The 72,089-nt window shown below is 47.4% G+C and overlaps 1 protein-coding gene across 1 annotated transcript; it reads right to left on the reverse strand.

Moving 5' to 3' along the window:
• Positions 1-1,988: 1,988 nt before the first annotated feature.
• Positions 1,989-10,992, reverse strand: Odf1 (outer dense fiber of sperm tails 1). Its single transcript, XM_041637447.1, has 2 exons — positions 10,717-10,992; positions 1,989-2,441 (listed from the first exon to the last, which is right to left on the reverse strand). The coding sequence occupies exons 1-2, from the start codon at positions 10,990-10,992 to the stop codon at positions 1,989-1,991; spliced, it is 729 nt and encodes a 242-aa protein (XP_041493381.1).
• Between the last annotated feature and the right edge of the window lie 61,097 nt (positions 10,993-72,089).

Raw genomic sequence — 72,089 nt, forward strand, 5'->3', positions numbered from 1 at the left:
CGAGAGAGACGCTTTGCTTTTGAATGTCTGCTTGCCTTTGCTCTGGCTGGCACATTCATCTGTGCTGTTGCTGCTGCTGTCACGGCCATGTTCCTTCACTGATGTCAGAGTCACACTTAAGGGGCTTCCAAAGGGGCTGAAAACAAGAGGCTCTCCAGAAATCCTTCAGGCTTTAGCATCAGAATGGGACTGCTGAGACACCAAGCCTTAGGGACTGAGAAATTGTCAGGTTCTCTCCACTTCGGTGTGAGGCAGCCATTGTTAGATTACCCAGACAGTTTTTTTTTTTTGTTTTTTTTTTTTTTGAGACAGGGTTTCTCTGTGTAGCTTTAGAGCCTGTCCTGGAACTAGCTCTTGTAGACTAGGCTGGCCTCAAACTCACAGAGATCCATCTGCCTCTGCCTCCCGAGTGCTGGGATTAAAGGTGTGAGCCACCACCGCCCGGCTAAAGATTTCTTTATTTATTTATGTATTAATTATGTACACAGTGTTCTGTCTGTATGTCTGCAGGCCAGAGGAGGGCACCGAATCTCATTATAGATGGTTGTGAGCCATCATGTGGTTGCTGGGAATCAAACTCAGAACCTCTGAGCCATCTCTCCAGCCCCCCAGACAGTACTGTGTAAGCCAATTGAATAAATTTCTTTAAATGTATACTCATCTTCCCAGTTCCATTCCTCTAGAGAACCCCAATTAATACGCCGACTGAGCTGGAAATTCAACACATAGGCTAGGCTAGTTGGCCAGCAAGCTCCCAGAACCCACTATCTCCATTCTTCAATGCTGGGGTTACAAGTATGAGCAGGCATGCCCAACTTTTAGTGGGTACTGGGGATTTGAACTCAGGCCCTTGCACTTGTGCAGCCCACACTCTAACCCACTGAACCATCTTCTTAGCCTGGCATCCATATTTCTACAGCTCCTCAAGTAATTCTGAAGCACCGCCCACACTGAGAAAACCACTCTAATCCACAGGCAGCTAAAACCAACGAAAGGACTTAGCTGTGTAAACCAGAGTCCATGTTTCCTCTAAGAGCCTGAGACCAGCTTCAGCCAGTTCCTCCCCAGTGTCCCTTCATCCTTCCTTTATACTTACTTTTTCCCAGCAGTCAAGAGTCACTCTGGAAGCCAAGCGTGGTAGCACACGCCTCGCTTTTAATCCCAGCACTCAGGAGACAGAGGCGGGTAGATTCCTGTGAGTTTGAGGCCAGCCTGGTCTATATAATGAGCTTTCTAGACAGCCAGAGTTACACAGTAGTACCGGCCTCAAAAACAAGGAAACAAGACTGGTTCTTGAGCTACACTGGTGAGGATCCGAATTCAAATGAGGTACGCTGTCAATTGTGGAAGCTGTACTTTCCGGCTCCATTCACCTTCTGTGCCTAAAACCAGCTTCAAGAACTAGAAAAAGAGAGTGAGTCTCAATAAATCCCCAGGAGGCTGCAAAATACCCTGAGCCAGGGGTGGAGCGTCAAAACCACAGGGATGCTGAAACACTATAGTTCAACGGCTGCCCTGTTCTGGGATCTATGAGCAACAGTACTGTGCGTTGCCCTATTCTCTAAGAACTTTCTGGTTCCCAAGTAAATCCACAGTCTTATTGGGCTTGGGAAGGAGGTGGCATCACCACCAGATCCTCACTGGGTATTATCTTCCACCTCAACTACTCCAACAGTGTTCTCTGCGGACAGGGCCATTTCCCAGGATTGTATGTGCTGGGGAATGCCTCTGGGTTTAGAGGTTGTTGGGTATGGAGGACAGGGAGGGCAGGTCTCCTCTGTCTTCCACCCTTTCCCTTAATTCTTCAATGAGCTAACTCTGCAGGGGGTCAAATCAAAGAGCAGCACACGAGGTGGTCAGATTGCAGTTGTGTATTCAGTTTCCTAAGCGCTTGAACCACATGGGCTACGGGAAGGGGAAGAGAAGCGCTCTAGAGCTGCCTGGCTGGTGTACTGACTGCTGCTAAGACATAGGTTCTTACATACGCCTTACAAGATCATCTTCCTACAGGAGAATCGGCTTCCACAAGGGTAGCAGGGGTTGCAAGGGTCACAGGGGCCACAGGGACCGCAGGGGCCACAGGGGCCGCAGGGGCCGCAGGGGCTACAGGGGCTGCAGGGGTTGCAGGGGTTGCAGGGAGATGTGCAAGGGTAGCAGGGAGACTCGATCTTGACGCAACTGCCGAGCCCATAGGAGTACGTCACGTCTTTCTCGTCCACGCATGGCGGCAAGCTGAACTCTTTGCAGATGTTCATGTAACTGTACTTTTTGGATCCGAGGCAGTCGTACCTGTTCTCCCTCTCGGCTGACACACAGACCTTCCCATCTTTGACGCGCACTTTGACTTGGTCGGGCTCAAAGCCACACACGTTAACCGACCCCAAGATGTTGCTGCTGCAGCACGATGAGGCCAGGATTCTGTTGGTGGTCCTTCTGAGTCTGTGGTTGCAAAGCGGGCAGAGAGAGAGATTAGACCTCTGGACTCTACACACCACCCATAAAATAGGAGCCCCCACCCCACCCCAGTCCCCGAGCCCCCCACCCCTGAGTCCCCATCCCACCTTACCTCCCCACCCCCTTTTTCCTTATATCAACCCCATCCAAACCCATTGGCCTTTCTTTCAGATCTTTCTCTAATGCTCAAATCTAGCTCCTCCTGCTCTAAGTTATGGACTCTTGGCCTGGTCCTTAACCTGGTCACTCTGTGACTCAGCTTCCTTACCTGTAATGATGGTGATAATCCATCTCAACACTGCTGGAGAGTTAAATGAGACCATGTTTTACTCAGCACTGCGCTGGGTTCATCATACATCTTGCTTGATTACTGTTATCTTGTTAGACAGATTTGCTTTTGTTTCCTGATGCTGAGGTTTGAGCCTCATGCATGTTAGGGAAGCCCTCTCTGCTGGGCCACACCCCAGCTCAAGGTTTTTTCTTTTTTTTTTTTTAAATGAAACACAACCAGTAAGTTAGCATTTGAACTCTGTGTCTTAAAGATCAAAGCCAGGAATAATGTGTGTGTCTGCAGACCCAGCTATTCCAGAAGGTGAGACAGGAGGATTGCTTGAGCCTAACAGTTGCCAGGTAATCTGGACATTAAAGCATGATTTTATCTGGCTATCACTGGGCAGACAGACAGACACTCCACCAGAAAGCTCACTGGCAAAGGACAAGGCAAGAGAACTCTGGCTTAGTTCTTCCTTGGACCAGGCAAGACCCTGGACAGCTGGAAATCCAGTCTGCCTGGTTGCCAGTGCGAAACAGATACATGGAGATTTCCCAGTGACATGCTAGCTGGGATCCTATCATCTTGCAAGAGTTTGTTGTGTGTGTGTTTCCCCAGCTCCTCCTTCAGCAACGTTGTGTTGCTAACTTGAAATCACTCATGAGAGGAATGTTGATGCCAGAGTGGAGTGAGCTAGAAATCGGGGCACCTCTGCCGTGGCTGCTGGGCACCTCTGCCGTGGCTGCTGCTGGGCAGCACTGCTGAGTAACCCTTAATAATAGCAGGAGCTTGCACTGATTGGGCAGTGAGGATGCATCAAAAAATAGGAAAGCTGGGCTGGAGAGATGGCTCAGCGGGTAAGAGCACTAGCTATGCTGGGTGGTGGCGCACGCCTTTAATCCCAGCCTCGGGAGGCACAGGCAGGTGGATCTCTGTGAGTTTGAGGCCAGCCTGGTCTACAGAGCAAGTTCCAGGGCAGCTAGGACTGTTACTCAGAGAAACCCTGTCTCAAAAAGCCGAAAGAGAGAGAGAGAGCGCTCTTGTTACTCTTCCAAAGGACCCAAGTTCAGTTCTCCCCACCGTCTCAGGCAGCTCACGACCTCCTGTAACTAGCTCTAGAGGGTCTGGTGCACTTTGGGCACCGCACTAATGTGCAATGCCCACACTGAGATAAACACAAAAATAAAAATAACTCTTTTTGCGAGGGAGGGCCAAAGTCCCTAACCAGAGCTGTGGCCCCAGAACTGGACTCTCTTCCCTCACTTCTTGCAAGGCTCTGCTGTGCAGACAAGTTCTCGAGCTTTCCTCTGCCTCGGTCCAGGACGATAACAACTATGACATCTACCTATGTACGGAATGCATTTTATGAAGGTGCTTAACACTCAGCTAGGCTGGGAGGCCTTTGTTTTCTTTTTTCTTAAAATCTACCCTTCCCAGTGCTGAGTACGCCAGAGGTGGTGCTTTATTTAAACTTTACAACAGCCCGTGATGCCTACGAGATTACCACTGTACTGCTTTAAATGCTTTTGAAGATTTCTGCTTACTGTAGTTTAGCTACGTGCAGGTTTGTGTGTCTCTGTGTAGGTTTGTGCGTGTGGCTGTGGTGTTTGAAGGGGTCAGGGTCATCGTATACTCTGGAGCTGAAGTTATAGATGATTGTGAGCAGCCTGAAGTGGGTGCTGGGAACTGAGCTGGGGTCTTCTGGAAGAACAGCAAATGCTCTTTACTATTGAGTTCTCTCTCCAGCCCCTGTATGCCTTTTTATACTGAATTTTATTTAAACACGTTCTTCTTTGCTTAAGTTACACAAGTTCATTGTAGAAGATCCAGGGGACATAGATAAACTAAAGTATTTTTTTAATATTATAACACACATAATAGTACTTTTGTTGTATTTTCTTGTCTCTGTGGATGTGTGTGTGAGAGAATTGTGTGTGTGATTTTTACATAAACATAGATTTATGTGTGCCCTTATTTCCAAATCATGCTATAGACACTGCTTTTAATTTGTATTTCTCACTTGATTAAACTTCATAGGACTGACTTAATGAGGTGAATTTCTACTCTTGCACTAAAAAAATACACACGGGCTTGGCTGATCACAAAGTGACCACTAGCTCTCTCTCCTAGGAGGCGCTGAAGCAAACAGACGAGAGCAGCAGACGAGACGGCGCAGTGCAAGTCCTTCACCTCCATTCCACCCTGGCCCTGAGGAAACTGGTTAGTCATCCTTGTCCTCTATGTGCCCGGGCGCCTTGGGTCATCCCAAAAAGAAAGGAGAGAACTGGCTTCTTTCAAATCACCAGCTCTGGGAGGGCAAAGAGGAGCTCACAAGGGCGTAGCCCAGACACCAGTCCTCTCTGGCTGGATCGTGTGGCTTGAAGAAGCAGCCAGAGGTGTATGTGAAGGGTCTCTCAGGAGTGTGTGTGTGTGTGTGTGTGTGTGTGAGCATGTGTGTGTGCGTGTGTGCATGCGTGTGTGTGCGTGCATGTGAGCATGTGTGTGTGTGTGCGTGCGTGAGTGCTTGTGTGTGCGTGTGTACATCTGCAGGGAAAGTCGGTCTGGTTTGGATGAGAAATGTGGAATCCTGATATCGATAGTGAAGATAGGATGGGACTAACAAAAGCAAGCCAAGACTCCAGAGCAAGTTCCCTAAGCCTCAGCTGATTCTTCCTTGAAAAGCTCTGTCTGCTTGCCGCCACAGGAACTGGAGCCTAATCTGGGACCTGACTTGTCAATCACAGCCAACTTTCAGATCTGTTTCCTCTTAGACACCTAGTCCCAGCTTTAGTCAAATGTGTTCTGTTACTGGCCCCTCCTCACTTCCCTCTGTTCCTGTCACCTTGACTCCTTTGGCTCTGCAGTAACTGTCCAGGGGTCCCACACTGTCAGGGCCCGGTACTGTCAGGGGTCCCACACTATCCAGGGACCCCATGCTGTCCAGGGTCCCCACACTGTCCAGGGTCCCCACGCCGTCCAGGGTCCCCACGCCGTCCAGGGTCCCCACGCCGTCCAGGGTCCCCACACTGTCCAGGAGTCTCGCACTTTGAGTCTCCAGAAGACTGCCTAAAAGTCTCCGCTAGGCCAAGTTTCTTATCATTTCTATATTAATGGTTCTGGGGAATGTGTGGGTTGTAGGAGAACTTGCTGGGGCCACATCTGACTCATCAAACTCAATTCTGAACTTGGAACATGCCTCTTGCCTGGTGGGTTCCCCACAACCCCAAGTGGGTTTTTCCATAACTACAAGGTTCTGAGCCAGGGGCACATGGCCTCCTATGCCCCACTCCCGTGGACTAGGGAAGCTTGTCAGCTGGGGCAGGGGGACTGCGCCTGTGAGCGGAGCTCCACAGAGCGCCCCACTTTTCTTCTGTCACAGCTGGGTTCACTCCCATGTTCAGCCACCCTTGAATGGGAAACACCCTGCCTTCCCGGTAGAGTTATATATTCAGCTGTTTCCACAGAGATCAATTTCAACCCAGTGCAGGAGAAAGTAACAGGAACTTAAATGAGCACAGACAGGTGGGCCTCCTCTAACTTCACTGGGACATTCCTTTCCTCTTGAATTTAAACCCATCCCAAAGAGCTACCTAAACACTCCTGACATCTTCATCTTTATCATCACCTGCCTCCTGCTGCTGCCGCCCCCGTGTGTGCATGTTTGTGTGTGTGTGTGTATGTTCATGTGTGTGTGCATGTTTGTGTGTGTGTGTGAGTGGAGGCCAGGTTGACATCAGGCAACCTTAGTTTTTGGAACAGGGGCTCGCTCTGGACCTCACTGATTAGACTACACTGGCTGCCAGCACCCCTGAGGGCCTCCTGTCTCTGCCTTCCCAGTGCTGAGGCTATAGATGCCACAGCACCCAGATTTTTTTATGTGGATCCTGAGGATCTGAGCTCATGCTTGTGGGGCAAGCACTTTAGCAACTGAGCCATGTCCTTGGCCCCTCTGCTTTCTTTTCCTGCTTTTCTCCTTCCCTCAGACTTCTGGAGTAGACAAATGTCACTGGGCAGCAGGAGCAGGTTCTGTGGTGTTGATGCATCCTCCTTCCAGCCAGGCTCGCAAAACACGGGTGTCCAGTTCCCACCCGAGTTCTAGATTCACTAGGGCGGGATACAGCTGAGACTTTGTCTTTCTAGTAAGTTCCAGGTGATGCAGCTAACACCGGTTCAGGGTCACACTGAAAACTGGCAGGTGATTATACACCTGTGCTCTAGACTCGGGCGGATCTGGCTTGGCTCTGCCACCCCCTAGTCATCAGTAACAGGAAATGCTAGGCACCTAGCTTTCATCCCATGAGTTAGTTGTCTTTATCGGGCTGTGTGGGCTGTACTTTACACATATTTACCCCAAGACTTTATGTGAACAATTCCCAAGCTTGTACCATTAAACAAAAATGTTAAACCAAATAACAGACACACATCTGAGCCTGGAGGGTATTCCGTGGTAGAATACTTACTTAGCATACCCGAGGACCTGGGTTCTATTTCTAGCACAGAAAGTAAAATTGAAAATTGCATTTGACCACACGGGCATCAACTCTTCAAGTGATGATGGATTCTGAGAGGTAGGAGTTAGAAAGAGTATAAATGATGCTAAAGAGGCCATTCACTTCACCTTTCAGTGAACCCAGAAGCAGCAAGGGGGGAAAATCAGCTTTTGGTAGTCATAAGACCTCTGCCTTGCATCAGCCTCAATGACTGAGTAGATTCAGTGACAACCTCAAACTCACAGTGTGAAAGCAAAGAAGAGAAATAGTTGAGGTTTTAGACAGCATGTTTTGTGGGGGGGATTTTCCAGGGAATTTCTTATTAAGAGTCAGGCTAACCTCAGGTGTTTGGGTGAGTGGATGGAAGGCAATCTTGGGATTGGTCTCTAGGAATCAGGAAGGGGCACAGAGGTTGAGCCCTGTGCAGCTCAAGGGCGCACTGCAAACGAAGATGCACTGGGTTGCAAGGACTCAAGCCAGAAGTCAGTGTCTCCATGGGCATCCGTTCATCAGACAGGATGGAGGAAGGACGGGTTTTGTTAGTTTCTCTAGCTTTAGAGACAAGGAAGCCTGGGAAGTGTGGATATACAGGCTAAATTCAGGCTGGTGGCGTGGCTTCGTGAAAGAAAACCAAATTCCGTCACCACCACTCCTTCAAATCCAAAAGCGAGGGAAGAGACAGGTGACTGCTGGACCTCGGAGTACAACAGGAAAGGACAGGAAAATCCTGAAGCGGCAAAGAAGAGCCGAGTCTGGTCCGAGACAGCGGCTTCTAAAGCAGCGGCTTAAGAAACACCGATAGTGAGTGAGCAAGGCTTTAAATCCTTGCCTAAAACAGCCCGCTGTACACATACATACCTCAAACAGCAAAGACATGCGGTGGGAATTTCTAATTCTTTTTTAAAGATTTGTCTATTTATTCCGTATACATTGTTATGCCTGCACGCCAGAAGAGGGCACCAGATCTCATTAGAGATGGTTGTGAGCCACCATATGGCTGCTGGGAACTGAACTCAGGACCTCTGGAACAGCAGTCAGTGTTCTTAACCTCTAAGCAATCTCTCCAGTCTCCTGTGGAGGTAAAACTGTTATTTCAGTCTTCTTGCCAAGTAGGAAACACTGGAGACATGGAAGAATCAGACACAGAGAAAAAAAAGTTCAGTATAGTTGAGGCAATTATAGATCAAGGATAAGGAACCTTCTGGACAACACAGTCAGACATCTGAAAAGACATGTCACCAATGCCCAGACATTCTTTTTTACTTTTTTTTTAAATATTTATTTATTATGCATACAATATTCTGTCTGTGTGTATGTCTGCAGGCCAGAAGAGGGCACCAGACCTCATTACAGATGGTTGTGAGCCACCATGTGGTTGCTGGGAAGTCAGAACCTTTGGAAGAGCAGGCAATGCTCTTAACCTCTGAGCCATCTCTCCAGCCCTGCCCAGACATTCTTTAAAGGGGCAAAGGTCACACAAATATGTATTCTAAACTCAAAAGACCTTGAGCACAGTTTGATACCAAAGATGGTTTTAAAAAAACAAAACAAAACTGAATGGAGATTGATTATTTCGAGACCTATTCAGTCACAGGTCAGGAGCTAGATTAGAGATAGGAAAACAAGAAAGAAGGCATTTCATTGAAAGAAAAATTCGTCATGAGTCCTTTGGGATTGGAGGTCAGAGCTGGGCTTTCCCATCTTCACCCCATTCAGGAAGACTGAAGCCGCAGGTTTAGAGTAGACACCAGCCCTCACAGATAGTGAAGCCTCCGGCTGTTGGAAATAGAGCAGGAACTGTCGCGAGGTGCGTGAATTGGAACTAAAGTGCCAGAGTAGAGATAAAGAAGGACAGACCTGGGGGTCACAGGGCCAGGAACTAGGTAAGGGCCCTGCCTACTTCACATACGCTGCCAGAACAGAACCGAGGGGACACAGACTGGAGAAAGTGCTGCTCCCTCTGAATCACAGTAGAGAGAGAGGCTTGAGGCCGAGTCTACTGTGTGCCAGGAAACCATCTCGTGGGAAGCCAGGGGGACAAGGCAGTGGATAGAAAAGAATCCGCCCTGAAAGTGTAGGAAGTGGGGACAACCAGACGACCAAGATATAAGACTTAGAGCCATGGAGAGAGGACATAGGCAACTCATAAAGAACACTCAATATTTGGAGCAAATATCAACTAGGCCCTATTTCTCAGTGAAATATTTAGCTTGACATCCTGGGGAATTTAAAAAAAAAAACATTGCTTCAAAATTGTAGATAAATTTGTAGGCGACTACCCCATCCCAGATTGCCAGGTAGGTCTGCCTCTGACCTTGGGACTGATGACATCACCAGTAATTGTCGCACTACCCTCTCAATAAAACATCATGGTCACTGTTGTCAAGGGGTTTTCTCTATCCGCACACCCATTACTCCTTCCTTTCCCATCTGTTCACCTCCTGTCTTCCCATGTGTCATATCTGTCTCAGCTCTATTTTTAAAAACAATCCCTTATTAAACATGATGTTTCTACCTCTTGCTTTTTCACTTAATGTATCCATACATAGAAGAACTTTGCAACTTTTCAACCCCCCTTTTACAATCTTTGGGAAAAGTCTCACAGAGTCCATGCTGGCCTCATACTCATTCTGTGTCAGAAGCTGGTCAAGAACCTGTGAGCCTCCTTCTCCTGCCTCTGCCTCCCAAGCTCAAGGGCTACAGGAGTCAGCCATCACACCCACCTCTTTAATCCCTTCTTCCTGTTTCAGTGGATGGGTAGTCACTCATATAACCAGAGAACAGTGCCCCCCATCTATATAGACTATAAGTCTCTGTGAAAAGATAGGCAAGGATGAAAGGGAGCATAACTCCCCCAGTTGAATTACCCAATTCAACAGAAATCCGTCTGAATCTACTGTGAAGGGTGAGCCTGTCGCCCATCCTTTCTGAGGTGGAGGGGAAGGCCAACAGGGCAGCCCTTACTCCAGATCAGCTCTGCCTGAGCCTTGCTAGGAGAACGGTTTCCATACACAGTGGGAGCCTCTAGCCTTCAGTCCACTCTCTACTGCCGAGGCTTCTGGCGAACAATAAGGATTTGATCAATGACTATGACTTCTGCAGTCATTTCTGCAAGTCCAGAGTTACTCAGATCACTTCAATCATACCCAGTCATACCCAATATGCTGCTCCCGGTAGCTTTTAGCGACACCCCTCAATTCTCCCCCTCATTAAGGCCACACCTTATTTAATCAACTGACGCTCCTGCTGTAAACTCCCACCAATGTTGTCAGCCCACCACCGCACGCTGCCTTTGGAGAACCCCACTGTTCCCACCATGGATCCCATTTTCCTCTCCTAAGTCACCTGAGTCACTGTCTTGATCCCTTTTCATGTCTAGACAGCTGTCACTGTCCCCACCGCCCTCCTCCTCCCCTGCTGCGGCTGCTACTCTGACTGTGCTACATCCTCTTTCACTTGACCAACTCTTTTCTCATCCTCAGCGGCGCAGACTGCTTTCCTCTCTAGGCTGCGGAGCGATGGGCGAAGGCAGTAGAGCTTGTACTCGCACAGGCAGCACGGGTAGTAGAGGTCGCACAGGCCGCAGGAGCGGGATCGCTTGGAGTAGCAGAGGCAGTAGGGGTAGGGGTGCAGGTCACAGCAGCAGTACGGGTGCATGTAGAGGTCGCACAGGCAGCGGGAGCTGAGCTCGTCGATACATCTCAGTTGCCTTAATTCTCTGTCCACCTTCTTTATGTCCCTTCTAACACTGTCCAAAAGACAACTCAGTGCAGCCATTATGGTCACACCTTATTGTTCTGTGAGTACCTTTGGGAAACGGCACTCAGAGGAAAAAATTGTTCTAAGCTCTGCTCAGAGGCCTCCTTTAAAATTAAATGAGCCACACATGATTCACTTACTTTAAAGCTTGTGTTCTGTGACCCCGCCCACCCTTGAGGATGTCATAGTCTCCTGGTTACCATGCCAACCACAAACAGTTTATGGTCCCCAGAGACCCTCCTCAGGGCTACTCCCAGGACCATACTCACGCTGAGGTTCACTTACCTTAGTGTTTGTGGGGTTCCCCAGCAGTCACAGCTCTTTGGGGTTCATGGGCTAGCCTTCAGTGGCCTTGACTTTTGGTGTTAAGAAACTGTGTTATGGGTGTGACTGTGGTTTTGACCTTGGTGTGGAAAGGGCAGGAGTTGCCTGGTTCTGGTCTCTGTGCCTTCTAGTTCTAGCCCTGAGGCTGGCTGTAAGGTTTATTTGGGCTTCAGACAGGTAGAGTGTGAGGAACTTGGCTGTCAGCCCTTTCTTCCCACCAAGTCAGCCCCAAGTCTGCCTTTGTCATTGGCTCTCTCAGGCCCAAATCTCCGAGTCCCACCTGTGATTATTATTATTTTCCTGGTGCCAGGGATCAAACCCAGGGTCTCAGACATCATAGACAGCTGCCCATCCTTTACCAGCGAGGGTTCTAGCTAACTAGAAACATCAGTTCTCCGCTAGTCTGGGGCTCATATGCTCCCACCTACTGCTCTGGCCAATACGGATACCTGTGGTCTTGTCTGGCCCCTGAGTGCCTCCCAAGCATAGGCCCTGGTCCTCTTCCCTTAGCCTCTTCCCTTGCTTCAGCCTGGCCACGCTCTAAAGTGGATCAACTCCCTAGCCCGCGGCCTCGGCCTCAGAGTTGACTTGTACTAATCTATTTCTGTCCCTCACTTCCCCTTTCCTCGACTAAGACCTAGGGAAGGCACACGAGGACAGACGTGGACACACGTGACACCAGAGAGGGCACTAACTAGGTCTGAAGGCCACAGCATGGGGTTGAATTCTCATTTTGAGTTCAGTAAAGGATCGTTGGTTATCCATCCTCTCCTATTGACAGACCCAGGGAGAGACGAGGCAAGTCTGGGCTGGTGGTCATGGCTCGAGGAGAGAAGGAACTGGAACTGGGGAAATGGGTCATAGGTTAGGAGTGTTTGTGCTCTTGCGGAGGATACCCAACACACACACGGTGATTCAGAATGACTGGAACTCCAGTTTCATAGGCTCTGATTCCCTCTTCCGACCTCCACAGGCACCAAGCAGGACCATGCACACAAATACATGCAGGCAAAACACACGTAAAATAAAATGAATCGATCTAATTTTAAAGGATGTCACTGGGCGCATTCTCGTCTCTCGCTCCTTAAGCCCCACCCAATCTGATGTTTCCACACTGCAGTGAGACAGATTTTGCATATAAATCTGTCACCCCTCAATGTCCCCACTTTGCCTTAAAACTCACTGGCTCACTCTGGGAAGGCCATACCTCACTCTTTCCATCTCATTTGGACTTAAACACAGTTGTTCTGCCTGCTTAGAAGCCAAAGTCTCTGATCTTGTCTAGCTCATTACTGCTCTCTCGCGCATGCCTATCCTTTGGGAAGTCTTCTTTGTCCCATCACCAAACATCTGTCTGTCTGTCTCTCTCTCTCTCTCTCCTCTCCCTTCCTTGACAAGTACTCGTGTAGCTCAGGTTAGCCTTCAACTCCATACGTAGCCGAGATAACCTGTATCTGACCTCCTGACTCCACGTTTTGAGCACTGAGATTCAGGTGTAAAGCACCACACCTTGTTTATGAGGTGGTGGGAACTGGCCCGCGGCCTCGCGATGCTGGTCAAGCCCTCTGTTCACTGAATGCTGTTTCCAGCACCGACATGTTTGTCAATGACAATTATTTGTCAATTTCCAAAACTGAGCAGGATGTTGGCTGGTTTTGCTCACCAAGAGCTACCTAACACCATGTCTGGTACATGGCAGGTGCTTAGCATTTACAAAACAAGGACCCAGTGGCGACTCCCCAGTCTGTAGCTTGCCAGGCTCACGGTGTCCCCCACCAAGATAACGACCTGGGGGCAGAGTGTGGTAAACAAGAGGCTAGTGGCAGCTTCACGGTGAGCTGTGGAGGGGAGTCAAGGAAAAGCGATCTGAAACTCAGAGAAAGAAAGACAGACAGAGGTACAGACCGGGGGACATGAAACATAAACTGCTCACACGTGGGGATAGGGCAGAGACACGCTACTGAGGAAAAGAACCAGAAGTAGGGGTGTCACAAAGCTCATGAAAGTCTCTTAAGGGTCCCCAAAGAGGCCATAGCCCCTCAGCCCAAGTCGCTGCCTGTTGTCAGCCTGGCTTCCCAGTGGCTCAGCGTTCCACAGCCTTGACCTAGAGAATCCCCTTCTGATGAGGAAGTGTTGTAGACACTTAGCCAGCACAGAGCAGGGGAGATTGGCCGCCTGCGTCAGTCAGAATGAGTCAAACAGCAATGTCGAGTTCTGGGACAGGCTAATGCCCTTAGCAGGTGATTCCACGCAGTTCCGAAGGGTGGCCTCTGGTACCAGGAGCACGACCTGTAAGTGTGTCCGGATTTCTCTAACTCCAAGTGAAAGACTACTGGATTCTCATATCGCAGTGAATTCCATGATTAGCAAATGTCAGCAAAGGTTTGAACAGGCAGCTCTTGTTTTAACTTGTTAAACACACATCGTTCGGAGCTTAAATACACAGCTGAGTCTACACGGTGTGTTATTAAGATAGTCCTGACTTCCTTGCACCTGGGGCTCTCCCGTTCTCGCACCCCCCTAGGAATTCCATTCTTCCACCATGAAATAGATTTTTTACATCATTTCACGTGACTGAATAAGTACATTTAAAGGTTCGGTGGAACAGCTGTGCTGGCTCACAGTAGTAGGATATGCAAAGAGGTGTCTGCAGAGGATCCTGAGTTCAAGGCCAGCCTGGGCTACGTTATTGTTGGGCGTAGTGATGCAAACCTTTAATACTTGCACTTGGGAGGCAGAGACAGGTGCATTTTTATGAGGTCAGTGACAGCCTGGGCTTCATAGTGAGATGTCTCAAATCAAAAGAAAACAAAAGAGTCAGTGAAATTGTGGTTCATTCACATCAGAAGGACAAGGCTGAAATTCATTAGAATCTGCTAAACATCCTTAAGGACGAGGTACAGGCACAACTCCTTGAACTATTAACACAAGCACGTTCATGGCTCTAACACAGAGGTGGGGGCTGTCCGATACAAAAGACTGCATCCATGGACATGCCCACTCACCTTGGCTGGTACCCAGGTAGATCTTCCTTTGGGATTAGAGGGCAGGAGGTGGCAACTTCCCAAGCCAGGCAGCCTTTGCCTGGTCCTAGTGTTAGCAGAACTGTGTGCCAGAGGCGGCCTCTTGTGCTCCTCCACCGGGCAAGACCGATACGGGCCAAGTCCATTCACACAGTGTGGATGCCGCAACATGGCTTTAATTCTTTTGAAAAGGATCTATTGAAGGAAAGAAAGACCCTTAAAAAATGACTGGTTATCTCTGAGAAGTAAGACATAGGTGGCTTTGAAAACTCTCCTTCCTAGGGCTGGGAGTGTAGCCCAGCAGCAGAATTGTGAGAGACTCTGGGTTCAATCCCCAAAAGCAAACAAAAAAAAAATGTGTTTAGTCTAGTGTGTGTGTCTACAATGCCTATTGCACAAATGGAGTGGTCAGAGACAATTTTGTCGACTTAATTCTCTCCTTCCACCTTTATGTACATTCCAGGGATTAAGTCCAGGTCACCAGGCTTGCACAGGGGTAGCAAGCATCTTTACCCCGAGACATCTCACGGGCCTGAAATACTTTAGCTGGCGTGTGTCTAGCGCTCTGTCCACTGAAGGCTCACCTCTGGAACCATCTCAGAAATCCAGCTGAGAGGCCAATGACATGGCTCAGTGGACAAAGAGCTTCTCTGAAGGCTTGAGGACCAGGGCTGGGATCCCCACCTCACAGAGACAGGATTCCCCGGGCAAGGCGACTAGCTAGATTAGTCAAGTTGATGAGTTCCAGTTCAGAGGCAGATCCTGCCTCAATACAGTAGAGAGATCAATATCACACACACCCAGGCAAACTCTGGGGCCATCCCTCTGAGCTGGCCACTGGGGAAGTTCTCTGTGAGAAGACACGTCTTTGGCCTGTCCACCGTCCACGGAACCTGCTTTTGGATGAAGAACTTTCTCCTTCTCCCGCCGTTAGCTACCATTGATAAAGTGCCTAGCCAAAGGTGGGGCACCTCAGCTGGCCAACCCACTGTCCTCCTGGAACTTCCTGCTTACCACAGTGCCTAAAGATAGTTCGCATTTCCAAAATGTTCCTCAGCTGTGCTTCGGGACTGTCAGCTCCTCGGATGGTTCCAATAACCTCATCTCTTTCTTTCTCTTCTCTGTTCCTGTTTCGTGGTTTTTAGACAATGGTTTTACTATGTAGCTCAAGCTAGCCCAGAACTTACTATATATAATAGCTGAGGCTGGCCTTGACCTCTAAGCAATCCTCCTGCTTCAACTGAACTTCCCAGTGCTGGGTTACAGCATCTGCCACTAGGCCTGGCTCAAAACCCTCTGTTTCTTTTTAATTATGGAGGTCAGCTGAGGCCTGGCACTGTGGTAATACATGTTGGGGTTCTGGCCCTTCAGAGGTACTTGTAGAATGACCTCAAGTGTGAGGCCAGCTTTCTACATAAAAGCCTTGACAAAAAAACAAGTGGCTAAGCCAAGTACTCAGTGGCTCAGGCCTGTGATGGCAGCTCCTCAGGAGGATGGCCAAGTTCAAGGGAAAGGAAAAACGGAAAGAACCGGGACACAGCACATCGGTAGGGCTTGCTACTGTGAACGAGGCCCAACGCTCCAGCCCCAGGAGCAGAAAACCAAAAAAATTCAACAAACAAACGGAACTCCAATGGGACGACAGCCTGCTCCCTTTGTCCGACCTGCAGAGACCACTCCAGGCTGAGCTTGGAGGGGAAGCAGCTGCTTCCTTGGAGGAGAGCATCTCTTGCCTCCCCCCCCCCCCCCCCGTGGCCCGGATCTGGGTACACCAAGAACAGCTGTCACACGGAAGGCCATGGGTGTGGAACAAAGACGATGAGTCATGCCAGGAAGATCATCCAACAGCAGCATCCCTAGGGCAAGAGAAATTTCCATGGGGTGAGAATCTCTGAACTTCAGCTCTGGAAAAGTCCTTTATCCACACCAGTCTCCCCTGGCGGAGTCTCTGCTGAGCACCCGGGCAGGCGAGCCTGCGAGACAGGCATAGGCCGTACCGGTGCTGAGACAACAATCCTCTGAACGCATTAGCTCGCGTGGTTTATCTTCCTTTAGTCTCCCTGCCCCATGGGGTCTTTGTAAAAGACTTACTTACTTACATCTTTTATGTGTATGCGTTTGTGCGCCTGAGTGTATGTATGTATATCACGTGTGTGCAGGTGCCTGCAGCAGCCAGAGCTGGGGTTATAGGCAGGGTGCTGTGTGGGTGCTGGGAAACCCAACCTCAGTCCTCTGCAAGAGCAGCAAAGTGTTCTTAGCTGCTGAGTCATCTCTCCACCACCAATCACCCCACCCCTTTTAAATTTTCATGAAAGAGAGCGTGCATATTTTAAGAGAGAACACAGGCATGCGTGTGCTATGACACGCGTGGACATCAGAGCACAGTTTTTGACAGTCCTGTTCTCTCCATCCTACCATGGGTTCTGGGGATAGAACTCTGGTTTCTGGCTTGTGCAGCAAGTGCCTCTACTTGCTAAGCCATGGGCCCCCATGGAAATCTTTAACGGGAAATCTTTCACCTGCTAGGTAAGGGGTGTGTGTGTGTGTATGTGTGTCTTGAAAAACCAAAGAGTTGGGGAGGTTTAGAAGCAAACACAGGTGTGGGGTGCATGCCTGTAATCCCAGCACTTGGGAGACGGCGGAGGTAGGAACAGTGTTCCAGACCCTCTGACTACATGAGACTTTTTTTTTTTAAAATTAGCACAGGATGCCAGCTCACAGTGGTGAGAGGAAAGGGGATCTATGTGAGTTTGAAGCTAGCAGGGTCTACAGAGTGAGTTCCAGCATAGCCAGTGTTCTGTTATACAAAGGACAGTCTGTCTCAGATTAAAAAAAAAAAAAAACCAAACCAAACCAAAACTAGCAACAACTAAAACCATTAGTACACGGCTCTGGTTTACATTTCTCCTAATGTCTGGCTCCATATGGAATAGCTGAACTAGCTCCTCTTCCTCTAAATCATGGCAGTGCAGTATTTAAACAGAGAAGAAAATCCAGCTGCACACATATGTGAGCTCTGCAAAGGATGGTTTCCAGACTCCTGGTGGTCATGGCCTCCTTATGTCAAAGGTGGCTGCTTTGTTCCAGGTTCTGGGAACACACTGCGTCTCACAGCAGCCATTACCATTCTAGAAACGTGGAAATCAACCTCACATCTTGGTTTGGACAACTTTTGGCTGTAGTGATATTTCATTTGTATTTCAATAAATAAAGCTTGCCTGAGGATCAGAGAGTAAAACAGCCACCCTGGCCAGCCTTACAGACCAGGCAGTGGTGACACACACCTTTAATCCCAGCAGCCACACTAGTTGCCATAGAAACCGGGAGGGGTGGGTAGTGGTTCACTCCTTTAATCCCAACACTAGGGAGGAATATAAAGTGGGAGGAGACAGCTTTCACACAGTCTCATTCTGAGATTCCTGGAGGCAGGACCGCCATTTCAGACTGAGGTGGAGGCAAGAGACAGTGGCTGGCTATTGCTTAGCTTTTCTGACCTTCAGGCTGAACCCCAATATCTGTCTCTGGGTTTTTATTAATCATGCTGCATTTAGGAAATGTGTCCACTGTCAATCCCTTGCCCTAAGAACTGAGCCCCAGCCAGAACTCTGCCAGGACCCCTTCCTTCTAAGACATGGCCTGCCCCCACTGTGGGCTTAAGTTTCTGTACCCAGAGAAGTCTCCAACCACGGCTGAGTCTGCTGGGCTCTTCCCTCCAGGAACTTGACATGGGTGGGCTGCAGGGAAGCATGGCCCAGCCTCTGAGCCCCTCACATGAAATTGTCTCACCCCTGAGGTCCTGGCATGCTTGCTGCAATAAACAACATGGTCAAAAGTGCCTTGGGGAGGAAAGGATTTACTTGGCTCCTGCATTCCCATCACAGCCCACCATGAGGCAAGTCAGAGCAGGAACTGAAGCTTGAGCAGAGGCAGGAACCATGCAGGAACACTGCTTACTGCCTTCTTCTGTGGCTTGCTCAGCTCCCTTTCTTAGACTACCCAGGTCCTTGTGGGAGCACGGCACTGCCCACAGTGAGCTAGGCCCTAACCATCAATCAAGAAAATGCCCCTAGAGACATGACCACATGGTGTGGGAAGACCTTCCGTTTGTGTTGCTTTATTGGCTAATAAACAAAGAATTTGTCTTCGCCTGTGATAGGGTAGAATAAAACTAGGTGGGGAAGAATAAACTGAATGCTGGAAGAAAGAAGGCAGAGTCGAGGAGAAGCCATGTAGCCCAGTTGGAGACAGACACTCGGGATGGGACTTTACCCAGTAAGCCACAACTATGTGGCAATACACAGAAAAATGTAGATGGGCTAATTTAGGATATAAGAGTTAGCCAGAAATACGCTTAAGCTATTGGCCAAACAATATGCAAATAATATGGTTTCTGTGTGATTATTTTGGGGCTGAGCAGCCAGAAACAAATGAGCGGCTTCCTCCAACAACCACGGTCAACCTAGGGGAAGCAGTTCCTGTCAAGGTGACAGATACTAATCAGGACACCGGCCATTAGCTGAGATGCTTTCCCCAGGTCTCTCCTACCTCAGAGCCCACTCTGTGGTGGTCTCCAGGGTCTTTCACCAGACAGCTGAGGAGGCTTTCTCCAGTGCTGTGGCCACACTCAGGTTGCCTGGACTTCACACCATTCCCACCCTCTGGTAATGCCTCGTGTGTGACTGCAAATGATGAAATGGGAATGGAAGGCTGCTTGGATGTGTGATGACATCCATAACATTGAACCAGTGCAGACAGCTCACATATGCTCTGCCCGTGCACACAACATACACACAAAGCCCTTATTACCACCAAGATAACCTTCCTTCCTTCCTTCCTTTTCTCCCTTCATTCTTTTTTCTTTCATTCTTTCTTTTCTTTTTCTTTTTTCTTTTAGAAAATGTTTCAGTTTGATGGGGCAGGAGAGACAGCTCAGTAGTTAAGAGTACCTATCTACCCACCCTTTCTTCTTACAAAGGACTCAGGCTCCACTCCCAATACTCACATGGTGACTCACAACCATCCATAACTCCAGTTCCAGAGGCTCCAACAACCTCTTCTGACCTCCAAAGGCACTAGGTACACATGCTGTCTATGCACAGATATACATGTAAGCAAAACACTCATACATACAAAATAAAATAAATCTAAAAAAAGGAAATAAAACTCATTTTGATACAGGGTCTCATTATATAGTGAATTCTATAACCCCAGCTGCCCTGGAACTCACTATGTAGACCAAGCTTTCCTCAAACTTGCAGCAATCCTCCTACTTCTCCACTTCCTGAGTGTTGTGAGTTCAGGTATAGACCAAAAAGCATGGTTCGAGTGATTCCCTTATAAAGAGAGCCAGTGAAAAATGGACGATACAACAAAATGAGTTCACTACTAATAATAGTCCATTTTCTGTTGCAAACGGCCCAACACCACAGACTGAACACACTCAACACACCCACACACTCACACACACACTCATTTACACTCAATACATTCACACCATACACTCACAGTCACACACATTCACACACACACACACTCACTCATTTATACTCAATACGTTCATACCTGTAACTCACTGTTACACACATTCACATATATAGTCACACAGACTCATGCATACACTCAAACTCAATACGTTCACACCCGTACACTCACAGTCACACACATTCACACATGTATTCACACACTCATTAGCACACACCCACACTCTCTCTCTTACACACACTCAAGGTTTATTTTGGCTCAACGGTCTGCAGGTGAAGGTGGAGGGCCAGCATCTATTTCTTCTTGGCAGAATCTGGAGGTGGCACTTAGGGCCACCCAGCAAGTGACAAGCAGAATACATACATCCACCCACTATGTTCCCTTTTATAAAGTCAGGAAGAGTCGACCAAAGAGGCCCCAACCTGATGACCTCTCTGACTCTTGTCATATTCTAAAGGCCACCTCTGGCCATCCGAGTCAAGAGGAGTTTCCACCATCTCAGCTTCTCCCCCACAATGGGAGTGGAATTTCAACATGGGGAATCTCAAGGGATCTACACCCAAACTGTATCTGACCCGCCGCACTGACACAGAATCGACGTGTCCGTGTTCCAGGGCCTCAGGCGCTGCTTTGTGGAGGCTCTCACTTCATTTTTCTGCCTTCCTCAGTGCTGGCTCTGTGCTCAGGCTTACTTCCCTCTCCCTGTGGACGGCTACCAGCAATCGTCACAGGTACTGTTTCCTAAGTGGCATCTGGATGGGAGGCAACGTCTACTGTGCAGTTATCAAGGTGTCTTTCTGGATGTGGCGGCTGTGTGTCTGGAATGGGAGGATCAAGAGTTGGAGGACAGCCTGGGCTACATGGCAAGGTCGTATCAGAAAAAAAAAAGAAGAGGGGAGAGGAGGGGAGGAGAAGGAAGGGGAGGGAAGAAGAGGCAAGGAGAGGAGAGGAGAGGAGAGGAGAGGAGAGGAGAGGAGAGGAAAGAGAGAGAAGGAGCGCTGGGCTCCCTTCTGGTTGCAGCCATGGGTGCCTTGTGCTCACTCCTGGCTGATATAAAAGGTCACTGTTATCGCAGGGCTCAGCAGGTCCCAAGAAAACACTTGAGCAAAATATTTCACAGCTCCAGTCCCCCTGTGGCTTTTGCCTCTGAGAACAGGTAGCTGTGACCCCTCATCCTCCCTGTACTTGACAAACTTGTAGCTGGTGCAAGCTCCAGCCCCGCCCATCTTCAGGGCTCCCTAGGAGATGAGAGCCAAGCTGCTGACAGGCCCTGAACCAAGACCTTATTGCTCCATAGGATTACCAGCCTTCCCGTCCTCCATTGTGCTAGGGGACCTGGAATACCTTGAATTCTGTCTTCCTCGGGAGTTGAAATATCAATGCACCTGAAAATAAAGCGAATCTTCCCAAGCGCCGGCCGCACGGGGTATTTGATGTATCTGTTGCTCTAACAAAATATGTGGGCACAAATGAAAGGGTGTGAGTTTGACTCATCTACAATTGAAGGGGTGTGCAGTCCGTCCCGGTGGCTGGAGTGGTCTGTCCGCAGTGACCAGAACCTTACAGAGTGGGTTGTTATTGTGGTGTCCTAGAGGCAGAGAGCTCAGGTAGGAAACACAGTCCGCCTATACCCCTCAGAGGCCCATCCCTGGTGACCCACCTCCACCTACTGTGCCTCCCAAACTGCCCTGTCAGCTGGGGACCAAGTGTTCAGCTGCATGACCTATAAACCATAGCACATGGCGCTATAGACTAAATGGTATTCCTCCAAATTCCCATGTTGAAACCCTAACCCCAATGTAATCTCTTTGAAGATTTGGAATTTAAAAAAGAGTAATGCTGAATGATGTTGGAATAGGCCTGGCAGAAATGAAAATATTCTTGTTTGTTTTTGTTTGTTTGAGACAGGGTCCCTCTATTATGTAGCCCTGCTTGTTTTGAACTCACTACGTAGACTAGGCTGCTCTCAAACTCACAGAGATCTGCCTGTCTGGCTCCCAAGTGATGGGATTAAAGGTGTGTGCCACCACCGCCCGGCAAGGCGCACCATCTTAAAAATGAACATATTCTAAAGAGACATTTGTGACTCATGACAATCTGAGGACCAGGCTATAGAAATGTTGGGCCTCCATGAAATGGGAATTTACCTATGAATCTCGGACTGGGGACATTGGTCAGAGGGAGAACTTGTCGCCCGCCTGCCAGGGGAGAGTTCACACAGCTAACAGCTTGTCAGATCCCCTAGCAGGATGAGCCCAGACACTGTGGAGTCAACAGTGGGAGGAGCCACGCTATGACTGGCACCCTTTAGATGTAAAAACAAATCCTTGGCCCTTCATTTAAACTTTGACCTTGCTTCAGGGACCAGTCTCAAGACTGACTGCAGGGTCTCTCTGCCCCTGTTCCCAACGTGACCACATTGAATACAATATCCTTTTTCTGGTTTCCACTTCTAATTTGCCTCTTTACTGAGGTAGCTGGACCTGACCTTGGATATGGGCTGTGCCCCCACGTTTGATATGAAGGTCATATGAGAAAGACGTTGATCCAGTATGATTGATGTCATGTGGAAAGAGGAGAGCACACGAGGACATCTGTGCATGGGGGGGGGGGCACATGTGTGCAGTGAGAAGGTGTATGGCTCAGGAGGAAGGAGACTTGCTGACATCTCCATGCTCAACTTCAAGCCACAGAACTGTAAGAAAGAGGTTCCCATGTTTCAACCACCCAGTCCACGGTATTTCACCATGGTGGTGGCCAGGCAGACTAGGGTTTATGGTTGGTCACGATCCATCCATTGGCCAGAAAATTTGCCAGCAGTTATGTGGCGAGAGAGACAAACAGGCTGGCTGCTCAGCTGTGCCACATTACTGTGGTATCACCACACCGTGAGGGCCGGCATCAAGCACCCAGTATGATCACATGGAACACCCAGTTGAGAAGAAATGCCCATCATTGGCTTTTGCCGTCCAGTGCAAGCTGGCTCCAACCCACCCTGCTCATCTGCCAATGACAGGAGCAAATGACTTTTAGTGGCATATTGCATGGTGATATTTTTCATATTAAATAAGATTTTTCTAGTTTGCCGTTCCCAACCTCTATACACACACACTCATATCTTATACACACATACACATGTACACACATACATATACACACACTCATATTTATATGCACACATACACATGCACAACCACATATACACACACTCATATACACACAGACATGCACACACATACACTTATACACACACAACACACACATGCACACACACTCACACACATATACATATACACACATATACATGCAAGCTTAGCCAAGGAACTTGACAATACAGTAGTAGTTCATGGGTTTTGCTGTCCTTACTTTTCAATTGTAAGTCTAGGAGACACATTAATAAAACATAGGAAACAATACTACAAACTGTTTGGCTTTGTTTCAAAGGCTAAGAGCTCCCCACTAGGACCACTAAGAGGAAGAAAGATGTTTCCCACCAGGCTGGGGAATCTGCCTTCTTCAGGTTACCCCACAGTTTCTTCAGTCATGCAAATGAACTATTTCCTAGCAACCTTTGCTTTCATGTCTATGATGTTCCTATCACATTGCAGTCTACTTAGGAAAATATGTGTTAATTTCATATCTATCACGGCTTAACATCTCTCCCCAGGGTAGTTTTCAAAGTCCTTGAAATTCATATCTAAGCATCTGGTTCCTTGGGCACAAACTTGAAGGATTAACTGGATATTTTCACCCTGCTCCAGCTCAGGTCATACAGGACATGTGATTAGGTGGTCAGGACATGTGATCATGTGTACAGAACATGTGATCAGGTTACAGGACATGTGATCAGATGGTCAGGACATGTGATCATGTGTACAGAACATGTGATCAGGTGTATAGGACATGTGATCAGGTGTACAGACATGTGATCAGATGGTACAGGACATGTGATCAGGTGTACAGGACATGTGGTCAGGTGTACAGGACATGTGGTCAGGTGGTCAGGACTTGTGGTCAGGTGTACAGGACATGTGATCAGGTGTACAGGACATGTGGTCAGGTGTACAGGACATGTGGTCAGGTGGTCAGGACATGTGGTCAGGTGTACAGGACATGTGATCAGGTGTACAGGACATGTGGTCAGGTGTACAGGACATGTGGTCAGGTGTACAGGACATGTGGTCAGGTGGTCAGGACTTGTGGTCAGGTGTACAGACATGTGATCAGATGGTACAGGACATGTGATCAGGTGTACAGGACATGTGGTCAGGTGTACAGGACATGTGATCAGGTGTACAGGACATGTGGTCAGGTGGTCAGAACATGTGATCAGGTGTACAGGACATGTGGTCAGGTGTACAGGACATGTGATCAGGTGTACAGGACATGTGATCAGATGGTACAGGACATGTGATCAGATGGTACAGGACATGTGATCAGGTGTACAGGACATGTGATCAGATGGTACAGGACATGTGATCAGATGTACAGGACATGTGGTCAGGTGGTCAGGACTTGTGGTCAGGTGTACAGGACATGTGGTCAGGTGTACAGGACATGTGATCAGGTGTACAGGACATGTGGTCAGGTGGTCAGGACATGTGGTCAGGTGTACAGGACATGTGGTCAGGTGTACAGGACATGTGGTCAGGTGTACAGGACATGTGGTCAGGTGGTCAGGACTTGTGGTCAGGTGTACAGGACATGTGGTCAGGTGTACAGGACATGTGATCAGGTGTACAGGACATGTGGTCAGGTGGTCAGGACATGTGGTCAGGTGTACAGGACATGTGGTCAGGTGTACAGGACATGTGGTCAGGTGGTCAGGACATGTGATCAGATGGTACAGGACATGTGGTCAGGTGGTCAGGACTTGTGGTCAGGTGTACAGGACATGTGGTCAGGTGTACAGGACATGTGGTCAGGTGTACAGGACATGTGGTCAGGTGTACAGGACATGTGGTCAGGTGGTCAGGACTTGTGGTCAGGTGTACAGGACATGTGATCAGGTGTACAGGACATGTGGTCAGGTGTACAGGACATGTGGTCAGGTGGTCAGGACATGTGGTCAGGTGTACAGGACATGTGGTCAGGTGTACAGGACATGTGATCAGGTGTACAGGACATGTGGTCAGGTGTACAGGACATGTGGTCAGGTGTACAGGACATGTGGTCAGGTGGTCAGGACTTGTGGTCAGGTGTACAGACATGTGATCAGATGGTACAGGACATGTGATCAGGTGTACAGGACATGTGGTCAGGTGGTCAGGACATGTGATCAGGTGTACAGGACATGTGGCCAGGTGGTCAGAACATGTGATCAGGTGTACAGGACATGTGGTCAGGTGTACAGGACATGTGATCAGGTGTACAGGACATGTGATCAGATGGTACAGGACATGTGATCAGATGGTACAGGACATGTGATCAGGTGTACAGGACATGTGATCAGATGGTACAGGACATGTGATCAGGTGTACAGGACATGTGGTCAGGTGGTCAGGACTTGTGGTCAGGTGTACAGGACATGTAGTCAGGTGTACAGGACATGTGATCAGGTGTACAGGACATGTGGTCAGGTGGTCAGGACATGTGGTCAGGTGTACAGGACATGTGGTCAGGTGTACAGGACATGTGGTCAGGTGTACAGGACATGTGGTCAGGTGTACAGGACATGTGGTCAGGTGGTCAGGACTTGTGGTCTGGTGTACAGGACATGTGGTCAGGTGGTCAGGACATGTGATCAGGTGTACAGGACATGTGGTCAGGTGGTCAGGACATGTGGTCAGGTGTACAGGACATGTGGTCAGGTGTACAGGACATGTGATCAGGTGTACAGGACATGTGGTCATGTGTACAGGACATGTGATCAAGTGTACAGGACTTGTGGTCAGGTGTACAGGACATGTGATCAGGTGTACAGGACATGTGGTCAGGTGTACAGGACATGTGATCAGGTGTACAGGACATGTGATCAGGTGTACAGGACATGTGGTCAGGTGTACAGGACATGTGATCAGGTGTACAGGACATGTGATCAGGTGTACAGGACATGTGGTCAGGTGTATAGGACATGTGGTCAGGTGTACAGGACATGTGGTCAGGTGGTCAGAACATGTGATCAGGTGTACAGGACATGTGGTCAGGTGTACAGGACATGTGGTCAGGCGGTCAGAACATGTGGTCAGGTGGTCAGGACATGTGATCAGGTGTACAGGACATGTGATCAGGTGTACAGGACATGTGATCAGGTGTACAGGACATGTGGTCAGGTATACAGGACATGTGATCAGGTGTACAGGACATGTGGTCAGGTGTACAGGACATGTGGTCAGGTGTACAGGACATGTGATCAGGTGTACAGGACATGTGGTCAGGTGTACAGGACATGTGGTCAGGTGGTCAGGACATGTGGTCAGGTGGTCAGGACATGTGGTCAGGTGGTCAGGACATGTGGTCAGATGAACAGGACATCTTGTCCTGTTACATGCACCCCTTTTTCCCCATTTACTAGCTGCAGCTGGCTCTGCATGCCTGTATCTGCACTCTGGGGCAGTGGGAAGTTCTCCATTTCCTCTTCTTGGAGCTCCATCTTTACCGAGTGACTACAAGCAGAATTCACAAAGAACACTTTCCCCCGCTCTAAACACTTTTGTTGATTTTTCAGTACAGTTTTTCTACATGGACCTTGTCAGGCTGCACTCTCCATCGCCTTGGTTGTCCCTTCTCCCTCTGCAGCGCAAGTGCAGGCCTTACAGGTGTGGGTCGCCACACCCGCCCTCCTTCCTTAAACTCTTAGCTCTTTGGTTTAGCGGTTAGCTAGTCTTCAGCCCAGGGAGTGAGAAGCTTGCCAGTACAACAGCCTCTCCTCGGCAGGTGGTGGCTTCAATCTCAACACTTGAGAGGCAGAGGCAGGCGGATCTCTGTGAGTTCAAGGCCAGCCTGGTCTACAGAGTGAGTTCCAGGACTAACACATAGCTACTGAGAAACCCTGTCTTGATAAACAAAACCAACAGCCTCTCCTCCAGGGCAGAGCTCTCTGCATGGCACACCTGGAGACAAGCTGCTCCCCGACACATTCTGGGGGCCCTTGGTCCGGCTGCTCTGCCGTTCCAGTCCCCCGGAAGTCTACCCTGGTGCCATGCATCCGGTGTTGGTGCACGGGTGGTTAAATAATTGCAGGAGGCTCTCTTGGGAGTATGGAACCATCCAGACCTGGGATGGAGCTGACGCACAGGTGCCAGCTGTGCGCATCTCCTTCCAATCCCCTCCCACAGCAGTGGTGAACCTGCCACAGAGGGGCTGGTGGGAGGGTTTAGTCTGCTGGAGACCTTGGCACACATAGCCAGGAGGAAGACACAGGAGAAAAGGAAAAAGTAAAGGAGGGGGAGGAGGGAAGAAAGAAAGAAGGAAGGGAGAGAATCCACCCACCACACAGGGAGTATCTGTCCCAAAGAAGCCCCAGATGCTACAAATCCGGACTGTTTCCTTTTCTCGCCTTCCCACACCCGAGTACTCACTTAACCAAACACAGAACCATCCCCTTAAGGGTGGGCACCCCCCTGTTCCCCATAGTTCTTCCCGCTTTCCCTTCGTGGATTATGTTCTCTCTGCTCAAAGGAAATAAAAATTAGTGCTGCTTCCAAATCTTTCCCAATGTAGTTGGATGTAATGGCACACATCTGTAAGCAAGGGGGATTATCGTGATGAATTCAAGGCCAGCCTGAAGTACATATTCTGCCCGACTAAGACACTGCACGCCCCACCCCAGCCTATGGAATTAGGATCGTCCCCCTGCCCAGCCTTACTATCTAGAAGCTGCCAGTGCCAGCCCTCATTAGCCAAGGATCTCCTATGGGCACAACTGGTTGCCCTCGCTGGGGCAGGCCACTCCTACTGCCAGGAAAGCCTTCTTCCTTTGTGTAACACCAGCTTCTCTGTGCATCTATTTTAATAACATCGTAATCTAACAAGCGGTGCTCTCTGCTCACAATGGTTCCCAAATGCCAGGGTCAGGACACACGGAGATTTCAGGGTGCAGACTCCAAGCCACTCAACAATAGAGCAGATAGCGGTCTTCTTAATCGGCTGCCTGGGAGGCTCTGATATGCCCAGTCCAGCTCTGGTCTCTGGTGAGCCGGCATTTGGAATCTACTCAAACAAAGCCAAACAACCAAATAAACAAAACAAGCAAATACGCTAGGCTTTTGCTCCAAGTTTCTGAGAGTCTGAACACAGCAGGGGCAAGGCTAAGAGACTCGGTGGCCGGTGTTGTTCTGGGGCTGACAGCAACACTTGGGGATCCTGCTTGTCACTCTCCAGCCCACACAACATGGCGTCTTACTGACTTTAACTACCCAGGGACGGAAGGCTGGCTCTGAGGCACTGGAGGGGATGAGCTAATTAGCTGCCTTGTGAAAAGCTTAATTGCACCTCATTTGCTACTTAGTCATTTTCAAAGAGAGCACAGCCTTCCGGGTGAGATGTGCCCAGCTGCCCCTAATCAAAGGTGAGGCACCATCATTCCCTGAGTGACTGGGGTGACACCTCAGCTCTGCTGATCCGCAGCCGCCTCCCATCTCCGTGGCTCCTGACTACAGGGCACAAATGAATCACCGAGGGAGCTTGTTAAGTAGCCAGAGTTCTGAGTCTGCCCCTCCCCCCAGGCTCAACCGGGGGCAGACTGGGGTGGAGGAATCCCCTCACCTAACAAGCTCCCTGGGTGAACTGACTTCAGGGCGCTCGTTTTAAGTGCAAAGGTTGTTCTGTGAAATGCCGGCCCCCCTTCCCTGAAGGGGTTCCACTGGAGGTACAGTGAGTCAGCTTTTTCCTTAGTGCTTGGGACAAATAAATAGTAAGGTCTCCGAAACCAAACCATGCATCTCGGCAGAGGGAAGTGAGGATGAATGGATGGATGGATGGACGGACGGATGGACGGAAGGACAGAGGGCGCCATCTGGTCAACCACATTTCCTCTCAGGAAACCTGGAAGTGCTGAGAGACTAGGCAGCGTCCCAAGCAGGTGGGCTGTTCTCTTAAAGGGACAGAGGACTGCAGTCTGGGGGCAGACAGCTGGATGGAACATTTCCCCTACCAAGACAATTCCAATGTTTCTTTTTGTGAGGATCATCACCAAATTAAACATTTTAATTACTAAAATTGCATATGCATTTCTTTTGAGACTGGAGCATCATAAGAAAGCGGTATTCACTCCCCAGAGGGCCAGGCTGCTGGCTCCCAGGGAAGGGGAGTCAGAAAGAGTCCATTTTAATATCACTATAAAACAGGCTTGAGAAATAAAGGCGCAGGACTGGCGGTGGTGTATTCCCAGCCAGCTGTGATTTAATGAGCACAATTCAAAGCTTGGAACCTGCTAGCCACATCCATATTAATATGTCTCTGGGAGACAAAAAAAAAAAAAGACAGAGAAAGTGATACACTGCTATTCCTAGTATTCAAGATGCTTTTAAAATAACTGTTGAAATGGATAACACGGTGAGCCTCCCTCCTGTCGAGGCAAGCCAGCTGTCACATCCCTGCCCGTCACTCGGGCCCCATCGGGAGCCAGGTCAGAGGGTTTGGAAGCTGCCCGGCAGCTGGAGTTTGTTCCTGGTGAGGACCCAGATTCCTTCCCCAGGGCCAGGAGTCTCTCCCCTCCCAGACTTTATCTTGAACTCCTGGATGATTGCAGTCATCGAGTTCATAATCGTCTTTGTGATTTCCATTATTCCAGTCATGAGCACATGAAAATAAGGGGGAAAATGTCTCGCTCTGTTCTGAGGTCCTAAAAAGAAAAGGTGCTGGGTAAGCCTGCAACGCCAGTGGGTTCCGGAAGTCCGGAGCGAACAAAGGGAAAGTGGGCAGGGACCTTAGCTGGGTTTCTTTGAGAAGTAGCCACTGCCCTGGAAGGACAGGGGCACTGGGTAAATGTCTTGGGTACCCGAGCAGCCAGCGGGAGAGGCAAGGTTCCTGGAGAGCAGAGGACTAATCCTCTCCTTGTGAAGGTCATTGCTTTGTTCTGAACTTGAGCTGGGCTGAGTCTGTGAGCTGTTCCGTGTGCAGCTGGGAGGCTGTGGCGAATCACAGCGCGGACTTGCCCATCACTTACATGAGATCCAATTAGGCCAGGAGTGGAGATGCTCAGATATATTAGGCATTGTCGGGGAGCTAAATGAAAAAAGTGAAGTCCGTGCCTAGATTGGGGTCCCAGTGTGGATGACTGGGGCGGGAGGAGGAGGGGGCTTGTTGTCATCTCTGACACAGCTCTCTGGTGTGGAGTTTCCAGATTGTTTCTCATTTAAACATGACATCAGCATTTGGCCTCCTGGACACCAGCATTTCATATTAGCACCAAGTCATAAACCCCCAAGAGCTGTGGCCTTGTCTGACAAAGAGGAGAAACACTTGACTCTGGTCTCCTATGATGACCGTAGTTAAATCTGCATAAACCAAGTGACCCAGTGGGCCAAGTCTCAAGCCGCAGAGAGGGAACTGCCACCATAAGTCACTGATTGACAGACTAGGTTCTCACCGAGCTACAGGACAGGAAGGACCGATAGCAATGCAGCTGGCGCTCACCAGGAGCCTGCTATGTAACTGACCACGCTGGGGTCCATAGTGGCGACTGCAATCCCAAAATGCACCACCAGAATATCAAAGAGAAGAGAAAGATTTACCACCTTCGGCCAGTGGGGGCAGCACTGGGGCTATTTTCCCAAACACTGCTCTCCTTAAAGATGTGGGGATTCCTTTCAGAGCATCTGTAACTAAAAACACTGTCCTGAGCCGGGCGGTGGTGGCGCACGCCTTTAATCCCAGCACTCGGGAGGCAGAGGCAGGCGGATCTCTGTGAGTTCGAGACCAGCCTGGTCTACAAGAGCTAGTTCCAGGACAGGCTCCAAAACCACAGAGAAACCCTGTCTCGAAAAACCAAAAAAAAAAAAAAAAAAAAAAAAAAAAAAAACCACTGTCCTGAGCACACCCCAGTACAGCGGGTACATTTCTGGGCGTGCTCAATTGCAGGTGTACATTTCTGGGCAAGCTTAGCTTGGGATCATAGGTCATAAAGGGAAGTGGGGACACATGTTCTAGACACGTATAGTTCGGTATTATGACGAGCCAAATCTACTCTAACCATCCTAAATCAATAAGTCAAGAGTGTCTCAATGTGTTGAATAGCTCGCTGTAAGTTTCTCCCGAGGGTTTCCGCTGAGACAGTCCAGTGAACCAGCTTCTAAAGGGCCGGGGCTTCTCTGTGAAGTGTGGGCACTTGTGTCTATGCATCCCTGCTTTCCACACTAACATACTAACATACCAACATACCAACATACCACCACAGCAGTGGCTTTCCAGACGCTTCTCCGGGTAAGGGCAGGTCCTGAAATGATGAAAACCCCAGGTCTTTGTCAGGGTTTCTATTGCCATGATGAAACACCACAACCAAAACCAGCGTGGGGAGGAAAGGGTTTATTTCAGCGTATAAATATCAGGGCACACTCCATCACTGAGGGACATCAGGGCAGGAACTCAAGGCAGGAACCTGGAGGCAGGAGCTGATACAGAGGCCATGGAGGGGTGCTGCTTACTGACTTGCTCCTCAAGCCTTGCTCAGCCTGCTTCCTAATAGCACCCAGAGCCATCAGCCTGGTTTTGTTGGTACCTAGATGCCCTCTTCTACCAATTAGTAATTAAGAACCCCGCCCCCAAGGACGGTCTGATGGAGGTATTTCTCAGTTGAAGTTCCTCTCTCCACACACATGCGCCCCCCCCCCCCAGACACCAAACAAACACACAAAAACCCTTGAACAATAAGCAACTAACCAGAACACCTCACTCTACACCAGAGGTGCCTTCAGCATCTCGGGAGTACTCTGATTAGCAGCCATTCAAACTTGCAAGTTTGCATGTTCCCTCGTTGTCGTCTTTATGGGTTGAACTGTGCTCCCCCAAAAGAGATGTTGAAGTCCACATCTGTGAAACTTCCCAGGGTGAGCTGCGTGACAGCAGCGTCTTTACACAAGCAAATTGAGTTATGAGGCCATTCGAGTGGACTGTAAGCCAATCTGTCTGGCATCCTTTTCCAAAGGGGAAAATTGGGGCCAGTGAGATGGCTTAGCTGGTAAATTTGTATAAATGTGTGTGGGCACTCACACACCGCAGCAGCCTTGTGGAGTTGTCAGAGGACAGCTTCCAGGAACTGGTCCTCTGCTTTCACCCTGACTGTGGCTTGGCAGCAAACATCTTTACCAGTTAAGCCACCCTTCAGCATCTCTTTTGGGGGAGCACAGTTTATATTGTGTGTCCTGCAGGTGAGAGGTTGTTGCGTGTGTCCTGCGTGCTTCTGTGCCTCTGCTGTGACACCATTAAAACAAATTCAGGGCTGGGTGGTGGCCCACGCCTTTAATCCCAGCACTCAGGAGGCAGAGGCAGGTGGATCTCTGTGAGTTTGAGGCCAGCCTGGTCTACAGAGTGAGTTCCAGAGCAGCCGTGTTAGGGAAATCCTGTCTCAAAGAAACAAAGAAAGAATTTAGGTTTGTGCACTATGCAGTCCACTTAAAGCAAATGCAACACAGAAATTAAGAAAACTCAGTCCTGGAAAGATGGCTCGCTGGTCAAGAGCACTTGTTGCTCTTGCAGAGGAACAGTTCGGTTCCCAGCTCCCCTATGATGGCTCACAAGCATCCTTGACGCCAGCCCAGCAGATAAAACACCTTCTTCTGACCTCTGTGGACACCAGGCATGGTACACACCCAGACATGCCGACAGACATTCATACACAGAAGATAAAATTCAACCTTAAACAACCAGTAAAAGCAACCTGTGTGTTTGAGTTTCACCCCTGATTGCTGTAATGAGGCATCTGACAAATCGACTTAGCAGAGAATTCGGGACGACAGTCGTCACATTAGGGAGCCAAGGCAGTCAACCTCAAGGTCGCATCTACACAAAACCCACACAGAAATGATGACAAAATAGTTACAATAACAAAGGGAGTCTCTGTTTGCCCTGGTGTTGCCTGGATGGCTGCGGTCAGCCGCTTCGTGCTAACTAATAATAGGCCACCCCCAATGTCCAATGCCAGGCATCGCGGCCCACGGCCGGATAGCGCCCTCAGCCATGTTGTCCGCCCATACAGGAAACTGGCACAGTTATAGCTGCTGTGCAGTCTCTACGTCCACACTCTGCTAAGTCAGGTAGAAAATAGCAGGACTTCATTCCCTAAAAAGGCACAGTGAAGTTTACTATGTAAGCGCATATGACAAAATCAAACATCTCCACAAAATTCATGCTGACAAAAATATAAGATGCAATTAGCATAATTTTAAAAATACTTTTTGCCTACCAGTAGGAAGAATGAAATTCTGGGAGAGGATAATATTTTGCTTAACTGGCTCAGAAGAGTGTGACCCTCATCAAAACCTATGCCAAATTAGCCATTTTTAATAATGACCTGCAGGGAAACGTGATGTATCTTGTCTTCTCACACCAAGGGGCACTGTAACACCGGAACACGGAGTAGACCCTCTGTTCCCACCGTTTCTGTAGCCAAATATCCAACCAACCAAAGATCAAGCATTTTAGAGGTTGGGGATATAGTGCAGCGTGGAGCTTTTGGTTCAATTCCATAGACAACAAAGAAAATAATAGTAATTATTATTATTTTGAGTTTTTTATTTTATTTTTTAATTTTTTTATTTATTTTGATTTTTTTGAGAGAGAGTTTCTCTGTATAGTTCTGGTTGTCCTCGAACTCACTCTATAGACCAGGCTGACCTTGAACTCACAGAGATCTGCCTGCCTCTGCTGAGATTAAAAGCATGCGCCACCACCACGCAGTGAAAATTATTTCTTAAGTTCTGTGGAGGGAAGGGTACAAGGCTGGAGAGATGGTTCAACTGTTCATTGCCTTTTCCAGAGGGTTAGGATTCGATTCCCAGCACCCACACTGTGGCTCACAACTGGCTGAATCTTCAGTTTCAGGGGATCCAACACCCTTTTCTGGCTTCTGAAAAGCACAATAATAAAAAGTTTTGTTCTTTCTGAGCATGTAAAGACTTTTTTCTGGTTGTTATTCCTCATGACCTAATGTAATAACTATCGATATCAAATTTGGTCAATGTGATTCTTGGGTAGAATAAGTAATCTAGATGATTTAAAGTGGAAGTATGTACAGGGGCTGCACACCAATGCCCCGCCCTCGTGTGTGTGTGTGTGTGTGTGTGTGTGTGTGTGTTCTTTGGCATGGCTATTTGTGTTCATGTATGTGGAGGTCAGAGGCGAATATCAGATGTCTTCTTGGCCTTATTTTTGAGAGGTTTCTGAAGTGAGACTAGCTGGCCAGAGAGCTCAGGGGGTCTGCCTGTCATCTCTGTATCCCCAACATCGGCACTACAGATGCATGTGGCCACACCTACCTTTTATGTGGGTGCTGGGGGCTTTAGTTCAGACCTTCCTGCTTGAATGGCAAGCATTTTACCCCCTGAGCCACCTCTGCAGCCCTGTCTCATCCAGGATGTATGCATCCTCGGCCACCTCTGCAGCCCTGTCCCATCCAGGACACATGCATCCTCGGCCACCTCTGCAGCCCTGTCCCATCCAGGATGCATGCATCCTCGGCCACCTCTGCAGGCCTGTCTCATCCAGGACGCATGCATCCTCCGCAGCCCTGTCCCATCCAGGACGCATGCATCCTCGGCCACCTCTGCAGCCCTGTCTCATCCAGGACGCATGCATCCTCCGCAGCCCTGTCCCATCCAGGACGCATGCATCCTCCGCAGCCCTGTCTCATCCAGGACACATGCATCCTTAGCCACCTCTGCAGCCCTGTTCCATCCAGGACGCATGCATCCTCTGCAGCCCTGTCCCATCCAGGATGCATGCATCCTCAGGTTTGGATACTTTGGGGATCTTGCAACTGAGGTCTCTTAAACCGCTGCACTTCAGTTTTTCCATGAGATCTTGGAACCACTCAAGGAAGTGTGGAAACTGAGGAGGTGTTCGTGGGAACCTCTGGCTCGTAGGTTGCTGGGCAGAAGGTACCAGCGGCCCAGGTTGTAGCTGGCATCTAAAGTTGAGTTGTCCTGTGGGAATGAGCAGTTAACCCATGGGCTCTGCCACTATTTTCAGGTAGCCTGCATCAGAACCAAATTCTGTTAAATAACAACCAAAACCTCCCTAGCACTGAGGAGATAGCTTCATGCGACAGCCCTTGCCTAGCATGTGCGAGGCTTTGGTTTTAATTCCCAGCACCAGGAAAAGGCAGAGTCACACTTCCTGCCATCAGGTCAGGCAACGCCATGATTCGCGCTGACAGCTTGTACTTAAAAAATTCAAAGTATTTTGGCTGGGTGGTGGTAGCACACACTTTTAATCCCAGTACTTGGGAGACAGAGGCAGGCGAATCCTTGTGAGTTTGAGGCCAACCTGGTCTACAAGAGCTAGTGCCAGGACAGCTAGGACTGTTACGCAGGGAAACCCACCCTGTCTTGGGAAATCCTGTCTCAAAAAACCAAAGGGGGAAAAAAGAAAAGAAAATTCAGAGTATTTTAGAGGGAGAAGAAGTGTATATGGGCAGGGAAATGGGAGGCGGTGGCGGGGAGGAGGCAGAAATCTTTAATAAATTAAAAAAAAAGAAGCGTATGTGATATTTTGGGCTTAGCATAAATATCAGTTCACAAGAAAGTCATGACTCTAGCTCTGATTAGGAAGACACTTTAAAATGCAGTTCTAAAATAGATTCCCCAGTGCCATTTATCGTCTTCTGAAGCCGGCATCTGCGTTGGTCACTTTTTTTATTGCTATGATAAGGTACCAAGGCAACTCAAGGATTGTTTAGCTTGGCTTATGTTTCCAGAGGACTAGATGTTCACAGTGGCGGGAAGGCACAGCGGCAGCAGGAAGTTGGAGCAGGAAACGATCTGATCACATTTCAACCACACACAAAACTCAAAGAGAGCTTGAGCCAGAAGTGGGGAGAGGCTGTCAGCTCTCGAAGCTGATGATGTACTCTCTCCAGCAAGGCTTCCATCCTGAAAGTGTCACGGCCTCCTAAACAGTGCCACCAGCCAGAAACCAAAGGGTCAGATGCGTGAGCCTATGGGAGACAGGTCTCATTCCACCCCTGCAGCATCTAGAAGTATTCTAAAAGACAGGTGAAGATTGGCAGATTCGACTCTCAAAACAGTAGGAACTACCTAGAAAGAAGAATTAAATTACATGATAAATTTTAATAAAACTATATGTATTTACTTGTAGCTCATATATATCATGTTATACATCATCTTATACATAACTGGTATCATAGTGTATAAGTATATAATATAAGTATAATACCTGCATTATTTGAACATTGTATACTATATTGCAAAGATACAGATTTGTCGGTGCTTGTGGGGACAGGAACATGGCTTTACTTCCTGCTCAGCAGCCTAAAGAGACCTCCCCTTGGGTAAAGCTAGATTCTTGGTGTGGCGGTTGAAGGAGAATGGCTCCCAAAGCTCAAATGTTTAATATTGTTCCCTAGTTGGTGGAACTGTTTGGGAAGGACTAGGAGGTATGGCCTTGTTGGAGAAGGCATGTCACTGGGGGTGTGGGCTTTGAGATTTCAAAAGACTATTCTTACTGTGTTACCTCTCTGCCTCTTGCTTGAGGATCACGGCCTGAGTTCTCAGCTGTTCCTGCAGCCATGCCTTTGCTTGGCCATTGAGGACTCTTATCCTCTGAAACTGTAACCCCAGTTAAATTTCTTTTGTAGGTTGCCTTGGTTACGTGTTTTGTTAGGAAGTAACTGAGACTGTTGACCTCCTCACAGGAAAATATTCAGGAACAGTCAGTATGAACAAGGTTTGAGTATATCAAAAGGGTCGCAGGTAGCCCAGGCTGGCTCCCAACTCTGTATGTGGCTAAGAATAACCTCCAGCTTCTAGTCTTTCCGCTTCCATACCCTAAGGCCTAAAGGCTGGCCTTACAGGAGCACGCCGCCACACCCGGTTTATGTCATTCTTAGAATCAGACCCAGGACTTCGTGCTTGTTGGCAAAGGATCTGCCCACTGAGCCGTGCTAATAACACAGGAGCTAAGCAGGAAGAAATACTCGTCTTATTAAAGGACAGGCATACTCTATTGTTTCACAGTGGTCACATAGGATTTGGGTAGTTTCTTGTCTTTGAAGCATTGCTGGGGAATGTAGTTAGGAAACCATCACGATACACAAAGTTAAGAGTCCTGTTGGTGAAATTCTCAGAAAACACCCAAGAAAGGAGTACAGCTAAACTCAAGGTCATATTCACTCAGACGTTAAGCTGGTTTATTGCTATTTTACTATACTCATTTGAAAATATTTCTAGCCGGGCGATGGTGGCGCACGCCTTTAATCCCAGCACTCAGGAGGCAGAGGCAGGTGGATCTCTGTGAGTTTGAGACCAGCCTGGTCTACAGAGCTAGTTCCAGGACAGGCTCCAAAGCCACAGGGAAACCCTGTCTCGAAAAACAAAACAAAAAAGGGGCTGGAGAGATGGCTCAGAGGTTAAGAGCATTGCCTGCTCTTCCAAAGGTCCTGAGTTCAATTCCCAGCAACCACATGGTGGCTCACAACCATCTGTAATGGGGTCTGATGCCCTCTTCTGGCCTTCAGGCATACACACAGACAGAATATTGTATACATAATAAATAAATAAATAAATAAATATTAAAAAAAAAAAGAAAATATTTCTATATAAGTCAATCTTGTCAAACCAGGTATGATGGCTTTAATCCCAGCATGCTGGAGGCAGAGGCAGGCTGATTTCTGTCAGTTCAAGGCCAGCCTGATCTACAAAGTGAGTTCCAGGACAGCCAGGGCTGTTATACAGAAAAACCCTGTCTTGATAAACCAGGAAAAAAAAAATCAATATTCTGTAGCGCCACGCCTGCTCTACGCGCTACAGTATGGTTCATGAGTCGGGCAAGGGCCTGGAGGTTGGAACACACAGACACAGATAGATTGCCCCAAGAATGCCCCTTTATTGTGTTCCAGGGCACACAGCTAATGTAAGGTCTCCTTGACTAATGGCCAGGCCCTAACTCTCAGCAGCAAGCCCACCAGAAACCACTCCCCTGCCATCAGGAACTCCTGAGGGTCTCGGACTCAGTGCAGCTGCAAAACAAGTTATTTGCTCAGAGCAGCTGCAAGCATAGGAAAACACGTTGTTTACTCCGGCAGGCAGGGGGTCCACAGTCCCCAACAACTGTCTCTAGGTAGGCAACATTCAAAGAAAATATTAATTGTGCTAGAATCTTTGATGCTTCTCTGGGAAGAGGCTACAGCCAGACCGGCCTCCTCTCGATACAGCTCAGAGTTCTTAGTATCTGGAGCTATGGGCATAAGTAATTTTCACAAATCTCTTTGAACATGTTTTATATGATTTTTCTTACAATATACAAAATGTACATGTTACAGATAGCATGTATGAAGATACACACATGCTTGTATGTCTTACTCCTAGATGTCAGTTGAGGTCATCAGCTCTTTCATTGCCTCTTGAGTCAAGGCTTTTGGAAGGAACCTCACAGGGTCCTCAAGCAGATGAATTCTCCAAGCTCACTCCAGCCTGGAGAGACTTGTTTCCCCTCTTCCCTGCCCCAGATCAAAGCAGCCATTTGTAGACGGAAGGCTCTTCTCTGTCTACCCCAGTCCCACTCGGCCAGCTTCTCTCGGCCCACTAGGTCCCACAGCTGCCCTGAAATAATCACTCAGAGGCTAATATAGTAAATATAATTGTTTGGCTAATGGCTTAGGCGCCTTACTGACTAGTTCTAACTATGAATTAACCCATTCCTACTAGTTTGTATTTTATCGTGAGACTCATGCCTTGTTTCCTCACATCTTGCTTCTCCCACGGCTACATGACATCTCCCATCTGCATGGCCATGGGCAGAAACAGCTTTATTTATCAGCCAATAAGAGAAACACATCGTCACAGCATACAGGACATCCTACACCAGTCATTTCCCCAAACCGCTGCACAAATGTGGAGCCCAGGAGTGCATGTCCTTCCTCTCAGGCTTCAGGCACAGAAGAAGCTGCTTGACCTCTGGTGGGCAGGTGCCGGGCAGAAGCCAGTGTCTTCCTGCTTCCATTTCTGCCTTCATCTTTCATGCCAGCTATTGCAACCCGAGAACTCTTGATGACTCTATGACAGATGCTTAGTGTGGTCAGAAGAGAAACTATGAACAATCATCCTCACCACCTACGCCACTCTGAGAGGAAAGAGGAACAGAAGCTCAGAGATCTGAGCTGTGTGTGTGTGTGTGTGTGCGTGTGTGTGCGTGTGTGTGTGTTTCCTTTCTTCATCCCTTTCTTCCTTCTTCCCTTCCTCCCTCCCTGTAGGCAAAGGCCACTTGTTCATATCAGTTAGAATTATGATTTTTTTTTCTTTAATTTTCTTGTGCTTTTTCACATTTTCCAGTCTTTATATGTTGAGCATTTGTTATTTTTGTAGCTGGAAAAAATACATTCTTTGCCTCCAGGAAAGGCAAGCCTCTTGAGAATGACCTGGGTTAGGAGAGTGTGGTCCCTTGTGCTCTGTAAATTGATTAAACCTCCAAGACCAGGCAGGGCTGCTCTGCTCTTTAGGGAATGGGTGGACTTCAAGGGTTGATGGTTCCCTGCTGTTTGCACCTCAGGGAACCAGAGCATGTTTGTTGTTTTCCAGACTTGCCATTTCAGCTTCTTCACAAAAAAAGAAAGAAAGAAATCCAGTCCCACAACTCTGCCCTTCCAACAGAGCAACTGTGTTGACAAAGACCCGTCCATCCCCAGATTATCCGAGGCTCGGTCTGCTTCCTGCTCCTAATTGTCTTGCCGGTCACTGCTCTGGGCTGGTTCAGGCTGGACTGGTCTCTCCCATGGAGGGCGGAGCCAAACTGCCTTCCGTGTTAGCCTTGCTTCTCTTTTCCAGCTTTCTCAGTGGGAGAGGGTGTCTCCTGACCTAAGTCAGGGAGCTCTGGCATCTGTGCAAGGTCGCACACTGAGTGAAATGACGTGAGCTTGTTTTCCTTTCTCCAGCAGAAATCTGGAACTACTCGTTTGTCCTAATTTCCTTGTTTTAGTTTCTGATCCTTTCTCTAGTGGGTACTGAGTTGCTTCATTTGCAACTACCCCAAGTTGGTTCCTTGCATTAAAAACAGGCTGAGAGCAAGTTTGTTCCTCTCTCCCCTTCTGCTTGCCTCCCTGTTGGCTTCTTCCTCCCTCCCCCTCCCTCCCCCCCTTCCTCCCTCTCTCTCTGTCTCTCTCTTCCCTCTTCATTTTGATATAGTTTCATCTCCTATAGCCCAAGTTAGCCTCACACTTACTACATAGCCAAGGATGACCCTAAGCTTGAACTCCTGATCACCCCCAGCCCCTGCTGAGATTGCACACCTGCACCACCATGTCTGGCTATGTTCTTCTGTGAAGCCGGCATAAAAACAATGATACTCATTTTGCTAATGATGTTGTAACAAACAGCCACTGACTTGGCAGCTGAGAGCAATGCACATGTATCTGCTCTTTTTTTAGAAGCCCCAAGTACAGAATAAACAGGTCATCAAAGCCATATTCCCTCTAAAGCTCTGGGGAGAATCCTCGCAGCCGTTAAAGAAAAACTGGAGGCCGGTGTTTGGACTGAGCCACACCAGGATCCAACAGACAAGGCTAAAACTCAAACTGCAACATTCATGTTCAAGCTGTTAGATTAGCACTGAAGTAAAAACTCCTGGTTGTAAAGATTCAGCCACACCACATGGCTGACACTTCCCGGTTCCAGGGCCATGCGTGTGCAGACAAGCCCTCAGGCAGAAGGGCCTAATGGCCCTGGGGATCTTAAAGGACCCCCATGTGACCCACATGCAGCATGGTTGCATCATTTATGCATGACACAACTGCGTAGCCCTTGCGTGCATATGTGAGCTCCAGCACCGCATATGACGTAACCACGCCATCCCCCTGCGTGCTTGTGCTAGGCAGCCCTTAACAGCTTGAGGCCTCTCTCTCTCTCCCTCTCTCCCTCTCTTCCTGTCTTCCTGTCTTCCTCTCTCTTTCTCACCTCTCTGGACTGGCTTCCTCACTATCTCTCTCTAAAGTCTCTCTGGATTGTGGCTTTCTCTCTCTCTCTCTCTCTCTTTCTCTCTCTTTCTAAAGCCTCTCTGGACTGTGGCTTCCTCACTCTCTCTCTAAGGCCTCTCTCACTCTCCTGTGGGGGCTCTGCATCAAGCTCTGATCTCATTGACTTCAACAGGCTGGCATCTTCCTTCTCCCCTCCACTCTCCTCTGGACAGCTACTGAGATCTACGCTTTTTCTGAGGAATTTTCTTTAAACTCCAATAAAGTGATCCTCAAGTTTCCATTTGAATATATTCTTCAATTCTTTTATTAATGAGCCTAAGAACTCCCAAGAAGGCCCCTGGATTTCTCTTTCTGGTGATTTGAATACACTGGTCCCCATAGACTCTTGGGCTTGAATGCTTGGCCCCTAGAGAGTAGCTCTATGAGGAGGTGTGGCCTTGTTGGAGGAGGTGCCTCTGTGAGACAGGGCTTTGAGATCTCATTTGCTCAAGCTATGCCTAGCATGGAACGTGGTCTCCTGCTGCTTGCAGATCGAGATGTAGAACTCTTAGCTCCTTCTCCAGCACCGTGTCTGCCTGCATGCTGTCCCGTCCTGCCATGATGTGATGAACCTATGAAATTGCAACCCAGCCCCAGTTAAATGTTTTCCCTTATAAGAGATGCCGTGGCCATGGTGTTTCTCCACAGCCATAGAAACCCTGACCAAGATACTTCTGTACCAAAACTAAGCTGCATATTAGAGAATGTTAGAGAGAACATTCTCAGTGTCACACAAAGAAACACTTAAAGTGTTTTCCAGAATAGCAGAACTTTTCTCTATGGAGAGAAAGGGAGTTTATTAGAATGACTTCCAAGCTGTGGTCCTGCCAATCCAACATGGCTGACTATGAATGGAAAGCCTAAGAATCGGGCTGGAGAGATGGCTCAGAGGTTAAGAGCACTAGCTGCTCTTCCGAAGGTCCTGAGTTCAATTCCCAGCAACCACATGGTGGTGCACAACCATCTGTAATGAGATCTGGCACTGTATCCTGGAAAGTGTATATATAATAAATAAATTAATTAATTAAAAAAAAAAGCCTAAGAATCCAGTTGTTTGGCCCGTGAGGCTGGATGTCTCAGCTGGTCTTCAGTCTACACCAGAATCCCGAAGAAGTAGGCTCTAATGTCAGTGAAGGGATGGACTTGTTAGGGAGGCTGAGAGCAAGCAGGCAGAGAGAGAGCTTCCTTCTTCTGTGTCCTCACATAGGTGTCGTCCAGATTAAAGGTGGGTCTTCCCACCTTAAAGATCTGGAATTGAGCTGGGTCTTCACACTTCAGGTGAATTACTTAAGAAAAAAAAAAGCCCTCGCAGGTATGCCGAGTCATGGGTTTTAGTTAATTCCAGATGCAGTCAAGCTGACCACTAAGAATAGCCATCGTACCCGCCAAGGCTATTCTCTTTGTAAAGGGTGCCCTGTGATGCACGCTGGCCCAGCAAGCACACGGGGCTGCACGTTCACCTGGGTTTTTAGTCTAATGCAGGTGGTAGTTTTGTCTTTGCCCCATTGGCTGGGTCTGACCTCACGATCTTTTGAGACTGTCTAGGGTCACCACGTGGGGGAGAACAAGAGGTTTTCATAAGTGTTTTACAAGGTTGGAGAGATTTAGAATACTGGCCCTTGCTGAGTTAAGAGGCTTTGTTTTCTCACGGCAGTAAAAACGACACAGTCGTGTGAGCTTCAATTAGGAGGGTCACCACAGCAGCCACTGGGATCCACTCAGTGCAGAAGTGTTGTAGTATCAAAGAGTTCCACGAGAGCCCGGATAGAGTATAACGAAGGTTTATTTATTGGGGATAAACTCACAGTAAGTTAATTGTGGAAGCTTAGAGCCCGTTTCCCCAAGACTGTTAGTTGTAGCCTATTTATTTATTATGTGTTGAAGGTCTGCTCAGAGCCACGCACGTTAGGCCAGGGCTGACCATAGCACGCACATTTAAACGTCTTTCCCCGGAGTCCTGTAAACCCCTGTGCCCTTCAGCGGTGGTACTGGACCCTCATTCTCTTTTGTCAAAGGACAAAAGTACACGGTAAATTGACTTTATGTTCAACAAGGGGCAACCTGTCACTTCACAAACCAGAATGGGCCACTTTCAGCAGAAACCAGAATGTGCCACTTTCAGCAGACAAGGCTGGCAGTGGGTGGGTGGTATGGACAGAAACAAGGACAGAATGTATGTTGTTACTCCAGACTCCTGAGACAGAGCAGAGAACCAGAACACTAGGGGATGATCCGTGAGTTCTATCAGATTACTCGTGGTTAGGCTTCTATGTGGGGATGAAGGCAGAAGGAACTGGCTTGTCTGAGAAATCTGTCGCTTGTCTCTCTAAAGCTGACTTCTCAGAAGGTCAGACTAAGGGCTCAGCTCTGCTCTGCTCGGTGACACCATTTTTGTTTTCAGCCTTGTCTTCGAGGTCTGGTACAAGAGCTGAATCTAAAACAATTGCCCCAAAGAATTACACTGCTGTATTCTGTATTAACACCACCAAAACAGAAAATACAGGCTTTTGGAGTGGGGTGTCAGGCATCATTAGTGAATAAAAAGATCTTTATCCTATACCTCATTCTAACATAAAAACATTCTAACGTTAGAGTTCTTTCCCATACCTATTAAAGCCCAATTTATTCTTACTTTTGATTTAGAGGAAAACTGGTTCAAATTTGGGCATTTTGATTTTTTTACTTTAAAAAAAAATCTAGTTTTAAAATATTTTAAAAATATTAATAGTCTGCTTTATTAAGTATTGTATTATAGTCTAGAGAAACCTTTAGCTTGTGTTGGTCATCTCGGTACCATTAATAAATTATAATTTTTAATAAAAAAACAATTGCTCCATGAAACTTTTATTTAACAGTCTGTAACCTCCAGCGCCTGGTATGCCCTGTGTCCAATAAACATAGTTGATTTCTTACATTAACATTATTAACACTTGAAGCATAGGATTGAGTTCCAGGAAATTCTTAAAGACCAAACTATTTTTCAGAAGTCAAAATGAAGTCTCTGGACAAAGGGACCTGTATTTCTGTTTCCCTAAAATTCAATCTAATTCAGATTGAGATTTGGGGGGCAAAGACGGGAGGCCACACGTGGGGTTGAGAAGAGATGTGGAAAGATGGCAGGTGGCTGATATATTGGTCCATGCTACATAAATTCTTTGAGGCTGGAGCTTTTAAACACTCCATGGTCTATTTTCAAAAGCTTCCCTTCCAAATGTCGTCAAAAAATAGCCAAGCAACAGGAGACTTCCGAAGGATCCACCCACGTGAGCCCTCTCTCGGACAGGGAATTAGTGACCTCCCCTGTTGTTGTCCCCTCCTTTGATGGCTATCGTCTGTGTCCCGAAATAAAGGCTGAATTCCATGAACAGAGCAACCCTCTGCCATCTCTACTCCTCCAGATGTGCGCACTCCTGGGCTTGCCGGCTTTTCCGTTGACTCTTCCTCCCCTTGCCAGCAGCAGGATTGACATTGCTTGACAGCAAATGTCAACTGTGCCCAGCAGGAGTGGGTGGGATGGAATCTATGCTGGTGCCCAAGCAGCCTGAGGGGCTCTCGGTGTAGCCCTCTACTCAGGGGAAGCAGGGCTGTTGACCACGTCACAGGAGGAGTTTGAGGACAAATCAGTCCTAAAAGTTGGACTTTGTTGGGAAGAGATTTAGCATCGATTGAAGCACAGGCCTTAATAGAGCTAGGTCCTCAGAGAAAGGGTCATATGTACCAAGCAGGACTGTAGACACCTAACGGGCCTTAGCTGTAGCCGTGCATGTTAAAGACATCTGAAATCACATCTCAGAGTGGGACTGAGAGACTTTTCTTTTGAAGGGTGGGTGTCTCTTTTTGGCAAGCGAGATTATCAGGCACTGTGGATGGAGTTTACAACCTAATAAAGTAACACGGGTCACACAGGTGATACTGGACCAGGGGTTCTCAACCTGTGGGTCGCCATCCCCCATGGGATTGCGTAGTGAAGTTTAAATATATGATTCAGAGCAGCAGCAAAATTACAGTTATGAAGTAGCAACACAATAATGCTATGGATGGGGGTCACCACAGCACGAGCAAATATACTAAGGGATCGCAGTGGGAGGAAGGCTGACAACCACTGCTCTGGAGGGAACTGAGACTTGTCTCTACTACAAATGGAGCTTACAGCCTTGCTTGTGAGTGTCAGAACATGACAGGCTTGTGACTGGCAAAGGAGTCGGACTCAGACTTAGAATGTGGCTCGCTGCTATTTTCACACTCTCATCTGAAATCCCTGTACACAAAGGGGGGGTTGTTCCCGTGAGGGCAACCTTGACAACAAATGTCAACTGTGCCCAAGCTCTTGACTTCCAGCTGCTGAGAGACTTCCATCAGGCTGCAGAGCAAAGTGTCCCTTTGCCCTTCCTGAGACTCCTTCGTTTTCCCTGTCTTCCTGTCCTGACTCGTCCACATGCTGCTCTCTAGACTGTGGACGTCCCAGGAAAAGCCTCTTTGTTCCTTATAATCCAGAGAGAATTGTCCAAAATGTTTCTTTGACACTGTAAACCCGGTTGCCCTAAGACTTCTACAAGTTCCCCAGGATCCCTAAGTCCAGGCCCTGACTTCTGACCCTCTACTTCTGGAGACTAATTCAGTTCTGGGAGAGTCTTGCTTTCTGTGTAACCCAGACGTGTGGTCATTCGTCCTCCAATCCTTGTGCTTAGGAGGAGACAGGAGGATCAGGAATTCAAGGTCATCTCAAGTACACAGTGAGTGTGAGGCCAGTGTCCGTGAGGCTCTGTGTCAGAGAGAGAGAGAGACAGAGACAGAGAGAGAGGAAGGCGTATGTATATGCATGTAAGTATGTATGTATATAAACATGTAAGTATGTATGTATATGCATGTAAGTATGTATGTATATAAACATGCATAAATGTATGTAGATCTCAAACCAAAATGAAAACAAATGCAAAACCTCATGAGCCATTCTCTTATTTTCTAGGAATTCATACTGATATATATTCGTGTGTGAAGTAGATTTAATGTTTTTAAAATGGGGAAATTTTCATGGAAGAAAAATTGGGCAGTTTCCAAGGTCCTTCTTGTTCATTATTCTGAAAACATCCCTCAGCCACTTCCACTGCCCTGAGCTAACCTGAGCTAGCCTGAGCTAGTATACCACCTCTTCCAACCTTGCTTCCTTTTCACTTCTTGCCTCTCTTTTCTCGGAAGAAAAACTAAACTAAGCGAAACTCACCATGATCACTAACACACGCACGCACATGTGTGCTTGAACACATTCTTCCCATTTTTCAATTTTTTTCTTTTTGTGTTCAAGAACCACAACGAGAAGTTACCATTAAGGATGGGCTCTTAAACACTCAGATTCTAACAGGCAGCCCTGATCCCCTATTCTCTACCTGTGCCGGCAGGCGACCCTGGCGATAGGTTGTCTGCTAACCAGCTGCTCACTCCCGGCTTTCTCACCACCCCTTGCTTCACACACACACCGCAAGGGTGACACACACAGCTCCTAGCCCCATGCATGGCACACACAGCAGGTGACTGTTGTGTGTTCTAGCGTGTTCCTGCCCATTGACTTCCTGTTCTGACGTGTAGGCACCAGTCAAGCGCCAGCATCTCCCAGCCAGCCAGAGCTAATTGCTCTCTCTGGGAATTGTGCGCAGGGCTGACATGTCCTTTTGGCAAAGAGGACGTGAAAGTGAGTAAGACAGTTGCTTAAACGAGTTTCTAATCTGGAGGGAGAAAGGGAAAGGAATGATCCAAGGGAAGAAAACAGAGGAAGGAAGGAAAAGCAGAGAGATAATACAGAGCCCGCCTCAGGGTCCGGAATCTAAAATCAACCGCGTGAACGCTGTCAGTCCCTTCTCCAGATACTTTTTAAAAAATTGATTATGCTTTTTTTTGTTTTTGAGGTTTTGTCATTTTTATATAGCAGATGATTTCAACGTGCATATCAGTCAAGGTTCATTCGGGGAAGAAGGTTTACTGTGAGTTATGAGACAATGAAGAATTAGGGGAGGCGCGGCCAGGAGAAGGAAGCTGAAGAGTCCAGAGAGGAATCACTAAGCAGGATGGGCCCAGAGGACATTTGGGACCTGACACATCTGTCCAGTCTCGGGAGTGCCGCTGTCTCCTGTGGTTGTACCTCTGTGAGTTCACAGCCCTTCGTTGCTGCAGTCTGGGCTACGGATTGTTAGCAGAGCTGGCAGACTAGGACAGCTGGTGAAACCAGCCCCACTCCCTGACACACACACACACACACACACACACACACACACACACACCAGCCTGCCTACAGCAACTTGGGCACCAACAACTACATCACCACCAACCACTGTATCCTTTAAAAGGTCCTTGCCATCACACTCAGCTGTCTTGTTCTCTTGCTCTGTCTGTCTGTATGGCTGTCTCCTCCTTTCTTTCTGTCCCATTCCTGTTCTACTCCCCTTGATACTTCCCCTGAACACATGGTACTCCACTCAACCTCCTCCGAGGATTCTGACTCGCCCTCCCTGCTGTATCAGGTTAAGTTCCCTTGCCTGTCGCTCACATCCCTGAGTGACCAGATCCCCAGCTCGTCCTCCTGGGTTTATCCTACTTCACGTCCTCTGCTTCAGACATCCATGAATCCCCAAGTGGATTCTTCAGACATCCATGCATCCCCAAGTGGATTCTACCCTTTTCCTATTTCGTGCCTCTGTGCAAACTCTGCTTCCAAGATCAATAAAACAGCCAACAGTCTTCTAGACTCAGCCTTAGTGACCCCGGCTTTCCACGTTCTCCATCGACACGTTCACATTTAAAAAAATTATTATTCGTGCATGCCTGCATGTTCACATGTGTGTACATGCATGTGTGAGTATGTGCGTGTGTGCGAATGTGTGTACAAACACATGTGTGTAAGCGTGTGTGCATGTGTGCAAGCGTGTGTGTATGTGCGTGCATGCGTGCATGTGTGTGTGTGTGTGTGTGTGTGTGTGTGTGTGTGTGTATACTGCTACACAGGGCTGGAAGTCAGATCACTTTCAGAGGCCAGTTCTCTCCTTTGACAGTAAGTTCCAGAGATAGATTTCATCCCATCAGGCCTGACAGCAAATGCTGCCACTCACTGAGCTGTTCTCCCACCTCCTCTCGTGCTTTAGTCAAAGGCTGCTCTTAACTACAGGTCCACCAGGAGGCACAAGAAGAACAGCTGGGTTTCCCCAACTGTGAGTTCCACGTCTACAAGGTCAACCAGCTGCGGATGGAGAGGAAAAGACTGATCTGGAATGTGGTACAGGCACATTCGTTCCTGTCACCCCAGTAAAGGAGGATCCCGAATCTGAGGCTGGTCTGGTTACACGGTGAGATGATGTCATACCAAAATATCCAAACAAAAGTTGAATTTGCACTGAACAGGTGCAGGCATTTTTTCCCCTTGTCACCGTCCCTTATCAATAGTATAACAACTATTTCCACAGTGTCTGGAATTAACATAATCATTATATTAGTTATTGGGAGTAATCTGAAGATGATTTCAATGCTGTGCCCAGCCTGTGGGGACTCCAAAAGACCACCAGGGAGATCAACTCACCGAAATGCAAAAGTGAAGTTTATTACAGTGCAAACGTAATTATAAGCCTGTAGGGACCTCATCAGCACAGCAGCGGGAGAAGGTACCCTTCCCTGCTAGACAGCATTATTTAAAGGCAAAAACCAGAAAGTTACATTAGCAGGGTGTGGGGTGACAGGTTCGATTCTAATTGGCTCGTGCCTAGGGGTTTTTTTATTTTCGAACCCGCCTGTAGCTTGTCAAATTTTCTTATCAGCTGACCTTCGGTGGGGACATTCTGCGGTTATCTGTACCCTCCAGCTGGCTACTCTGTTACTTTTGCCCCTAGCCATTTCTGAGGACTGGAATGTTTTACGGGAAATAGTTTACACAGGACACAAAATGGAGGTGAAGGACAAAATGGGGGAATTTTGGTTCTTCATTCAAGTATGCGGAAAGACATAGTGTTTTGCTGGAAGCTTCACCCCAGTCCCTAACATCCACGTACCCAAAGAGTCTGGAATGTTCAGTGGAAGCTCTGTCCCAAGCCCCCTCCCCATCTTTCTCCAAACCCTACTTTATCGCAGAAAGCCCACCCCAGATGACCCCTCCCCTAGAGATGTTCAAGACCACTTCTACAGGGTATTTAAACTGCCCCCCAAAACAACAGACGCGTGGTTTCCTGTCTTCCTTTCCTATCTCCTCTTGGGGGGGGGAGGGGAGCTGGAAAATCATCCAAGAGCATTTTATCCATTCTACCTGGGCTGTTTCTAATTTGGTTTGATTTGGTGTGATTTGGATTGTTGTGCTTTATCAGGGTACAGAAACTCACATAGACTAGATGCAAATATGATCCCATCTCATGTTAGGGATGAGAATTTGGGGATTTGGGTGTTCAAAGGGAGACCTGGATCCCACACTTTGAGACATCAAGGATAGCTGTATAGTAGTTATCTAAAAGTGTTTAGAGACACAGGAATGTGGGCTGAGATCCTAGCTCCGCCTGGACAAGTTAATCTGCCATTTATTTCCTCAGAGCTTCCTGCTACTGCCCAGGCAGGTTGGCAGGACTCTGGGATAAACAGGAACCACACACTTTCTTATGATGGTTTCATGAGACTGTCCCCCATGGTCTCAGAATACTTGGTCTCCAGTCTGTGATTCTGTTAGGGCATGTTTGGGACATGTGACCTTGCTGGAGGAAATATGTCACTGGAGGCAGGCTTTGAGGTTTCAAAGCCACACACCATTTCCAGTTCATTCTCTCTGTTTCATGCGTGCAGTTCAAAATTAAACCCCCAGTTGCTGTGTCCGCCACCTGCTACTTCTGCTGGATCGGGAAATCCAAGCAGACTCTTTTCTCTATTAGTTTCCTTGGTCTTGATGTTTTATACAGCTGCAGTAAAGTAGCTACTACACTTCTGCAGATGGTAATATCTCCTTCACCTTCGCTAGTCCTCACCTTATACCTGCTAATGAATGAACAGGAGAAACCAGACAGCAGTTTTGACTTTAGGTAACCCAAGGTCAAACCTAGGTGGTGTCCAGGCTGCTGCACAACGGCTCTGTAACAGAACACCCCTCCCTCCCTCTGCAAGACCAGAGATCAGAGCCAGGAGCAAGCAAAGCAAGCTGCCACTTGCTTTACCCAGTCAGAGGAAAATAAAGCTAAGAGGTCTAAGGAGCAGTCTGGGACACAGCCCCATAAGTGCCCCAACCAGCAAGTTACCAAGATCTCAAGGATCAACAGCAGTATGGGAAAGATGGAGACTCCTTGGCAGGCTCTTGCCTTCAACCCTGGAGAAGTTCTTCAACACAGGAAGGTGGGAGGAAGCAGGAGGTCTCCGGCTAGACACACACTTTCTGATTAGTTATGAGAGAGAGAGAGGGGAGAGGAGAGAGAGAACACGTGTGCCACAGCGCATGTGGAAGTCAGAGAATTCTCCCTTTCTCCCTGCTGGGATAGGGTCTCTGGTTTTGTGATGCTCCGTGTCCTCCTCCCACTGCATTGTTGGAGCTCTGGGACTACAGCTGTGAAGTCACTGCATCCTGCTTTTTATGTGAGTTCCGAGACTCCAATTCAGGTCATCAGGCTTGTGTGGTGAGTCTGCTGAGCCACCCCAGGTCTCAGACCAGGTCTATTTTTATCAGGCTCCTGGAGAAAGAGTTCACTTCATCTTGGGCACTGCCGGAGTAGAGGACATCATGAGCCTCCCCTTTGGAGACTCTGTTGGCAGCATTTAATACACATGCTAGTGGATACCCTGTAGCCCAGCACTTCCCTTCCTGGGTCTCCAGTCTAGAAAGATGCTCTCACAAGGGGACCATACAAGGAAGTGCGTTGCTGCCTTGTTTATAAAATCAAGCAATTAAAACAATCCAGATAACTGTCAGTGGTGAAGAAATGGGATCATTTAAGCATTAAAATGCAAAATAGCATACACAAAAGTATAAACTAGGTTTTTTGTTGTTTTTTTTTTAAGTTCTTGGTTGGGATGGAGCCAGAGTTATATAGGTAGGTGTTAGGTAGGTGCTATACCATTGGCCTGTATCCCCATCTTACAAAACATGGACTTCATAGCCCAAAATTATAATCTGAATGAAGAAAGTGATTTATGAAATGATGATCTCAACACTCTGGCATAATAAGAGCTATGCCATGTATAGTTCAGGGCTACATATGCAAACACGGCTTTAAACAATAGGTTGAAGGTGTAATAGTCTGTTCTGTCCCTTTAAGAGACAAGCCTCCCCCACCCCCAGTCCACTGAGGCAAGCAGATCTTCCTTCCTGAGCTCATTCTTTTCCATCTCTCTCCCAAAGCAGCAGCTTCTGCCTCTCTCCCTTCTCCCCACTTTTCCCCTTCCCCCTCTCTGTTTCTCTCTCTCTCTGATTCTCTCTCTGTGTTCTTCTCCCTTCTTCCCTTCTGCCCTTTCCCTTTCCCCTTCATAACCCACTAAATAAATACCCACTTTCTCTGCATGGTGTGCCTAATAGATCTCTGTCTCTCACCCACCACGCGGCTACCTGCCTTGGACCAGCTGCCTTTATGGCCTGTGGTGGTCTCGTGCCCGCTGCCCACTGCTGCCACTCAGGGACCTGCAGCGTTTTACCATAACAGAAGGAACATGGCTTTTGTTTTGTTTTGTTCTTTTGGTTTTCTGAGACAGGGTTTCTCTGTAGCTTTGGAGCCTGTCCTGGAACTTGCTCTTGGAGATCAGGCTGACCTTGAACTCACAGAGATCCACCTGCCTCTACCTCTGCCTCCCACGAGCTGGGATTAAAGGCGTGCACCACCACCACCTGGCAAGGAACACGTTTCAGCAAGTCTTTGCAGTCAGTTTTGAAAAAGGGAAGGACTAAAATCTCTAAGTCAAGCAGGCTTCTGCCTGTCCTGCCAGAAATCAGACACTGAGGCAGGAGGATAGTGTTCCAGGTCAGCCTGGCCTGTACAATAAGAACTGGCTGCAAAACAGTGTTTGTTTAAACATGTGGGAATCGTTTCCTTAGTTCCAATTAATAATAATAAGAAAAAGAACTTGAAACCTTAAAGTACAAGTATCACAGCTGAGCAGAAGGATAGATGGAATATAAGGACATTTTTATATAAAAAATAAGTTATTTTTCTAGGGTAAACAGAAACATGACCTTTGAAGTTGACTCTCTCTCTCTCTCTCTGAATGTGTGTATGTTTTGTGTGTGTTGGGTGGGAAGGATATTGGGTTTAAAACACAGTTGACCAAGACACTTCAGGAATAAACAGGATTTTTTTTTTTTTGGTTTTTCGAGACAGGGTTTCTCTGTGGTTTTGGAGCCTGTCCTGGAACTAGCTCTTGTAGACCAGGCTGGTCTCGAACTCACAGAGATCCGCCTGCCTCTGCCTCCCGAGTGCTGGGATTAAAGGCGTGCGCCACCACCGCCCGGCCAAGGAATAAACAGGATTAACGATTGTCACACCTTTTGGAGTTGAACATTTAGCCCACATTCTTAAACCTGTAATGCTTTCTTTGACACAGTGGTGAAATCTATATCCTCCAGACTCTAGGTGGAAACACACGTACAAAAGGGCAGTTTCAGGGGGGTTGTAAGCCCAAAGTTAAATCCCCACTATTCTATGTGACTGGCTAGTTTCTCAGATCTGCAAAGTAGAAATCCATGAATGAGAGCTGGGGGGTAGCTCAGGGTTAGAAAACTCTCTCTTTTTCATGTGTGTGTGTGTGTGTGTGTGTGTGGTGTGTGTGTGTGTGTGTGTGTGTGTGTGTGTGTAAAAGCAGCTGAATCATGAAACAGCTATTCATGGCTTAAGGGCCCTCCGGTTGCCTCATGCACTGTCGTATAAATAAGTAAGGTCATTATGGGAAACCAAAGCCATGGGGAGCTGAACTTGCCAGCATAAATGCTGACATCCTTGTCTCCAAAATCAGCCTCTTTCAGCACAAAACTTGGAGTGTGCAGTGAGATCTGTAGATTGCATTGCCTGTTCTCCTGCAGGGACCATGTGACAGGCAGGCTGTGGCTGAACGGCCCAGCTTGCACTTCGGGGTCAGCCTTTGTTGCCCCTTCATCAGTAGAGGCCTTAGGAATGCACTCAACATCTCTAACACAGTCAAGGTGTTCCCAACCCTGCTGCTCCCAGTCTTTCCTACTAACTTCAGTCTAAAAATAAGATGGCTCTTTACACTAAAGTTCTTACACACACACACACACTTTGGAATGTGAAACTTTTGGATGTGATACCTAGCAAAAGAAGGAAAACAGAGGAAATTTAATTAAGAAGTAATTCTGAAAATTTGTGGGGCTGCTGTATCTTTTCCAGTCGGTGCCAAGGTCTTTAGAGTCGTGACAAACTGCATCCCAGAGTGCCAAGTGACCCAAACCCGAGCAAATGCACTGAATATTTAGAAGAAATGTAATCACCCCAGTGACCCAAAGTCAGATGTGGCCTTGAATATTTTATATGAAAGCATTTGCAAAAAGTACGATTTAAAAATAAATCTCAGGCCGGGCGATGGTGGCGCACGCCTTTAATCCCAGCACTCGGGGGGGGGGGGGGGGGGGGGGGCGGAGGCAGGCGGATCTCTGTGAGTTCGAGACCAGCCTGGTCTACAGAGCTAGTTCCAGGACAGGCTCCAAAGCCACAGAGAAACCCTGTCTCGAAAAACCAAAAAAAAAAAAAAAAAAAAATCTCAGGATAGTCCTCACTAAGGTCACTTGCTGACAGACAGTTAAAAGAGCTATCTAGTCCCCAAATTATCTTCAAACCATGGGGGCATAAAACCTACCAAGACTTACTTTATAAATCTGTTCTAAAATTTTGTCATGAGGAACTGGCTGGAGCTTAGCTATAACCACAGGACCCGACAGTGCGCCAGGTTAACCCTGCAGCTCCTTACAATTCTGTCTTCATTCCTTGTCTGCAGACAGGCTTCCACCCCATCTCTCCTGGAAGCTTCTGTTAGGGCCTTATTCAGAAGCCTATCTTGGGAATGCACACAGGTGCTGTGGGCTTGTGAGAACCACCATTTCCACCACCACCACTACCTCCACCGCCTCCTCCACTACCACCTCCACCACCGCTGCTATTACCACCATCACCACCTCCAACCATCACCTCCACCACGACCATCACCACGACCATCACCACAACCATCACTACCACCTCCACCCCCCACCACCACCACCTCCACCCCCACCACCATCTCCACCACCACCTCCACATCCACTATCACCACCACCAAACAGGCACCCAGAAATTTCAAGATCAAGGTGGCAGCTGTGGTTGCTGGAGAGATGACTCAGCAGTTAAGAGCACTGGCTACTCTTCCAGACGACCTGGGTTCAGTTTTCAGCACCCACACCGCAGCTCACAACCATCTGTAACTCTAGTCCTACGGGACCTAACACCTTCTTCTGGCATTCAAGGGCACCAGCCATGGACAGTGTGATATACGTGTGGGCAAACACCCATGCACACTACGGAAAAAAAGGAGGTAGCTATCTGCCCAATTTCCCATCTCCAATGGAATGATGTCCAGATTAACCTAACCCTATCCACCTCCCCCTCACTAAAAAAATAGCTATCTTCTTTTTTCGTTTTTGAAAGCCAGAGGTGTTAGATCTCCTTTTCATTACAGCTCCACATAAGACTGTCCGCTGATACTCACATAACACAGACAGTGCTGGACCGTTCTGAAATCTCCTCTGCCAAGACTGTTATTCCATAACTCCTCAGTTTAGCCTCAGGCAGATTTGTTTAGACAAGGACAGAAAGCAGCCACTTTCTTCACCAAACATCACAAGAGTGGTCTCTAGGCCATTATTAATATTCTTTTCCTCTTGAGCTGGCCGTCACAATTCACATCATCCTAGTACCCCTGTCTTCCATGCTCCTACTAGAATGGCCAGTAAGGCCCGCCCACTTAAAGTGCTGAACTGCTTTTCTAGTCTGGTCCCAAAGTCCACCTTTCTCCAAACCAACACAGAGTCAAGCCTATCACAGTAAGACCCCAGTCCCTGGTACCAACTTCTTAGTTTTTTCTTTTTCTTTTTTGAGACAAGGTTTCACTAAGCAACCTTGGCTGACTTAGAGCTCTCTCTGTAGACTAAGCTGGCCTGAAACTCAAAGAGATCTGCCACCTCTGCCTTTAGAATGCTGGGATTAAAGTGTGTGCCAACACACCCATCTTCTTTCTGTTTTTATCAGCACACGTTCTATCTGTGTGTTCCTCTGTGCCGATAGATATGACCTAGATTTCCTAAGGGCATTTTCACACAAGTATATAATGTTGTAACCTCTAATGCAGCTCTCCTGTGTACAGCCATCATGAAAGGAAGATGCAGGACAGATGGTCTGGTAGTGGAGAGATAAAGTGTACTGATTCGTAGTAATGTATAAACTACCCTATTTTATACAGCTCAATATTGCCAGCTCTGTGTGTGTGTGCGTGCGTGCGTGTGTGCGTGTGTGTGTGTGTGTGTGTGTGTGTATTATGGAGATCCAACTTTGCAATCTTAGGCAAGTTCTGCACCACTGAACAATGTCTTTTTTTTTTTTTTAATTTTTTGAGACAGGGTTTCTTCGTAGCTTTTTGGTTCCTGTCCTGGAACTAGCTCTTGTAGACCAGGCTGGCCTCGAACTCACAGAGATCCACCTGCCTCTGCCTCCCGAGTGCTGGGATTAAAGGCGTGCGCCACCACCGCCCAGCCTGAACAATGTCTTTAGGTCTCCCATCCATCCTAACTTCATGTCTATTCTAAAGAGTATAAAGGGATCAGCCCCACAGATTGCTCCTCTACCCCACCCCAGCTTGCCCATCTTGGGTTCTTTGACTGACTGGGACTGTGTAGTGACCCGCCTGCACCAAGGTAGCAGCTCCCTCTTTCTGGAAGAAGCTCCTTCCCTCTCCAGCATGTCCCCATTGCCTGCATGTCCCCATACTGCCCTCTGTTTCCTCTACTGATACCCCACACTGTCCTTTGGGAGTGAACACATGGGCTTCTGTTTCCTACCCCCATGGTCTTTTCTGTCTTGAATTAGCAGGCTTCAGATCCTGGGACATGGATGACGGAAGAGGGGAAGATAATCAGATTTTCATCAGTCTTGATAACAAGGTCACAGGTCCTTTGACAGTAGCCAATGTAACCTACCTTTCTATTTATCTTAGTTCATACTATCTCTGAGCCCAGAGCTTGGTGGGGTAGAGAGTGCTAGTAAGTGCATAATAATTGCTCAGTGTACTGCTGATGTACCTGGGAGCAGGTACCATGCCTTTCCCCTCAAACATGGATACAATGTTCTTGAGACAGTTGTGAGATCAGGAAGTGCAATAGCCAAGATGACTTTGGACAGATTGTATCGGTAGCCTTAGACCACATCTAGTAGGCAGATGTTGTCTTCACCTACAACTTAAGGTTCACATATAGGATATATTAAATCTTATTAATATAAAATTTCCCAGCAGTGACCCTTTAACTTGTAAGTTGTTGACTGGTTAAAACTGGCAAGTCGTTTCCCAGTCTTAACCTTTCCCAGAGTCTGGATATGGAAGCCAGTGGTAGGGCACCTATCATGGGCACAGTTCCACCCCCAGCACAGAACACACACACACAAAGAGAGAGAGAGACAGAGAGAGAATGTGTATGACCAGAACACACATGATGTGGGAGTGTCATATATCAATCTGTTGATTTCATTGGTTAAGCAATAAAGAAACTGCTTGGTCCTCATAGGTTAAAACATAGGTGGGAGGAGTAAACAGAACAGAAGGCTGGGAGGAAGAAGCTGAGTCAGGAGTCGCCATGATTCTCCCACTCCAGACAGACGCAGGTTAAGATCATTCCTGGTAAGCCAGCTCGTGGGCTACACAGATTAATAGAAATGGGTTAGATCAATATGTAAAAGCTAGCCAATAAGAAACTAAAACTAATGGGTCAGGCAGTGTTTAAAAGAATACAGTTTCCGTGTAATTATTTCGGGTAAAGCTAGCTGGGTGGCGGGACACAGCCCGCCGCTCCGTACTACAACAGAATGGCGCCCGACGTGATGGACTAAATCCACTTAAAAACCTGAGAAGGCTTAAAAATAAGGAAAAGATAGCTTTTTGCTGTTTGTGGGTGCCGTGCCACAGAGAGAAACTGTCCTGACTCAGCAGCAGGAAAAAACTGGCTGTTTTAAAATGCCGGCTTTCTGGGCTGTGCCGCCATTGCGATCTCTGTCTGGCTCCTGTGGGAGACAGAGCTTTTAAATGGAACATTTCGAGTAAAGCTCTACGGCTTGCTTGATGGCAATGTGGACTGCTGTGTGCCTGGAACTGTGTGTGGCTCAGGGGCACCAAATGGCTCTGAGGCAGGAGCGGCTTGGCTCAGCTCTGCCATGCTAAACTGTGCTGGTCTCAGGCAGAAACTACCGTAATTACCATAAAAACAGCACATTTAAGGTTTCAACTGGGCAGGACACAGGCGGTACCGTATTACCTGTACATGGCGCAACTTAAGTTTTTAAGAACTTCTTAACATTTTAAGAAATGCTCCTGGATAGTAAAAAAATGTTACAGATTCACAATAAAACAGATTCAGACATAAAAGACCACACTGTTGGATAAATGTACATAGGCTTGAGAGAGAGAATAAAAAAAATATAGAGAATAAAGTTAATGGTTTAAAAAAAAAAGGTAAAGTCTTTAAAAAGACAGAGTACAGATAGTTAAGAGATTAAAAAAAATAAAGAAAAATAAGCCACGTAAAAATGGAAAATTCACAGAGAGTCTGGATTATGTACATTGTGTTTTCTTTAAAATTTTTGACTGTAAAGGAGCTAAGTACAGACAGACATTTCATTACATGGGCTGCCAAGCTAAACCAGAATGGATATAAAGGTATTACGATTTCAAAATTTGGGTCTAAGGATATGATACTTTACAAAGGGTCTTCTTTTGTTTTCACAGAGGACCAGACCCTGTGGATTTCTTCTATCCCAATTTGGTATGATAGACCACGACCTCCCGAAAAGTTGCTGTGAACATCTTCACAAAATTACTTCACTCAACTGCCAACTGAGATGAACCTGACACACAGGTTACACCCTAAACGATCTGATTAACAGCGCCCCCATTCAGCAGGAAGCAGTTTGGAGAGAAAAAACTGCGCCCATGTTCCCAAAATATTGTTTATAAATGTTCTTTTACATTTAAAGGGGGAAATGATATAGGTATGAATAATTTGCATTGGTATGGGTTTTAAGGTCAATTTTGTTATATGTATATGTATTTTTGATCTTGAATAAGGTGTGATTGTGTAGTTCATTTTTAAAATGTAATGTATAATTAGGAAATATAGGTTGTTGATGGATAATCATAATAGTCAAGTTTGTAGTCATGTTACTTAGATTTTCTAGATATATAGAGATATATTTCAGATAGGCATTCTTCATATCTCTCAAAGGCTACAGAATATGGCATTTAAAATATTTTAATAACTTAGGACTTTTCATGACAATGAGACACGTCTGCTCCTGGCAGCACCAATCTACTTCGAGAGGAAGATGGGCATCAAAGAGGATCCTTATGGAGTTGGATAGCCATTTGGGCAAGAAACTGCTCTTGCCTGGACTGTTGCATAAAATGGACACAGAGAACCCGCAGAGAGAGGACTGCTGAACTTGCCTAAAGGTGAGACGGTCTTTCGGGGTTCATGACTCATGAAAGAGTCTGCGAGACATTCTGCAGGACACAGCAGATAGTGACTGAACTGTCTTTGGAATTTCCTGCTTCATGGAAATGTCTGCTGGATACTTTGGGCCTGAAGGCTAAAGATGGATGCCCCAACGGTACAAAAGAACTTTGGGTGACTGTCCAGGCAGCGAGATGTCTCTGTCATTTTTAGAGTTTTCTTATTTCTTGTTTACTTAGGTAGTATTATATCCTTCTGGAGTCTTTGATGGAGTTGAAGAATGAATAGATAGTTATAGTTTTCCTTAGTTATGATAAAAGATAAAATAGATATAAATATTGTAACTGTAATTCTTGCTTGATAACTGTTTTGCTATATGTAATTTTGCTATGTTAAAGTTAAAGCCTTCCGTTTTTGTTTAAACAGAAAAAGGGGAAGTGATGTGGGAGTGTCATATATCAATCTGTTGATTTCATTGGTTAAGCAATAAAGAAACTGCTTGGTCCTCATAGGTTAAAACATAGGTGGGAGGAGTAAACAGAACAGAAGGCTGGGAGGAAGAAGCTGAGTCAGGAGTCGCCATGATTCTCCCACTCCAGACAGACGCAGGTTAAGATCATTCCTGGTAAGCCAGCTCGTGGGCTACACAGATTAATAGAAATGGGTTAGATCAATATGTAAAAGCTAGCCAATAAGAAACTAAAACTAATGGGTCAGGCAGTGTTTAAAAGAATACAGTTTCCGTGTAATTATTTCGGGTAAAGCTAGCTGGGTGGCGGGACACAGCCCGCCGCTCCGTACTACAACACACACAGAGGCATGTTTCATGTGATACACAAACATCCCCTACAAATGAATGAGAAATAGATTATTTGCCGTGTCTGCTGATACACACCTGTAGTTTCAGTACTTGGGAGGCTGAGGCAGGAGAAGCATCAGTCTGAAGATAAATTGAACCAGAAGATGCTGTTTCAAAAGGAAAACAGTATCCTCTCTCCGTCCCCATCTCCCCTGCCCCACCTTCCATCCTTCCCAGCCACCATGAAGTGAACTGCCTGCCCCATCATATCCTCCCTAACAGGATGAACTAAGTAGCCATGGGCTGAACTAGCCCCTCGCCCTTTAAACAACTTAAAGTTGTTTCTGTCTAGTAACTATCAAAGTAACAAAACCAACAGGAATCAGGTATTCTGTGGGTCAGAAGCTGTAGAACAAGTTTGTGGGGGAAATTTAGAAGCTTTTGGAGAAGGAGGTTAGAGAGGCCTCCGAATGCTGTAAGCTCTGGTACCCGCTCAGAAGGATGCAATGCCAATGGAAGTGTCCACAGTGAGGATGGTGGAGAAGGAGGTTAGAGAGGCCTCCGAATGCTGTAAGCTCTGGTACCTGCTCAGAAGGTTGCAATGCCAATGGAAGTGTGCACAGTGAGGATGGTTGCTCATGAGGTTTTAGGTAGGAATTCAAATCGAGAATGGGGCCGTAGAGAGGCCGTGGGTACTACATTATCTCAAAGAACTTGGCTATATTTTATGCCTAACTTGAGCCTTTCAGGGAGGTTGGGCTTAAAGTTGATGGACCAGGGAGGCTTTGGTGGGTCTGAGTGAGAATGGCCCCCACAGATTCATAGGGAGTGGCATTATTAGAGGTGTGGCCTTGGTGGAGTGGGTGTGGCCTTGGTGGAGGAAGTGTGTCACGGGGGGGGGGGGGGGGGGGGGGAAGGGGGGGGGAGGTTGGACTTTGAGGTTTCAGAAGCCCAAGCCAGGCCTAGTGGCTCAGTCTCTTCCTGCTGCTGCTGATCCAGGTGTAGAACTCTCAGCTACCTCTCCATGTCCGCCTGCACACTGCCATATCCCACCATGATGATAATGGACTGAACCTCTGATCCTGTAAGCCAGCCCCAATTAAATATCCACCTTTATAAGAGCTGCTGTGGTCATGGTGTCTCTTCACAGACAGAGGCTGAGCATAAAATTGAGAGACTGATTGACCTGACAGAGGACATTTCAAGGCAACCCAGTATCCAGGCTGTGGAACACTTATCAGAGGCTGATTTTAGCCAGAGAGATGAGATTCTCTTTAAAAAGCAGAGCAGAAAGACTTGAAAAAACCTCACCAGAAATGGAGCACAAAAAAGTTGGTGGCCAGGAGAACGCGGCGCCACAGAGATGCGCTTTGCCGCGGGATAAGAGGAAAGACATCTTGAAGGCCTCTGGGGAACTGGCCAGGTTAGCTGTGCTGCAGGATCGGGGCAGAAAGCTGGAGACTCACTGAAAAGTTTTCACTGTGAAAAGAAAATTCTAGGGTGGCCTGCTCACACAGCGCTACATAGCAAAGAATTCCTCCAGGTTCACCCACCCAGACACTTGGGATGTTGCAGCAACAGTGGGGGACGGGGGCGTTATCTGCCGCTGGAGCTGGTGGCAGACTTCAGGGCTGTCCCTGTGATGCTGGTTTCAGGCACAGGATGTAAAAACTATCAGCTCATGGAGGCTTCACACAGATTTCAAAGCAAGGCTTGGGAGAGCAGGCCGCACATGACAGGGAGTAAGGCCCTGAAGATGAGTATGTGAAGCCCCGGGATGTTGAAAAGGTTAAGAGCATGGAACGTCTGTCACCAAAAGCCACAGGCAGCAGAGTCAGTCAAAGGCGGGCCACTTGGGCCGAGACTGCCCAGACCACAGAGGCCAGCTGTTGACATCTGCTGGAGGTCAGATCTCAAGACCATACGACCAGAACGCCAGGCACGGGTATCCTCCATGTACCGCTGTCTGGGCAACATGTCACTTGGTTTTCGTGTTATAGAGGCCTCACAGCTAAGAATTTGCCTCGAGTCCTAGGGGAGACTTGGCTGTTATTGGAACCATTTAGACTATGAGAACTCCTGAAGAGGAACTTGTCACGGCTCTACCTCGTCAAGCAAGGATGACGCGTGACATACCGGAGCTCTTCTCACTGCAGTTTTATTCCAGGACTTTATTCACTTTCTCTCTCTCCCCCTCTCTCTCCGGGCAAACCTCTCCCAGCCCTTAAGTAGGCATGGGCTGCCAATCCCGGATTGCCAGGTGGGCACTGCCCATAGGTCCACGCATATGCAAGCAGCTGACAATCATTGCGTGATCACAGCATAAATCAGGCCTTAGCCGTCTCAGGAGTTGATTATACATCTCCATTAGGTGTGACTCCACACAGCTCACTACAGGAACTGAATGCACTTTGCCTTTTGAGGGCCAGGAACAGAGTGTTATTGCGCAGGGAGTTATGTTTGGGTGTGAGCCTGACGAAGGCCTATGGTTAATATTAATTATCAACTTGACTGCGCCGAGAAGTGCCTGGGGTTAGTAAAATGTACTTCCCGAGTATCTATCTGTAAGGGATGCAGCGAGCATTTCCAGAGATGGGTAGCTGAGGGGTGAAGACCCACTCCAATGTTCGCAGCACTAGCTCATAGGCTGGAGCCCCCAAGGAAGTCCAAAGAAAAGCAGAGACCCTGTAAGCGCAGAGTTCTCTCTCTGCTTCCTGCCTGCCATGGCGTGAGCTCTGCTGTGTCAAACAGTGGACTTCCTGGCCGTCACGGAGTCACTGGTCTGGCATTGGTCACGACGATGTAAAATAGAATAAAGAAACACACACATGTGATTCTAGCACTCAGGGGACAGAGGCAGGAAGATCAGGAGTTCAGGGCCACTCTGTGCTGTATGAAACCCTGTCTAAAAAAGCTGGAAGAGAAAAACAAAAAGAGAGGTTATAACTGATTGTAGCTAAAATGTCACAAGCTGATTAGCCCAATAGGAGAAAAGAACAAAAGCATGAATAGGCAGTTCACACACTCCATCTATACAAAAATTCAAAATACAAGTGTGTGTATGTGTGAGTGTACATTTATGTGTGCATGTGTTGCATGTGTTCATGTATGTATGCGTGTGCATGTATGTTGCATGTGTGCATGAATGTGTGTGTATAAAACCATTGCATTACTGCATTATCTAAATTGACTTTTACCGTAAGCATGTATTACTGGGTATAGTTGTTTTTCAGGGCTGAGGGCTGAACCCAGAGCCCATGCTAGACAAGGGTTCTATCCCAAGCTACACTCCCAGCCCCATTTTACTTTATTGAAAACAGCAATAAAACCATATTATTGGGGTCCTTCCTAGACAAATTGGATCTAAATCTCTGGGGACAGAAGGCAGGAATTTACATTTCAAAACAGAAATGCAAGTGGCAGGCAGCAGCGCCAACTGTAATCTCAGCATGCAGAACCCAAGGCAGGTGCATCGCCCCAAATTATCGCCAGCTTAGCAAATCCCGGGTAACCAGGGCTAGAGAGCGATACCTTGTCTCAAAAAACAAAGTGAAACAAATGGGAAGGGGGTGGGAGGATGACTCAGCCATGGCAGCTTGCAACCACAGGTAACTCCAGTTACAGGGGCTCCAACATCCTCTTCTGGGCCCCTGAACACCAGATGTGCAAGTGTTACACAGACATAAATGCAGGCAAAACACCTATACACATACAATAACAAAATACACAAATTACTAGGTCTAGGATAGGGTTGATGACTAGATAGTCATAGCTACACAGTTTCCCTTGTTAGCAAATCCAGAAAATACTTTCACAAACAAGGTATAAAATGTATAAGGTTGAGAGAGATAAAAGTTTAAGTTGTTTATCTTGGAAAATAAGAAAATTTGAGGTCTAAAAAGATAGATTTTGGTTAGTAATTCAAGTTATGATAGAAAATGGTTTAGGCGTAAACTTTGGACTCATCAAGAAAACGTAGATAATAGAGCAATTTCTCTGAATACACCAAATACAAATGGACTGGACATTGTGAATGTAATCCTTACCTCATAATTGTTCTTATTATATGTAGTTTTACTGTGTTAGAGTTAAACCCTTTCCTTTTTACTTAGACAAGATGGGGGAGAGGATGCAGAATATCTGTGTATACTGTAAAGATATGACTCTGCCTAAGGTACCTTCTGGTTTGTTTAATAAAGAGCTGAAAGGTCAATAGCTTGGCAGGAGAGAATAGGACTTCTGCGTAGAGAGGGGAAGTCAGACGGATGAATCAAGGCATGCTAGGGATTCACCAGTGAGACACAGGGGAAGCAGGACATGAAGTATGGAAATGAGGTAATGAGACACAAGGCAGAACACTGATTTAAAGATATGAGTTAATTTAAGTTATAAGAACTAGTGGGAAACAAGCCTAAGCTAAAACCAACCTCTCGGGGCTGGAGAGATGGCTCAGTGGTTAAGAGCATTGCCTGCTCTTCCAAAGGTCCTGAGTTCAATTCCCGGCAACCACATGGTGGCTCACAACCATCTGTAAAGAGGTCTGGTGCCCTCTTCCAGCCTGCAGGCATACACACAGACAGAATATTGTATACATAATAAATAAATAAAATAAATATTAAAAAAAAAATAAAACCAACCTCTCATTATTGATAAGTCTCTGTGCCATTATTTGGGAGCTGATGGTTCTGATGAGAAAGGAAAACAATGTAACACAGATGAACACATAAGTAACTTTTTTCAAAAAAGCAAGAACTCCAAACTGGCTGGTTCCTGCACAAGGGCAGGGATGGGTGGGAGCCTAGAGCATCTAAAGTGCTGAATATGAGGGAGAGCTGCAGTCATGTGCTGTGCCCCATGGCCAGACAGATGGCATAGACAGCAGAGGATTATAGCCAGGGCAAAGGATAACTACCACCCCCCACCCCAGCCACCCTGGAAAGAGAAGCTGCATCTTTCTCACAGAAGAATCCCCAAAATGCCACACGCTTTGCACAGATGCTCCAGTCTGCAGGAAGCAAGGCTTAGTTCTTGCTACCCCTTCGGTCATGGCTTTTGCTTCAATAAATAATAAATAAATAATGCAGTGTCAGAGCCGGGGACAGAGAGATCTCAAAGTGGAGAAACCTGATCATCAAGGGTAGCTTCGGTGATGACGACATGCCATGCCGATTTCTGTGCCTTGGCTGTGAGGAGGCTATCCGACTTCTGGGGTTTCTTCTTTACCCAGAGCCCCAGTCTAATCACAAACAAAATACCAGATCAATCCAAGTAGAGAAATATTTTACCAGACACACAGCAAGAATCTTCAAAACCATTAAGGTCCTGATGAGCAAAGGAACTCTAAGAAACCGTCACTGAGCAGGGGGAACTAAAGAGACAGGATGGCTAAAAGTGATCTGGTCTCTAGATGGGCTTATGAGGCACCAAGGACAATTAGTGGACATACTGGTGACATCCTAGAGGCTGGTCAACCACTGCAACAGAAGCAGGAAGCAGAGCTCTAGGACGCTCTGTAGACAGCTGGGCTCCAGGCTCCAGAGAAGGGCAGAGTGTCGCTTCCCTCTGGTGTGAAGTAGAACTGCCAGGGGGTTCCTTACTTCAGACACCCAACCTGAAAATTCTGAGTGAACAGTCCTTGGTGGGTTTGCTTTTTTGTTTGTTTGTTTGGTTTTTTTGTTTTGTTTTGTTTTGTTTTGGAAAGGTTTCATGTAGCCAAGGCTGACCTAGAAATCACTATATAGTAGAAGATAACCTGGCCCTGGCGTTTCTGATCTCCCTGTCTTCTCTTGAGTGCTTGGATTGTAGGCATGTGGCACCACACGCATCATAAGAGATTTGAGGCCTTAAACCCAGGTTTTTGCACATGCTAGGCAACCAGTCTACCAGCTACAGTACATTCCCAGCCTTATTCAACAGGGTTGCTCTGTAGGGTAAAGGGGCCAATCAAAGAAATTCACCCTGGCCCTGAAACCAGAGGCAATGAAAGAAACACACCCTGGATCTGAGAACCAAGACAGTGAAAGACACACTTTAGCCCTGAACCCAGAACCTAAGTAACACACCCTGACTCTGAAGCCACAGCCAAAGAAACACACTTTGACCCTGGAACCAGAGCCAATGAAAGAAATATGGTCTGGCTCCAAAACTAAAGCCAAAAAACTAAAGGGGAAAAAACTGAAAGAAAGCCAGTTTGGCCCTGAAACCAGTGTCAGCTCTGCCCCTGAGCAACTGAGCATGGAAACTAAACAATCCCCGAGCAGGAAACCAACCAGTCCCTGAGCACAAAATCTAGCAACCAGACCCTGAACCCAGAGCCAGTGAAAGAAACCACCCTGGATCTGAAACCCCAGCCAGTGAAAGAAACATTTTAGCCCTGAACCCAGAAGCAAAGAAACACAGCCTGGAAATGAAACCAGAGCCAAAGAAACACACTTTGTCCCTAGAGCCAGAGCCAGTGAAAGAAAACACATCTTAGCCCTGAAAGTAGAGCCAAAAGGCTAAAAAGGGCCCTAAAATCAGGGCCAGCTCTGCCACGACCAACTAAACCAACCAATCCCTGAGTGGGAAAACTAACCAATCCCTGAGGAGAAAATCTCCCTGGGAGACTCTGCCCTAAGAAGCTCTATGTAAGTCCCCTGCCAGCTCTGTCGTTTCCCACCACACCAGACGCTGCCACTCTTCGGCACTTCTTCCTAAATAAAGAGTTTTGAGTGAAGATCTTCTTTAGCTGGTACAGAACAGAAGAACCTTTGCTGAGACATCCCCTTACCGGGGCTGAGCAGGAAAAAAAACAAAAAACAGAAGAAACAGTTACATCTGTGGGGAAACTCCCTTAGGAGTTGAGCAGAAAAAGTAACTTTTCGCCTGAACCAGTGGAGATTGCTACACTTCTGCAGGGGCTTCCCCTTGAGCAGAGGGCGCAGAGCAGAAGAAGAAACAATAGCTCTGCTGGGCGTTCCCGAGCTCAGCTGTACCTGCTCACTCTGAGAGGAGCAGGATTGCTACATCCGGGAAAGCATCCCCCACCACACCCCTTCAGATATGGCCTGACTTCCAGATGAGTCAGGATATCTTTCCTTCCAGAGCTCTCTATGTAGTCCTGGCTGTCCTGGAATTCACAGAGATCCTCCTGCCTCTGCCTCTTGAGTGCTGGGATTAAAGGTGTGCACCACCAGGCCTGGCTTCCCAGCCTTATTATTTAATTAAAAGGTATTTATTAGTTTTTTTGAGGATTTCCCACAGTGGTTTTTGTGCATTTTTACCCCTCACCCAGCTCCTGCCAGATCCACCCCCAGACCCTTCCCTATCCAGTTTTGTGTCCTTTCTTATTTTCACCCATCAGCTCTAACTTGTGCTGGGCATACATACGTGGATGTGTGGCCTTCCCCTGGAGCACAGTACATACGTGGATGTGTGGCCTTCTCCTGGAGCACGGTACATACACGGATGTGTGTCCTCCCCTGGAGCACAGTACATACGTGGATGTGTGGCCTTCCCCTGGAGCATGGTACATACGTGGATGTGTGGCCTTCCCCTGGAGCACGGTACATACACGGATGTGTGGCCTCCCCTGGAGCACAGTACATACGTGGATGTGTGGCCTTCCCCTGGAGCACAGTACATACACGGATGTGTGGCCTTCCCCTGGAGCACGGTACATACACGGATATGTGGCCTCCCCTGGAGCACAATAAATACACGGATGTGTGGCCTCCCCTGGAGCACAATACATACACGGATGTGTGGCCTTCCCCTGGAGCACAGTACATACATGGATGTGTGGCCTTCCCTGGAACACGGTTGACCTACCAGTGACAATAGTCAAGGCGGATCTTCCTTTACATTCTTGGCCTGAGACGGTCATAGTCCTAATTACTATGAGCTCGGCTAGCCACTATCCTTGGCTTTCCCTTTCTGTCAGTTTTGAAGGCATTCATTCATTCGCATAGGCCTTGCTGTCACTGGCCACAGTTGGGTCAGTTTGGTGTCCAGCACAAAGGACCTCCTCCAGCTAGATATCCATAGACCGTCATAGCCAGATGTGGATGTGCAAAGAAGGACTGGACACTTGGCTATGACTGACGACTTGGAGAATCCCATATGTCAGCCTTCTATGGCTACAAGAAGTCTCCCACACCTCCTGAACATTCCGGGTGTCTCAGGCAGGGATGCCTTCCTCGGTCTTGGCCTTGGTGGAATGCAGCGAGTCTCTGCTCCCTTGGGCCTGGGCAGCAGCAGCAGAAAGGCGAGGCGTGTTTAGTCAGGTCTACAAAAGCTGTGAAATATCACCTGGACAGACTGTTCTAGAAGCTCGCGGCAGACACTCTGCTCCTAATTACTCTGTCATTGGTAAGATATGAGTCCTGCTGAAACAAAAAGCCTCTGAAGATAGAAAGAGCATGAACTTCATTCATTATGTAACATCCCCGGGCTATTTGGGGCACTCCGTGAGCTTCCTAATAGAACTCTTACCACCGCTTGACGTGTGATGAGTGCGAAGTGAACCAATACAGAAAATAAGTAATTAATAGGAGCAGCCAACGCTGTTCTGATCGTCCCGACCTGGAGGAGTCTCTTTCCTCTGTGCTTCATTAATATTCTGGTCACACCACATTTATTTCAATGCAGGTCTAATGAATGACACCTGTGAATTCTTTTGGAGAATGAGAATCATTTCAAGGCATCCTGGGCTCCCAGTTCTCATTGTCCCTCCCTAGAACCTCTCCCCAAACCAGGCTGCAGCTTGCTGCCGCCTTGTCTCCCTACCCATCCCAAGCTGGTACTCCTGGCTAATGCTCACTCTAGCCTTAGCTCAAAGATTATGTCTGGGTGTGGTATCATGTGTGCCTGCAATCAGAGCACTCAGGAGGCTGAGCCAGATGGATTATGAGTTCAAGACCAGCCTGGATGATGTCTTGAGGTGTTTTCTTACTGTGAACTCAGGTCAGGAACTTGAGACAGGTAGATGATAGATGATAGACAGACAGATAGATAGATGATCATTACATAGATGGTAGGTATATTAGAAATATATAGATGCATGATAGGTAGATAAATAGATGATAGATAGGTAGGCAGATAGATGATAGATAGATGGTAGATAGCTACCTTTTGGAGTTGGGGAAACTGGAGTTTCCTTTGGATCTGACAGGAATACTCCTGTTCTGTTTGGGGTCGAGCATGCACACCACAGCCACATTCTCGGCATGTTGACTGGTTCCAAGTCCATTTCCCATTGCAGCAGGGGCTTCCTGAGGATGGAAGAGGCACCAGTGGGGAGAAGGCTCTCGGGGCCCATGTGATGGCTTAGTGGATAAAGACAGCCTGATGGCCTGAATTTATGTAAAACCATTGTTAAAGATAGGACTGGGGTTGTAGCTTAAGGGTGGAGAGCTTGCCTACCACATGTAAGGCCCTGGGTTCTATCCCCACAACAATAAAAAGTGTGGTTGGGTGTGGGGCACACACCTTTAACCCTAGCGCTTGGGCAGAGGCCAGCCTGGTCTGTGTAGGGAGTTGAGACTACACAGCGAGACTGTCTCAACAACAACAATAGCAACCAAGACATTTTAGAAGATAGTTTGGCACCATGTCATAGGCCTTTTCTGATGTGTATTGGGGCCTTTCCTTCTGCTCCTATTGTTAATATAGAGCCCAGCTCTTTTAGCCAAACCATCTCAGGTCAACAGTTGCAGTAAGTATCCCTTTAAAGCTCACACGCGCATGTCTTGGCTTAACTTTTCCTCAGGAAGTTGGGTATGATTCATGCTTAGCTTTGCCCTCCTTTACACATGATCATTTGTCCTTGAGACTTACTCACTCACACGGCATTTGTCCTCACCAGGGAAGAGCCTCAGCGGTCATGGCGCAGGCTGTGGGACATTCATGTTTTCCTCATGACCTTAGGATTCTGCATTGATGACACGCTGCACAGCAATGTTTAGTTTCTCCTCCTTCTGGCTGCTGGGGTCGGGTCTCTGTGGCATCTCTGAAATAATGAGAACAGTGTAAGGTCATCGTCACTGTTCGGACAACTGTCACTGCATGGGAGTTCCCTGTAAGTGGTGGCAAAAGCACTCAACTAATTTTCACACATAATTCCTTTCAAAGAATTCCTTTGTTCTTGTGCGAAATTAAACATTCCCCACAAATATATTAAAATGCAAATTTGGAGATGCTTTTAGAGAGTAACAGACTAAAGAACTGCGTTTCAGATCAGCTGCCAATCGGGCCCCCATTTGTCAGTAAGTTTTCAGAAGAGCCTGGGATGTTCTCCTCTTCTTATTTTCATTTATAAATTCAATTTAGGAGTGCAATGAGACAGACTGATTCTCCTGCCTCGCTGTCTGATTTACTTACTTCTCGAGGATAAATGACATGCAGGAGGGGCTGCTGCTCAGAATCCCAGGGCCCTAGAAGAAAAGGCCTTTGCATGTCTCAGAAATGCCAGTTCTGTTTAGTCTCAGTGACGTCACCCAGCCTGTGCAACATCCTGCATTCTTGTTCTGCTCTGCTCCTGTGCTCTCTGGGAAGGCAGCTTCTTGGATGGCTCTGTATAGAGATTTGCATTGGTATGGATCTTGCTTTATTGATTCAAAGTTAAGGTCCATTTGTTATATGTATATTTTTGCTCTTGATTGGGGTATTGTGTTTGTGCAGCTCATTTAAAAAATGTAATGTATAATTAAGAACTATAGGTTATAGATAATCATCTATAATAGTCAAGCTTGAAGTCATTCGGGATCAACCTACCCCTGGACCCAGCAATACCACTCTTGGGAATATACCCAAGAGAGGCCCTATCATACAACAAAAGTATATGCTCAACTATGTTCATAGCAGCATTGTTTGTAATAGCCAGAACCTGGAAACAACCTAGATGCCCTTCAATGGAAGAATGGATGAAGAAAGTATGGAATATATACATATTAGAGTACTACTCAGCAGTAAAAAACAAGGACTTCTTGAATTTTGCATACAAATGGATGGAAATAGAAAACACTATCCTGAGTGAGGTAAGCCAGACCCAAAAAGAGGAATATGGGATGTACTCACTCATATTTGGTTTCTAGCCATAAATAAAGGACATTGAGCCTATAATTCGCGATCCTAGAGAAACTAAATAAGAAGGTTGAACCCAAAGAAAAACATATAGGCACCCTCCTGAATATTAACCTTCATCAGGCGTTGAAAGGTGACAGAGACAGAGACCCATATTGGAGCACCGGACTGAAATCTCAAGGTCCAAATCAGGAGCAGAAGGAGAGAGAACACGAGCAAGGAACTCAGGACTGCGAGGGGTGCACCCACACACTGAGACAATGGGGATGTTCTATCAGGAACTCACCAAGGCCAGCTGGCCTTGGTCTGAAAAAGCATGGGATAAAACCGGACTTGCTGAACATAGTGGACAATGAGGACTACTAAGAACTCAAGAACAATGGCAATGGGTTTTTGATCCTACTGCACATACTGGCTTTGTGGGAGCCTAGGAAGTTGGGATGCTCACCTTACTAGACCTGGATGGAGGTGGGTGGTCCTTGGACTTCCCACAGGTCAGGGAACCCTGATTGCTCTTCAGGCTGATGAGGGAGGGGGACTTGATCGGGGGGAAGGGGAGGGAAATGGGAGGCGGTGGCGGGGAGGAGGCAGAAATCTTTAATAAATAAATAAGTTTAAAAAAAGCTTGAAGTCATGTTAGATTTCCTGGATGTACAGAGATGTATTTCAGAAGGATAGGCACTCTTCAAACCTTTCAAAGACTACAGAATATCGCATTTAAATTTTTTAAGAACTTAGGACTTTTCATGACAATGAGACACATCTGCTCCCGGCAGCACCGATTACTTCAAGAGGATGATGGGAATCAAAGAGTCTCCTTATGGTCTTTGTTAGCCATTTGGGCAAGACACTTCTCTTGCCTAGACTGCTTGATGCTATGCTGTGTAAACTGGACATGCAGGACCCACAGAAAACTGACTACTGCACTTGCCTAAAAGTGACACCATCCTTCAGGGCTCCTGCTTCATGAAAGAGTCTGCCATGCATTCTGCAGGATACAGAAGAAAATGACTGACAAACTGCCAATATAGGCAGACCTGTCTTTGAAATTTCCTACTTTATGAAAAAAATCTGTTGGATACTATAGGCCTGTAGGCTGAAGATGGATGACCCAATGGTACAGAAGAACTTTGTGTGACTTCTGGAGTCTTTGATGGAGTTGAAGAATTTATACTTATAGATATATAGATATAGTTATATGATATAGTTATCATGAAAGATAAAGTAGATGTAAACATTGTAACTGTAATTCTTGCTTGATAACTGTTTTGTTATATGTAATTTTACTATGTTAAAAAAGGGGGTGGTGAGCCGGGCGTTGGTGGCGCACGCCTTTAATCCCAGCACTCGGGAGGCAGAGGCAGGCGGATCTCTGTGAGTTCGAGGCCAGCCTGGTCTACAAGAGCTAGTTCCAGGACAGGAACCAAAAGATACGGAGAAACCCTGTCTCGAAAAATCCCCCCCCCCAAAAAAAGGGGGGTGGTGATGTGGGAGGTGATGTATGCTGGAATACCATTGGTTAATAAAGAAACTGTCTTGGGCCTGTACAGGGAATAGAGGTAGGCTGGGAAAGCTAGGCTGAATGCTGAGAGAAAGAGGGTGGAGTCAGGGAGAAGCCGT

Source organism: Microtus oregoni, unplaced genomic scaffold (assembly GCF_018167655.1).
Source record: "Microtus oregoni isolate MIOR12 unplaced genomic scaffold, Mior012 000053F_ref0000044, whole genome shotgun sequence".
NCBI lineage: Eukaryota > Metazoa > Chordata > Mammalia > Rodentia > Cricetidae > Microtus > Microtus oregoni.

What these genes read in the sequence shown, in the direction of transcription:
- Odf1 (XM_041637447.1), bottom strand. Translation starts at nt 10,992, where the DNA reads ATGGCTGCACTGAGTTGTCTTTTGGACAGTGTTAGAAGGGACATAAAG. An exon ending in CATCGCTCCGCAGCCTAGAG is followed by an intron (nt 2,442 to 10,716) that starts AGGAAAGCAGTC and finishes CTTTGCAACCAC; the next exon opens with AGACTCAGAAGGACCACCAA.